This window comes from Perna viridis, chromosome 9 (genome assembly GCF_037379345.1).
Source record: "Perna viridis isolate PV_CMFRI_1.1 ecotype Kerala chromosome 9, ASM3737934v1, whole genome shotgun sequence".
NCBI classification, from domain to species: Eukaryota; Metazoa; Mollusca; class Bivalvia; order Mytilida; family Mytilidae; genus Perna; species Perna viridis.
This window is the reverse complement of record NC_142453.1, coordinates 20,989,366-21,061,454: the sequence shown is the minus strand read 5'-3', so window position 1 is coordinate 21,061,454 and position 72,089 is coordinate 20,989,366. Positions and strand designations below refer to the sequence as shown.

General features: G+C 32.2%; 4 protein-coding genes and 1 pseudogene across 7 annotated transcripts in view; all 5 read left to right on the top strand.

The window, feature by feature from the left end:
* The window catches only part of LOC148607292 (transmembrane protein 134-like), a 14,607-nt gene extending 14,438 nt beyond the window's left edge, over positions 1–169 (top strand). The window contains exon 7 of the mRNA XM_088543919.1: positions 1–169. This exon is cut by the window's left edge and continues 3,027 nt beyond it. The gene's annotated coding sequence lies outside the window, so the exon portion shown is untranslated.
* A 5,146-nt stretch (positions 170–5,315) lies between these two features.
* On the top strand, positions 5,316–10,072 carry LOC148607291 (uncharacterized). 2 transcript variants are annotated; one of them, XM_088543918.1, is made up of 5 exons: positions 5,316–5,421; positions 5,853–6,023; positions 6,653–6,721; positions 6,993–7,229; positions 9,816–10,072. In XM_088543918.1, exons 1-5 carry the CDS (start codon positions 5,358–5,360, stop codon positions 10,052–10,054), a joined length of 780 nt encoding a protein of 259 aa, XP_088400044.1. In that variant the 5' UTR covers positions 5,316–5,357; the 3' UTR covers positions 10,055–10,072. The 2 variants fall into 2 exon arrangements, with proteins under 2 accessions (XP_088400044.1, XP_088400043.1); XM_088543917.1 differs by having other exon boundaries at positions 5,853–6,032.
* Positions 10,073–14,117: 4,045 nt separating this feature from the next.
* On the top strand, positions 14,118–19,907 carry LOC148607290 (uncharacterized). Of its 2 annotated transcripts, XM_088545481.1 has the most exons (3): positions 14,118–14,705; positions 16,637–16,843; positions 18,526–18,679. In XM_088545481.1, the coding sequence occupies exons 1-3, from the start codon at positions 14,405–14,407 to the stop codon at positions 18,555–18,557; spliced, it is 540 nt and encodes a 179-aa protein (XP_088401607.1). In that variant the 5' UTR covers positions 14,118–14,404; the 3' UTR covers positions 18,558–18,679. The 2 variants fall into 2 exon arrangements, with proteins under 2 accessions (XP_088401607.1, XP_088401606.1); XM_088545480.1 differs by lacking the exon at positions 14,118–14,705 and having other exon boundaries at positions 16,720–16,843; positions 18,526–19,907.
* A 27,432-nt stretch (positions 19,908–47,339) lies between these two features.
* LOC148607288 (uncharacterized) lies at positions 47,340–71,749 on the top strand. The gene is made up of 8 exons (XM_088546547.1): positions 47,340–47,465; positions 48,665–48,762; positions 49,886–49,976; positions 51,717–51,765; positions 62,905–63,077; positions 63,564–63,833; positions 64,923–65,192; positions 69,736–71,749. The coding sequence occupies exons 1-8, from the start codon at positions 47,378–47,380 to the stop codon at positions 70,107–70,109; spliced, it is 1,413 nt and encodes a 470-aa protein (XP_088402673.1). The 5' UTR covers positions 47,340–47,377; the 3' UTR covers positions 70,110–71,749.
* LOC148607289 (uncharacterized) lies at positions 54,266–59,580 on the top strand (annotated as a pseudogene). The gene is made up of 5 exons (XR_015915331.1): positions 54,266–54,374; positions 56,626–56,705; positions 57,465–57,673; positions 58,522–59,067; positions 59,485–59,580. The product of XR_015915331.1 is annotated as an uncharacterized LOC148607289 (transcript).
* Positions 71,750–72,089: the final 340 nt, after the last annotated feature.

Here is a 72,089-nt window from a genome sequence, read left to right as displayed (position 1 = left end):
CTCAACACTTATTAAATTATACTCAGTTCTAGTTCAATCATATTTTGATGTACATACATATGAACATTTGAACACATGAGGTTTTTTTACTGTGTGTACTTTTCATTTTTTTCTTTGTGTTCTCATTGAATGATAGTCATCCCAGTCCCAATAAAAAATCTTCATAAAATTATTCTTATGACCAGTTATTGAAAATTTCCTGTGAGAAAAATTTTAAAAAAATCAAAATATAATAGTAATTAAATGATTAATTATTGAAGGTACAAACATACAGTTTGTACTACAGACACAATGAAAAGAAAGTTAACTTCTAAATCGCACTGTTGAATATAAGTGACAAAAATATATAGTAAAAACTGTCTAAAGCTAACCCTCAAATATAATTTGAAATGGGTTTGGTTTAGACAGGTGTTCAGGTAACCAAGGTTTAAATTACATATAAATTGATATAAAGGACTTTAAAAGGTGTCTGGTTTAGACAGGTGTTTAGGTTACCAAGCTTTAAATTACATTTAAATTGATATAAGGTGACTTTAAAAGGTGTCTGGTGTAGACAGGTGTACAGGTTACCCAGGTTTAAATTACATTCAAATTGATGTAAAGGACTTTGAAAGGTATCTGGTTTAGACAGGTGTTCAGATTACCAAGGTTTAAATTACATTTAAATTGATATAAAGGACTTAATAGATGTCTGGTTATTCAGGGTTCTGTTTAGACTGGTTTCACTGCATTTTGAAAAATGTAATGTTGGCTTTGCTGTACTGTGAAAGGTTTATCTCGTGCATTAGGGAATAATCATATGCATATATTGCTCTATCAATCACCTGCAATATGATATGCAATGACATAAAGGTTATTGCATGAATACTGTGGAATATCATTTTGCGTAGAATTTTATATTGCATGAGTTTACATGTGCAATATACTTTCTACGAGGGATACAGTCCTTAATTTGATCCATGCAACTATTTGATAGATTGATGACCGCTGACTAATTGATCATGGACAGATTGATAACCGATGACCGGTGACCGATCTGATTGCAGTTATGTTATGTAAAATGATGGATGATCTGTTTAAAATAAAAGAAATGTGAAATAGAAGTATAAATTGATACCTAAATCTATTGCATTATGTAAACATATGAAAATTAACAAAGAAAACTGTAAAATACAGATGCGATTACTGGATCGGTTTGACTGATTGATTACTGATCTGAAACTGATCGTTGATCGATGACCAATTACCATTTTTGTTGCAAGGATTGGTTCAGGTACTGTAATATTCCCCACTGTTCATACAATAACCCTTTAATTATATATCAATATAATTTAGTCTTGTTTAAAATGAACTTTTGTCACGGATTATTTTTATTCTGTCAAGTTATTACCCAATATGTATATACACACCTACTGTTAAATGTATACTTTTGTTGAACAAACTCTTTCTGTCTGCTTACTATGCCCCTGATAACTTAATTGTTTTTCCATTCCTAGTATAAGGTTAAATTTGTTACATTTTTTACAAATTAGACTTGCATTCAATTGCATATGAAATCCTTTTTAAATCTATGTGCTATTTTTTTAGAATTCTGTTAAGAAGTACAATTTAGATAGTTCAGTAACAAACTTTGATGAGAAACCTTCAAAACTTTATATTTACAGCATTTATAATTTTTGATATTTACAATTTACAGCATCATACAGTGGAAACTTTTGAAAATATACTTTCAAAACTGAAAATTGTAATTACTTTAAAGAAGGCATTTAGAAATAATAATTGATCTGATTGGTTTAGAGAGAATTCTTCTTTATTAAGAGTATGTATTTTTTTTCTATTTCAAAGAGTTTAGTTTATTGATGGTTGGTTTCAGGAGGTTTTACTCGACCTGTTCATTAAAATGAGGTATTTTTGAGCTTCTAAACTAATCTACTTTAGGTTGTTTTGTTCTCCTGTTGATTTGTTTGGAAGTAACCATTTGTTTTATAGAGGGGTGTTCAAGATCAATTTTAATTGAAATAAAAGGGTAGGATTAGAACCACGAAGAAGGGGTAAAGATCACTAGAGCATTTTGTCTATGCAAAATATGTATGAAAAAAATTCAAAAGTCATGACTTAAAATTTCGTTATAAGAGAAATACATTCTAATCAATTCAGTCTTAGTTCCCCTTAGAAATCGAATGGTTTCTTCTTAGTTTATAGTTTATATGCAGCTATGTATCGACTTTTGTGTGTTATGTTTATAGAAATGTTATCAGTTATATGTTATTGATTAAAGATATGTATGAGATATAGTAAATTGTTCCCTTATTTCTGTCATGTGTTCAAGATTCCAGTTGATGTATAACAGTGCCACACCTTCCATATTTAATATTAAAATGTATTCAAGTTCGACTTAACCAAAAGTAACTTCGAGCATGAAACTAGTTAGATACTTACTAGGGTATGCATATTCTACATTTTTTATACCATTCATCGAAATTAATGTCTATATTAGGCTCAAGCCCTAAAATCGAAAAATTACTGCAAGTCTGACAAAATTCTTAACCGTTTATGATAGTCATCAATTTCAAAGACTTGATTTACCATAGAAGTTAAAACTATGTTTTATTTTAACTTATTTAAGCGGCTGGGCCAGAGGTCAACCCTTTTAAGTGGTTTATGCATACCAGTAGTTTGATAGTGAAGGATATCACTTCTGTCCAAAAGAAAAAACAAAAATATTGTAAGTTAGAGGCGTATTTGACTGATGATTCGAAAGGTGTTGAGGTAGTAAGTATAGCTCACTTTTTGTAAGCGAGATGCTTTATCAATATCTATTTATTTCAAATACTTTCAAAATATAATAGTGTGACCCTCGTGTTCAACATTTTAACTCTTGTGACCTTGACGGGCTTGACTAAAACTTTGATAATGAAAATCAAGAGTAAGGGTTCTCTACGGATTAATGTGTATCAAGATTAGCATGATTAGTGTACAACTGACGTCAAAGAAAGATCGTACTGTGTACGCATACAAAGGTGATCGGCAATTGAAATTTCAGTAGGATGGTGATGCTTTTTATTTTTGTACTTTATACTTTATGACAGTATTTTAAAAAAAAGTCTATAAACCACACTCACAAAAAAGCTTATAAACTTAACTTTTCTTTGTTTCTAACATTTTTAGTATCTGTATTTTCGTAATTGAAAAACTCAGCTTTTAGTGAATTTCGATATTTCACTACTCACGACCCTCACTTTTTCTTTGATAATAAAGTGGCAATGTCCTTAAATCTTGGCAAACAAATGGCAATAATGGGTTTTTTATTCTCTAATACCGAATTCTACATAGGTCTACAACATCTTTGTGGGGAGGAAAGGAATATGCTGGCTCATGGTCTCTACCTGGTGTTCTTACTATCATCCTCTTATGGCATTTTTGCTAGGTGTTAAAGTTATACCACCAAGGTTAACGTAGACCTATCAAAAGAAATTGTGTAGGATAGAGGTGTCGAATTATTATATTTATGTCATTGCACAATATATGCCATAATGAACTCGTGGATCGTTACGGTGTATTCATCTGCACCATAAGAACTTATTTGTTAACCTTGTCATAATTTTCCTTTCTCTACCCATACTATAATCTTTATTATCATAAACCACATATTTGGTACAAAGACACATAACATAGATAAAATACATGCTATATAAAACTATTTACAGGCATGTTAGACACATTACAGTATTGATGAAGTTAGTCAATAGGGCTCACTCTTTTGATTATAATTTTTATAAATGTACACAAATGAATCAGACTTTTTTCATCTTTCGGTGACATTATTGCCCTAAGACCTAAAACACATGGGCGCTTTATAAGCTACTTGTTGATATACAGTTTTCTCTCTGTTGCAAGTGTTGAACATTTCATAATAAAATGCTGCTCGTCTGCTATTTCTAAGTTACATAGATTATAGAAAATGATTTTATCTACTGACATTTTGCCAACAATCTGTTTCTATTGGTAATCTATGATTAACTGTTCTAAATCTACATGTCTTACATAATATTAAAGAGCTTTTCTCATCGAGAGTTTCATATCTTCAAAACTAAGAGTTTCATAAAGTCTATAGTTTACATTTTTTTGCACCAACTGTGATACCTTCGTGCTAAGATTGTTTGTACTGATCAGTAAGACATTGATTAACCTTGCAATTTAACCATTCAATGTTCAAAACATTTTGCGTTAATCATATATTTGATAGCCCACAACTATCTAAGTTTCTTTAATACTATATCACCACTTAAAGTTTACATTTTTCCTCATATACATATTCAGCATCAGTTTATAAGCGATACATGAAATTTTACACCGATTACCAGCAATAAGTTTTGACCAAAAAGACACCATTCTCTGTTTAAAACCAACAGACAAAGGGAAACGACCAAGTTCTCCATATATAAAACACGAAAGCGTGGAAGATTTAAGATTCAGTAATAGCTTGCTAAATTTTAAATTAACTTTTCCTAATATATATAAATTGGTTAAACCCAAGTTGTCAGAACCATATAATAGAATAGGCTTCACAACTTTGTCGAAAACAAACAAGAAATCGTCAGTCCATGAAATTTGCCCTTCTTTAATATCTCGTTTATCGTCCTTTTGTCAGCCTGTGCTTTTATAGCCTTTTTATAATCCAGACTTTACTTTGTACTGGCAACTTATTGGGTGTTTCTAGAAAAGCGGAGGACGCTTAACCTACCGTTGCACTTGGTACATACTCCCAGTTTTTAGTGGAGTCAGTGGTGCTTGTTAACCTGTGTTTCTTTGTACATAGTGTTTTTATGTCATGTTCTTTGTTGTGTGCGTACCCTGTTCCTATCTAGTCTTTATTCATGTGGCTATTAGAGTAGGAACCTTTACGCTCCGCCACAAGAAGCTAAATAGCCCCAACCTACCCACCCTCCCTATTTGCAATGGCAACTAAATTTGTCGACCTCATTTTCCTTGTGTCCCATCCAATTTGTCATTTCATCATCATTTCGTGTCTATTTTATCATCCATTTCATGTTCATCACCTGAATATAGATGAAATATTGCTGCTTGGGTGTTAAACCCAACAAATTCAATCAATCAATCAATCAATCATTATTTGTTCATCTACTTCTATGTTGAGTAGTGGTTAACTAGTGTTTCCAAACTGTGATTTTCATCAAACCATGTACGCCATGAAACCATATACCACAGCAGACTACTTCTTTGGTTGCTAATGCATGTTACCTACTAGTAGTTAGTTATTATTACGGAAACGGGGAAACAAGTTTACGTGACAAGACGCCCCAAACAGATAAAGCAAGTTTTGCGTAGTTTAAAACATGTTTAAAATCTACGCTTCTTTTTATCTTCGTCATTTTGCGGAAAAGATATTGTCAGTTTCAGGTAAATACGAATTACGTGGGTTTTCATGTTATTGTTAAAATGCCCATCTTGTAAAAGGAATGATCAAATAAATTCTAACATCTAAACTGTACAGGCAATAATGTTATTATTTGTTACTTAATTTACCAACTAATGATACTTACTACATTATCATATAACAATGTTGGTGGTATATTAGAATCACCTCGTCCATTCCTTCGTCTAATTTGCTGCAGCCAGCATTTTCGATTCCAAGGAGGTTTATTTCAAAACTGGTATGTGGTTTTATATAGATGTAGCATCGCAACAAGAGATTGTGGTACGTGACGATATCTTTCTGCAGGCGCAAAGGGTTGAGGCGGGCATACATGACGTGTTCAACTTTTTTGGTTTTCTTTAAGATTGTTTTTTTCAATGCAAAATATCATTATTAATACGACATGTTTTTATAGCAACACGAGATATGGTAATGATAACTGGAATTCTCATGGTTTTGTTGATGAGAGGTCTTGTAAACAGCAATGATTGTCCTAAATACAACTTATCGTCGTCTGACCAATTGTTGATTGACATGATTCAACATTACCTTTATTCTTCACGGAGAACAGAAGTCAAGGCACACAGTAATACCGGTATACTCATCAAATCTTGTTTTGAAAAGAGAAAAAAAGGATCTTTTATTCTTTATGAATTTATAACGAAAACGGCCCACACATAAATAACACATGGTAAAGTTGTTTGTTTGTATGTTTTAGTTTATTTTTTGTTTGTTTCATTGTTTAGTTGGTATCTAAGGGGGTTGTAAACAAACATACGATATTGAATAAGTAACGTTTATTGTGTTTAAAAGGTTTGAGCCAGGATTTGACCAATATATTTTTTCCTGGAATAAACAAAACTGTTCCCCAAGTTTTTTATTTTAAATTCCTTGCATTTCCATTTATTTGACATTTTAAACAATACAATTTTTTAGGTCGAACCGTGAAATTGAATATATGAATTTACTTTATTTCATGGAATATGTCGCAATTAGCACTTTTCCTTATATATTTGTGTACACAATTTGTAAAGTTTGCTAAATATAAATCAGTTCAAAAATTAACTAATCTAATTATTTGCTCTTAAAATATAATGAGACAGTTATTCAATGATAATACTTAAAATGATATTGCACACAAAATTGGCGGGAAAACTATGATTGCGTTGTTATGGTTACACATAAAAATATTATTTTTACCTAATTCTATATTAGGTTTTGGTACAGTGTATACTCGTTGGGGACGTAAAACCTGCCCGAGGTCAGCGGAACTCGTTTATACAGGTAGATGGATAGTTTAGATTGACTTATGATGTACCAAATACTGTAAGAAACCGCCGCATTCACAAGAAGAGAGAGGAATGGATACCATGAAGTCACAAAATGCGTTTGAGCTTGACAAAGAATATGATTCAATTTAACTCTTTTGTCCAAATACATTCAAGTAAAATCTCTGAATGAAAGCAAATCTAGTTTCCATTACTTGTTTCTTTTTTTACTCTTTGTTTTAGTTTATATGTCAGTGCTATTTGGTGAAGTTTTTTGTTTCTTTAAGGACAGGTTGGGGGCATGCAGCACAATGTTCAAGGTGGAGGGGTAAACAAGTTATGCCTACCGAATGACCCAGAGAATGGACAGGCCTATTCCTACAACAACGATGCATTGTATGGGTCAGAATATCAAATTCACGGCTCGTCAAAACCATCTGGACTATCCACGAGTTTATTTGATAAAGAAGTGCCATGTGCTGTTTGTCGACGTCCACAAGTGTCATCAATTATCATGATACCAGGTGTGGTTTATTATTCTCTATTCATTGTAAAAATGTCGTTGATCAAGAAGTTACAGTCCCTTTATGGGATAAACATCCCACTTGCCCCATTCCCCATTGCCACTTGCCCCATTCCCCTTAGCCCCATCCCCCATTGCCCCATCATCCATTGCCCAATACCCTATTCCCTATAGCCCCATTCCCCATCGCTCCATCCCCCCATTGCATCGACTTATTTCCCGTTGTCCAATGCATTTTCCTATTCAGAAAAGAAAAAAGTGAAGTAAATGTTTCAGAAAATACATATAATGCATTTGGATGTAGAAAGTTTTGTGCAATCAATATTGATTTTAGAATTTCGCCGGCGAGTTCGAGAATTACCCAAATCACGCGATATTTACATTGTTTACATGTATTATCGCCACTCCGGTCAAGCTGCATGAGAAATAATAATGCAAAATATTCTTAAAACTGTAGATATATGTATAAATTGTGAATAAATTTGATTTCGAAAATTATTCTTAAAAATGTTAAAATTGTCCAAATAAGATTTTTGTTCATTGTTGTTATACATATATTTCAAACCAAATTCTTGAAAATGAGGTATATTGTTTGGCAAATTAAATGAGTGTGAAAACTTCAAATTACCTTAATGGTCCTATATAATTGTTTAAAATGTTAAAATTGTTAAAATAAGCATCATATGTGTGGTTGTGATACATTTGTTTCAATCAAATGTCTCAAAAATGACATATTTCTTCAGATTGTAAGAAAGCAAACAATTGTAATTTCAGTATTGGTCCCGAATTATTGTTAAAAATATTTAAAATGCCAATATTTGTATACGGTTGGTTGTTGTGACAGTCATATTTCAGTCCAAAATCTTCAAAATGACATATTTTTGCAAAGTGTATGTGTGCAAACAATTTTAATATACCTATTAGTCTAAAATTATTGTAAAAAATGTTAAATTGTCTATATCATTATTATGGTGATGGCTGTGATGCATATATTTCAGACCAAATTGTTGAAAATGAGATATTTTTTTGCAAATTATATGAATGTGAACACTTAGAATATCCTTAATGGTCTTATATTATTGTTTAAAATGTTAAAATTTTCAAAAAAAAGTATCATGTGTGTGGCTTTGACTCATAAATTTCAATCAAATTTCTCAAAAATGACATATTTCTTCAAATTGTAAGGGTGCGAACAATTTTAATTTCAGTATTGGTCCCGAATTATTGTTAAAGTATTTAAAATTGCAATATTTGTATACGGTTGGTTGTTGTGACACTCATATTTCAGTCCAAAATCTTCAAAATGACATACTTTTGCAAAGTGTATGTGTGCGAACACTTTTAATATACCTATTAGTCTAAAATTATTGTAAAAAATGTTAAAATTGTCAATATCATTATTATGTTGATGTCCGTGATACATATATTTCAGACGAAATTCCTGTAAATGAGATATTTTGCAAATTAAAGGAGTGCGAACACTTGAAATTTCTTTTATGGTCTGATATTATCGTTTTGAACGTTAAAAGTATCAAAATAAGCATCATATGTTTGGCTGTGACATATTAATTTCAGTTGAATTACTCAAAAATGACATATTTCTTCAGATTGTAAGGGTGCGAACAGTATTAATTTCAATAATGGTCTAAAATTCTTGTATAAAATATTAAAAATGGCAATATTATTATCCTTTTCGAGGTTGCGAATAATGACATATTTCTGCAAATTAGGGAATCAGCGTTTTATTAATTTGTCAATATTAAAATCATACGAGTGTCTCTGACACAAAATCATTTCAGTATAAATTTTCAAAAATGATTTGCGTTTTGAAATCGTGTGAGCGCGAACATTTTCAATCTATAACGACCATAAATTAAATATTGTACAAATTTACTTCTGGTTAATATTTAAAAAAAAATGTCAATGAATAATGAACTGCGACACATGTAATAATTAAAAAAAATACTCTAAAACAAGCTTGTTTAAAAATAGAATTATGATAGGTACGTTGCTAGCGGAAAAAGGCAGCACAATTTGTTTGGTTGACCAATCAAAATTATTCCCTCGCTCCATTCCCATCGCCCTATTCATTTACCTCATTCACAATGCCACATTCCCCATTGCCCTATACCCCATAAAATGGGAAGTTTATCCCATACAGGTATTGTATGCAGTTTTATTTTTTAAAGTTTTTTTTGTTTTTGTTTTTGTTGGGTTTTTTTTGTTGTTTTTTGTTTTGTTTCGTTTTGTTTTTATTTTGTTTTGTTTTTTGTTTTTGTTTTTTTGTTTTGTGGCTTTGTATTCTGTTTCTGTAATTACACTGTGCATTTTATAAACTGTATTACAAATTATTTTATAAACAACCATTGTTGTTGTCTTGCATCCAACTTTACACATTCAACTTTAGAACATCAGTAATTACCGATTGTTAGATATTTTAATCACAATTGGGAATATTTAATAAAAACTGACTAATTATTTATCATTCGGTTTTCAAATTAACATTACTTTCCAGGGATAGTTTTGTATAAAGTATCTAAATAATCTATCGGCACTTTTTCGCAAGCAATTTGTTTAATTTTGACAGCTCGCAAGACATGTTATAGAGGCTGGAATATAGAATATAATGGATATTTGATGACGGAACACAAAACCCACTACAGAACCGATTATGCTTGCATTGACATGAATGCCGAACCACTAGACGATTCAAATGGAAATGAAGATGGTGTTCTGTTTTATCCAGTTCGGACAAAATGTGGAAGCCTGAGATGTCCTCCATATAAAAACGAAACTGAAGTTTATTGTGTAGTTTGTTCCAAATAAAGATTAATTTGTTCATAAGTGTAATTTGTTGTGTCTTATCATAGTTAAAACTACTTAAAATTAATATATGCACTTGTTACAGAACCTATCCTATTATGGACTTCATATCATCAGAGTGTCAACTTTGTTTTCTAAAGTTGAATGAATCGGAAAATAGTTCGATTAAAAAAAAAACAGCAAAAACAAAACAAAAAAACAAAACAAAACAAAAACAAACAAAAACAAAAACAAACAAAAACAAAACAAAACAAAAACATGATTTACGCATAAAACATGGACCCATATGCGCTATTGTTTCATACCATTCATGTTTTTTGCCCAGAGATCCCCACTTTTCTTTTCATTATTTTATTAAAAACACACCTTAAAATGTTATTTGGGAAGTTTGTTTTATGAAGTCCTTGTTAATACTTCGGTGGTTTTACTAGATAAAACCTATAAAACAAAACCTATTCACAATCTATAGAAATCCTTTTCCCACTGAAAAATTCGATCGTTTGTATCTTAATAACAAGCACACTGACCCATCTCTTTTTTATATTATTCGAGCATGACAGATCACAAAATATTTCAAAACCCAAACATTTTTCGATGGTTTGTCTTGCACAACGCTGAAATGAATCGTCCATAATACAAGTGCTTTCTCTACAACCCGTCGTTCAAAATCTGGTTGCAAAAGAAAAGATCAATAAAAATCGATAAACGCAAAACCCATATGATTTGAATAGGTAGTTGAATAAAGTTAGAGTTGATAATTGCCTTAACCTCAAAATTATGAATTTTAGAATGACCATCTTATGATGAGGACAAAAGTGGTTTTCTTTGTAGTTTTGTATACATGATGTTTATATCGATATAGCAAAACAAGATACTTCATATGGATATTAATAACTCTTTCGGTGTAATATCAATACATAGCTATTTTCGTAAGAGGATTTTGTTTCAACGTCAGTTCCAGCTGTTTTCTTTTTTTCATTGTGTGTGTGTTCGTATATAATATAAAATACTTTGGCGTGGGTCACAACCCAAAACACTTTAAAATCTGACAACTGTAGAAAAATAAGTATTAAACAATTAAACACACTTAAAATCGACTAAAAAGGTCGAGTCTTTTTACAACAGAAATAAAAAAACTAAATATAAAGTACACGAATATACAATACATTTATCTTGTGTGACAAGGATTAAAAAAAAAACATAATGTAGGATCATAAAAATTCTAGTTTGCACCAAATTGGAAGGTGTCTTTTCTTGAGTAACAACAATCTCTACTGTTTTTTGAGTAGGGTATTTAATTGAGCATGGGGAATAGTAAAATAATAGGTTTAAATGCATAATCTTGTATTGAGGGTTTCCAGAGAATCTTTGGAATTTTTCAGGGTCCTCATAATAATACCACCACGGGAGGAACAGCTGTCGATGTACGACTGAAGACCTTCTTTGACAGATGTGAGTATAGAAGTATTGTAAGATGCCTAGGTTTGGTGGTATGTTTTGCAGATCCAGCTATATAGCGTTGTTTTTATGGATTCTTGTGGAGTTAAGGAATCCAATACATAGACGGTACATTACAATCACCGTCTATAGTAGAGAGACAAAAAGAGGATAGCACGGATTTATGTTTTTCCACTATCTTTTGAGTGTGTGGTAGCAGTATAGGTCATAATACTGCTATTATTTTCTACGTCTATCAAAGATTATAAGCATTGGACGTTAAGCGATGTGCAAAGAAAAACAATGTTGTTTTGAACTTTGTCTGCTGGTACGACATGTTTGTCATGTATAATAGACGATGTTTTCGCAACATCGTGTCTTTGAAAACTGATGTAGCATTAACACTCATTGACCTACTTAAAACTTTCATATGTATCAAAATTAAAGACCCCACACCTTTAACCACAGTAACAGTGAATTAATTTCTGCCTGTTCTCGTTTTATTCATTATTTTCATATATTCCATCCTCAACATCGGTAGATATTTTAAAGTTAAAATTTCAATTACCTCCGTAAATTCCAATTAATGAAGCGTAGTTCACGGTATTTGGGACCTTTGGAAATGACCTCACGGAGATAATTGTTTTCTATGATGTGACGTGACTGGAAGGACCATCAGTTGGATAACCGGAAGTACATTTCAGACCCAAAATGTGATCTTCCCTAATCAGTGACCTTATGCGACGTGAGGACTATTTCGTTTCCTATTACGACCAGAAAAATTACGTAAGAAATAACTTTTTTATTTATAAAAAGTTACTGCTTCAAACATGAATAACCGAATTTTACTAAATTAACTACACACAATCTTGGCATTAAAATACACAGCTTTATATCAATAGATATGTTAAGAAACACAAAAAGAAATATTTAATTCCGTGAGTTTTTATTTCGGAATAAAAAAGTACAAAATTTGGGTCCAAAAAAATGATCACTCACAGATTTAAAAAAAAAATGTGCATGCCTACAAAGTATACATTAAAATTTTGGCTATCACTCTATGTTGGTAGCGATGAGTAATTCATTTTTTGTTAATTACCACCATTTTTTTATTCCAATTTTAGTAACGCGAAAATTCACTTTTTCCTCCTTTAAGTTTTGAAACTTACAAGATGTAAAAGAAACATTTACAAATATTGAAAAATAGCGGTTTGTCGAATGTTTTACACGATTAGGTACAAAAAATGTTCCCACACGAATTTTTTGAAAATATATATGCCAAAATTAATCTTTAGAGTCTTGCCTACCATTTCGTATTGGTGTCATTTTGAATCACGAATAAGCACAAAAAGGACGTACCTTATTTTTATTTGGTATGCTGATTGTTATGTTTAAATTTTCCAGCAATTTCCCACAACTGCTTTATTCTGATTTCACTTACATGTACCTAGTTAAACAAATTAATGTCAGTTTTAAGTTTCTAAAAAAGCTAGAAAACGACGTCGTTATAAATTGATTTTTAAGTTTATTATCTGTGAGCGGTCTCTCGATCTGGCTTCAGGTTCACAAAAAGTCGTAAGTGTAAAATTGATCGTAAGTCATGACGTAACAATGCTACTTTCTGTTATGATGTCATTACTTACGATCAACTTTACACTTACGACTTTTTGTGAAACTGACACCTGGTTAAAAAAACCTTTGAGACAGTACATGCAGCTAGACGTCAGTTTATCATAATCGTTTTTAAAGTCTTTTATACATTATACTAAGGTTACTAATTCTTTTGGCTTCCAGATTACAACATACCACTTGTTCAAATTTAAGTGGCGAATATTATCCGGCCATTCTGGGTGCATACCATTGAAATGATCAGGCATTTTATTTTCTCCGTTTCACGTTAAGGAAAGTTAATGTTATACATACCAGGCTAAGAAACATGTGCAGTTCCCTCAATGCTGATTTATTCCGTATAAATGTAGTGCCATTTTCTGTAGTTGTGAACACCCTTTCCAAGATTCAATTCAGTATTTTATTGAATGCATGGTGTATAATGGACATTGAAATTCCCTGCTGGCACAGTTAGGCACAAAAGGAAAGTCTTACATATGATGAAAACACAAATATGTTTGGATGTGTTGATCATTTTATCAAACGAACTAAAAGGTTTGAATAATACTGCATGAATCAAAATGATTTTCCCGTAGTGTACACTTGCTACTGTGCACCACGTGATTGCGATTATTTCCTCATAGACCGAAAAACCTCAGTAACTAAACTAAATTGGGGTTCTAAATTACAACTGATTATACCAGTTTAAGACAGATTTCTACATTAATAAATGCGGAATTTTACCCGAGTTTATATCCATCAAAATAGTTCTATAGTTCTAATTAATCCTGTTATTATTCATCTAAATTTATTTATATAAGCATAAGATTTGATCGTTTTTTTTTATTTTTTTTATTTTTTATCAACGCAGAGATGTCCTTAAACTTATGTGATAAATCACGTAAGTTAAATGTATACTTTATTTTCATTTTGCTTTGTTTCATTTTGTTTCGTTCTGTGTTGTTTCATTTCGATTTCATTTCGTTTCGATTCATTTCATTACGTTTCGTTTCGATTTGTTTCGGTGTGATTTATTTCGTTCTTCATTTTGATTTCGTTTCGCGATTTCTACGTATCATTTTTTTTACACATATATCACTCCCCTGTAAGACAGTGCTCTTTATACCAAACAATTCTGAATTACTACTGTACGTATATCTCCAAAATGGACGAAGTTTCCGGGGCTAGTGCTAAGAGGGACTGGTTAGAGGAGCCTGAAATAGAGATAAGCTGTACTAAAAACAAAAATCAGACCATAAAGGCATTTTTCATATCTTTCTCAACGATCGGGCCAAAGCCAAAGGCAAAATGGAAATGTTAAGAAAAACTTTTAATGCAATCAAAGATGGGCATTCATTGATGAATGTTTGCATTAAAAGGGTAACAGAAACGAATGCACGCTCAAGTGAAGAGTTTCCTTATGCTTCTTGTGCTACTTCTTTTCATATGGAGGACAACATTATAAAAAAGTTCGAGCTAGGACGTATATTTTTGAATGGTCTGAAGGTATTGAAAGCATTCATTGACAGGGACAATCCTAGGATCCCAGTAAACAACATGTGGTGCAAGGCATTCGTGAAATTATTGAATTTCATGTATTATGATGATAGTAAGTTTACTTGAGTTATGAATCTTTATTTGTTTTCAGTGAACATTATTCACAAATTTGTAGTATTTGTCCACAGTCCTGACCTCTTAGGAGACAATAAAACACTTCATCAATATGAGACTCTTTTACATCATTTATATACTGCATAAGGATGCAATATATACAATGTCGGTCTGGTTGACTCTTAAAAAAAAACACCTTCACTAGTACATAAGTTATGTATTAGTCATAATCCCTTTTGAGATTCAGCACTGGAGATATTGTCAAAACAAAAAAAAAATGTCTCTGGGTTCAGTATACTTATGGCAAGTAAAAGCCATCAATATCTGGTTTGTCACAAATTGTGCATGTAAAATTGGGAGCTGTAACGATGCCTGTTCAATGATGTAATATTCAACAACTATATTTTATCATTTGAAAAAAAATCATACATATTAAAAGGTTTCTATAAAAGAGTCATTATTTGTCACTTTTACAGCTCATTAGACTTCATTGGAAGCATGTACATTGTACAATGTACTAATCTTTTGTGAGACCCATTTTGGGGAGCCCTTACATGTATATTAAATTATTTTCTGTTACCACAGGGTAAATGATGGGGAAGTGGGCATGGTTATAGTCCATTGTGACAATTTGGCATGACAAAGAACTTTGAAAAACAAGCCCATACATGTACAATGTATAACCAAACTTGTTGAAAACCATTCTCCATATGGTTTTCCTTCTCTTTTTGAAAAAAAAACTTTGACCAACAGACTCAATTTTTTGCCCAAAAATTCTGTAAATTAACTTCATGTATATATAACATGAAAACAAATGATTTACACATGTAGAAGTGGTTCTGACATCCTGCCATGTTTCATCTCATTTAGTTCAGCCATTTTCTCTTGTTTGTTCTGAAAAATTTAAGAGAGGGAAAGCAGAAGAAAGAAATAAATGGCTGTTGCAACACAATATCACTTGTTAAATCACTGTCCCCCAAGCGTGAGGACTTTGTTGTTTTTCATCGGTTTTGTATTAAGCCACCAAGCACAAAGTGTTGGAGACTCATTGTTTTTACTCTGTTTTTATGCCCCCTCTGCAGAGCAGCAGTTTTTATAAAATTTTGTCAATTTTGACAACATTGGTATCTTGGATCTTGATATTTGGCAGACATGGGTCTTGTAATGGCCACCTTGGAAAATAAATCAACCCTTTATGAAAACCTCCATATCCTCCATGTGCAGATCTACATTTTATGTAACTTGCTCTCAATTTTCGTTTCATCAGTCAAGCCTATTTTAGAAGAAGTGCCCTACAAAAGCGGAATAAGAAGTAAAATGATATTTATAACAAAAACTATTAACATTGACTGAGTAGCATGAAATTAGATATTTATAGGTACCTTGTACCTTTGGACATGGCAAACAAATATGGGAAGTCTGAACAAGAAAACTGCATGACTACTGATTCTAGATAATTGCCAAATTGCAAAAAAAAAATTCAGATTTCAAAAAGCATGAAATTTGATTTACAAAATGTATATGTATACTTATTTGTATATATACGTGTAATTTGATGTGCAATGTACATCACATTTTATAGGACAATATCAGAAATAATAGAGACCAAATAAGAAAAATGACTGCCCAGTCAAGATGGCTGCCAAATAAAGGACAACATTCATCATTGTCAGAATTGCATGAAAACTGATATTTTGGTTAACTTAAAGCACATGTTGATTGGCTACATGCACATGACAGGCTACCTATACATGTATTTTTGTATACAATCATTTAGATATAGAAATGATAAATAATTTACTGTGACCTGGACACAGGCACTGCTTGAGTTGTACAATGTAGTTCCCCATACCTACATGTACAATGTAATAGTGCCTGTATCATAGTAATTGTTGTATAAATAATTATCTTTTGTCATTCTTTCCACAGACCAATCTGCATTTTTTGATTTGAATGACCCAGATGACAGTGAAGGAGTGTATGCATTTGGATTGGCTCAACATTTGCTATCCCCACTTTCTGTTGGGGACAGCTACACAGTTGATAGATCCTTTCAAGGTATACAGGAACACATAGAGTCGTGTCTGTGTAAAAAAGGCGAAAAATTAATTGGAGAGTTTGGTGATACATCATTTGGTTAGTATGTATTTGTATTTGATATTTTAAACAAAACTATAAATTTAAATGTGTGAACTTTAGTTTTACTTTTCACATTATTTTTTTTTTTATTATTTATAACCATATATGTAATTTGACATTCTGTGTTACATGTACATGAAAAAAAAACAATACGTGTACTAAAATATTTTTGACTTCCTGAAATGTAAATCTACCACGGTTTGCTATTTGGTTCTTGTAATTACTTTGAAGAATCCAAAACTTGTGTTGATCGTAGCAGTTATTTGAAGACGTTAGAAAGACATGCAAAACATTCATTATTACACACCTCTTCCACTCCTGTTTTGTTATCTGAAAACATTTCTTTCTATTGTATAGCTCAATTTTTAATCAATTTTCACACCTCCTCATTAGTGTGAAAAAAAATAGTTCAAACAACAGCTCAAATTTCTGTCAAGACAAAGATGCTGTATGACTCCTAAGTTTTTGTGTTATGAAAAGTTTAAAGAAACAGAATATATAAATTATGACATTACGAAATTTATCACATTTTAAAAGAATTAAATTTTCATAGTTTTTATATCTCAGTGCTATTGTTGTAGATTCTGTATTTCTCTCCTTGATGAAAATTTTGTCAAATTATTCCCTTTTGGGTAATACGAAACAAACCAAGTTCTACACATTTTACATATACGTAAATGGCTCTTGTTACATTTCCTGAGGTAACCCTCTGAAGGGCTTTTATCCACCTGAAATTTCTTCATTTGACCTGTTTAAAAGTTGCTTTGAGCAAGAAAGGAAAAATTCTGATAATACATTGCTGTTTAAGTGGAAAGTAAAACATTCATACATGTACATGTAATATACTTTTTTATTTAGATCTTTGATCTTAGAAATTTAGGTCAGGCCTTTATTAATTACGTCTGATTTTTGGATTTGACAGAAAATACTGATAATGCATATACTATTCAAGGACATTGTTTTAGCAAAGTACAGTTCCATATTTCCCTTCTTCATGTTTAGTATAAGTCTTTATAAAAATCAGACAGGAAGTGATCCATGCATGTCAAAAACCTACCAAATAAAGTTTTATTTCTTGTTCAGAAACAGTTACTGATCACATAACCAGTCTTAGATTCATTTGATTGAACTTTTGATATAAAAATCATATAAGTAGATTGTACATGAAATTGGCACTAAGCAAGAGTTATTGTTCTTGATTTTGTTTATTTTAGTGGGAGATGATTTTCTCAAAAATCTGAATACAAGAATAGTTATTATTATATGAAAATACATGTATAGCATATGTAGACTGGAAAAGCATCATTTGTTTGGTGAAGTTTTCTACACCATGGATCACTTCAAAAGCATATAAAAAAACATTTGACAGAATATTTCCTAAAACATGTCTCTAGTTACCTTTAGGCCATAATAAAAAAAATCCTAGCTTCTCCTCCAACTTTTTTGTAAAATTTGGACAGCTCAAAGGTATTGAAACAGCTCAATAAATAAAATTGGGGAGGGGGATTAAAATTAGAGCATGTGGGTAGAAAAACTACCAGGATTTTTTTTTATTATGACCTTATATCAAGTTAGTTTTGATAGATTTACATACATTGTATTTATGGTAGAAATAAATAAATGGTGAAAATTATGTAAGAATTATTGAAAAGTTTTAAGAAATATGAATTCTTTTGCAGGGTTGCAAGAATGGATGGCATGGTCAGTCTGACATTTTGATGGAAGATGATCTGCCTGTGGAATGTACTGGATTTTCAGATGAGAAGGAAGAAAGTTTGACAGTTTCAGCCTCAACAGACAGATTTTGTGAGAAGAACATTCAGCGGTTAACGGCTCAAGCAATTGTTTTCTCATTTCTTCAGTATAAGAGTAATAAAGACAAAATGAAGAACTTTTTAGTTCCTTGTATAGGAATTAGTGGCAAAAAAATTTTTGTCTTTTACTATGATAGTGTACAGGATGTACTTCTTGCAACTGCTCCTGTGATTTTACAGACAGAATCACATGTATTGAACCCTAATGCTGTTACATTTCTTTGGATTACTTTAAATTACAAAATATTTTGTACAGGAGTCACAAAGGAAATGGAAAATTTTAAAGCTGATTTCTTCAAGCGAGTTGGTGATTATTTAGATATGTATAGGAATGATGTAATTAGACCATGTCATGTGGAGAAAAGATCTGAAAAGGGGGATAAAGAAGAATATGGTTGGGCATACGCACAACCAACAGCAGATGATTATTGTGTAGAAATAGAAGACAGTCAGTTTTTAAAACTCAAAGTCCGGGGTGACAACAGACAATCTGATTAAAATAAGACCTACATGTACATGTATCAATTGTTTCATTCAGTCACTGCATGTAGGATCTTACATGTATAACACTCTATTCTACTTTCTGTTCTGATGACCTTTTTGATCATCCAATCAGATTTCATCTTTCATGATTTGAAAGCATTATTCAAAAGGAAAAAAAAAGCAAATGCTCTGAAAAGGTCATCTGATTAGAAAGTAGAAGGGAGTGTTATTATATCCAACATGCAACGACTGAATGGAACAGTTGATAGGTCATATTTTAATTAGATTGCACAACAGATTACTTGTCACTGAAGCAATTGAGCTAAATGCTTGACTTTTAAATAATACTTGTATTTATTCACAATTTAAATAATAAGTCCAAATTAAAGCAGTTTAGTCATGAGATAAAGTTTCTTATTTTATTACTACCAGTCCATGGGCTGGGCAGGTCCACCGTGCACCCCTGCTCATCAACCAAATTGTGATTTCCATTACAAAATGAAGTTATCACCAAAGAAAAATTTCTTTCAAAGGAAAATAAAGTATTTTACAGCTTTTATAGTAATAATAATGTCAATTGCACTTGATCTTTGGGTATTTTTATATTTTTTTCAAAAATACATTTGTAAGTATTGCCAGGGTATTTGATCAGAATGTTCATGTATTGAGCCTTTGTTTCTTCTGTCTAGATAATATTTATATAGGGAAAAATAATAAAAAGTCAAGACAAAAATTTCGTTGAGATAGGAAGCTATTTTTTTAAACCAGCCCTATAGTCTCCTTAAATTCAAATGGTTTCTTCTTAAATTTATGTTGTGTATACAGCTACACGTATTGACTTATGTACATGTATTTGTGTTATGTTTATAGAAATGTTATCAGTTTTCTGTTATTGATTAAAGATATGTATGATATATAGTAACTTTGTTCCACTCTTACTGTCCTGTGTTCAAGATTCCAACTGAAACTTATTACCTCAATTTCACACTTTTCACCATGAGTGTTCAAAATGTAGGGAAAATTTGTTGGGGAAAACATGTGTACCAATTTGACTTTACCAAATAAAAAACTTCCAGCGTGAAACTTGTCAGGCCCAGGGCTTTCACTACTTTTTAAAGTAGCCACACCTACATCCACAAGAAGGAGGCTACATGTATTTTCCTTATAGTGTAATACAAATTTTGCTAAAAAAGACATCTTAAACAAGAATATTGGCAAAAGTAAGAGGAGAAAATCAACGCCTACTGCCTTCAAAAGAAGGGCCTGAGTCAGTAACAGTTGTTGGGTTAGCATCTAAGGGGCCGAAATTGAAGCTTTTAGCGCCTGGTTCATCCTTAAAGCTTATACTGAAAGGTATATTTTGATGTGAAAGATATTCCATATTGAGTCAGTTGAAATGGAAATATCTTGAGAGGAGAGAGGACCGCCTCTGTAATTTTATTTGTGCCCATTTCCACGTAGGGTTCGGTAACAAAATACCAAATGCTTAAAAATTGTTTTAAGTCTGTCAAAAATCCGTATTGATAAATCCACATATTATTTGTGTTAATGATCATTTATCGGTCTACTTAGATTTCTACCAAAAAACCAAAAAAAACAAAAAACAAAACAAACAAAAACAAAAAAAACAAAAATAAAAACCAAATTATATAAAACTTTCTGTCCGATGAAAATTGAAAATTGTTGAATCGAATATGCCTTTTTTTCAGAACCTTTTTTAAGCCTCACAACAGTGATTTTATTATAAGTAATCGTGTCTGGTCGAACTACATTAATGTCATTTTGAAATTTGCCATAATTAATTTGATAACAATCTATACCCACCATTACTTTTGGTTTAAAACTATCACGCATACATATAACAATGAAAAAAATCCGAGAGAGTCTAAAGCATCCAAGACCAATAGACAGTAGTTGAACCAGCACAATTTAAGTTTGTATCATGTTATTAATAAAACGCATTACGGTACATTGAAGAACAAGTCGAAAAACGTCCACGAAAACAAATCTACCCCCTTCGGAAGAGAGTAACACTCTAAATGAAACACGTACATGTACGTGTGTATGCAGCAACACACGAACAATTACAGAAAGTGAACTTAACATATCTATGAAAAAAAAGAAAAAAATCGATTTCACTCAAAACTTTAATACAAACGGAAGAAAAACACATAACAAACCAAATTTATGTCATGTCAGACATAATGAATAAAGAACATTTCATTTTAACTAGACAGTTTCCACAGATATCGGGTTTCCAAGACACTTGCACGGCACCAGTGTTTGACATTTAAAAACAGAAGTGGTCATCTCACAGAAAATTTAAAAATTTGGAAGACAAATCAACACGAATGTACATCATGCAGACAAGCACAATCGGGTAACAGTCCAAATAGATAAAAACCAGATTTACATTTCAGAGGGTGAATTACATTTGCGCACACCTGTCAGAAAAGATTGCACACTTGGGTAACAGGGTCAATATTTGAGAGAATCAAAAGCAGAAAAAACCTGGAGATGCATGCATGCAATTAAAAGCTACAAGGCTACATGCACAACAGATTTGTAAGAGTTGATGGTAATTGACGGCCAATTCGCACATAGCCATGATGAGCCGTCAGACAGAAATGCAAAGTCGCAGCAAAATCGATTTTATGGACAAACTTAAATGTATACAGACGAACAACTATTTGAAAATTCGGGCATCTCGGACTAAGTTACCACTTGAAAAACGAGAAAAGGAAAAAGTGATGAAAATGCTTGAAATCCTAGAAAAATTCTACAACGGGATATTAAAAAGATGTGACTACGTAGGGAAGGTGGCATACAAAAACCTTCCAGTCGCCAATTTGTAAACTCGTTTGCTGTTTTCGGTAGCACTCTCTGCTGTATCTTGTAACATTTTATCAGTTTTGAAACATTTTATGTATTTACAAGCTAAGTTAATTTGAAATGTATTGTGAAATAAATGAATAAGTTATGAAAAATATATTATGTAAACACATAGCTAGCTATATATCAGGTAGTGATTTTCGATTAGGATTTATTATTGTGTCCATTTCAATATCACATGTAGCACGAACCTTTTTCGAAACATTTTATTTAGAGTTTGTTGGTAGTTTACTAAAACATTTTCAACAGAACATTTTAAAATCGTTTATAAAACATTTTGATTTATTTTCAAAATGTTTTGACAACGTTTTTGAAACATTTTACCGTTTAAGTTTGAAAAAGATTTTCAGAACTGTTTATTAATGTTTTTGAAAGCGTAATCAAGGGAACCAAGGTTATAGCGGTAATCAAAAGAATGTAATCCAGGGACAAAGACCAGACATGGAAAACAGACATACACAACAAAGAACATAATGTAACTAAAATCATACATACAAAGTAACAAAAGCAAATGAGCAACTCGGACTCCATTAAAAACTGGGAGCATGGACCAGGTGGACCGGTAGGGTAAGCGTCCTCTGCTTTTCTAGAAACACCCGCCGAGTTGCTCATAAAATGTCAAGTCCGGGGTAGACAAACGAGGAAAGGAAAACTATGACCCGTTAAATAAATCAGTTTTCATGGTGCAGATAGATACACCATAACGATCCACGAGTTCATGATGACGACCAAAAGCCTTCTGTAGTGATGATTTCAATCTTGTAGCTATGTTACGTTCGAAATCGGAATTTTCCCATTCCGGAATGAACGATCTAGTTTATTAGATAAATAACGGTATTCCAAATTCCTAGGCGGTATTTATTTGAATATGACAGACGCAGCAAAAGGTCTCAGTCTTGTATTCTTTGCCTCATAGACTTCTATAGTATACCTTAAATTTTCATGATTTTTAAAAAAAAATAGAGAAGAAGATTCAACTTTTGACCATGTTTTTCAATTGAGGAAATGTCAAAAATAATTTTTAGGTTCATTTTAGAAAAAAAGGGCACAAACTTTGGTACACCAGCACTGGTCATACTAAAAATAGTCCTTTTCTACTTTCACTTTTATTTTGAGCTCATAAAATAGACACCTTTTCTGAAGCATTATTTTTTCATGAAAATACTGTTTTTTCCTCAAAAACAAGTCTTTTGTGTCATAGCTTGATATTTACCCAGTACTTCTGATGAAAACTAATAGTCATTTGCGTACATCACTCGGGAATATGTAATACAAGACTGATACCAAAATGGACACCGAAGTAGAGTTCAAGAAATTTTGAAAATTTTGTCAACAACTTACCAAGTGAATTGAACAAATTACTTAGTGGTCCAATCACTGAGGACGAAATAGTTAAAAATAAAAATATTAGAAATCTAAAAAATGGCAAAGCCAGTGGAGTTGATGATATTCTTAATGAATATCTTAAAAAAACACTGTTTTGGTGCTAATACCTGTATACGTGTACTTAAAGATTTTAAAGAGTCAAAGAATATGTAATCTTTGTAAAAAAAGGGGTGTATTTGTCTTATTTACATGTATGTACATGTTTGTATTTGTTTTTTTTTGTTGTCCACTTGTACACCTACTGTGTCTGAGGCTATCAATAAATTCTTGTTTTGTTAAATCTTGTCTTATATGGTCATGATGACGGATGATATAGCTACACAGAGAGAGAGAGAGAGAATCGGACTGTTTTACTCATTATTGCGTATAAGGAAATCTAAGAAATGTCTTTCATTGTTCAATATCAAATTCATTTGTTTATTTATCACTTATGGATTAGATACTTTTTTTAAGAATAGTCCTTATTGATCAAGAGCTAAATCGGGAACTAAATACAAAAGCAAGTACCGAGATAGAGGAAAAATATATCAAGTTATACTAAATCTGTTCCAGACTTCCCAATAAAAACTGAAATTTTCTACTACACGAGTGCTTGCATTTTATTGATAATTGCTGGCGTTGAACCTAATTCTGGGCCCTCGTCTACACCCAATTGTAGCACAGAATCATTAAATACAAGCTCAACCAGCTTAAACCGAAGTTATTCGCAAATCCTGAAGAATTCTGTATTTTTTCCTCACTTGAACGTGCAAAACATAAAACCAAAACTTGAGCAAATATCAATTGAATATAAAGACTTCAATAGCCTCTCATTTACGGAAAGCTGATTAAAACAGACTGAATCTGATAATGAAATATCGATAACAGGATACCAACAATTCCCCAAAGATAGACTAGTTTGTTTGTATGGGGGTGTTGTTGTGTATGTAAGATCCAATATCGACTGTATCTGGCGTCCCGACCTTTGCGATGGTCAATTAGAGTGCTTATGGTTAAAAATAAGGAAATCGTGTTATACGGTACATTTTATGTTCCACCAAATAGTAACGATAATATATGGGAAGAAGTCTCCGAGTCTTTAGAATTGGCCCTGAATACTACAAAGACATTACTGTAACAGGTAATTTTATTTATTAATCAACTATCTAATTCTCCAAACTATAAAATTAAAGATCTTCAAATGTTTAGCTTTCAGCAGTTAATCAGTGAACCTACCAATTTTACTGAACACTCATCATCCTTTATTGACCTTATCATGCTAAACAATCCAATCGACCTGTTGATCACTGATGTAGGTCCACATCTCTTAGATCAAGTTCGCTTCCATTTACCCATTTTTGGAATATTAAATCTCCAAAATCTAACCCTCAAAAACCCTTTAAAAGAAAAATCTATCTATATGAAAAAGCAGATTATAACCTACTGAGAGATCGTTTCTCTAGAGTAGAGTGGGACTCCCTATTTGTAAATGAACAAATAGATTCGTCTACTTCAAATATCACGGATAAAAATATTTCTGTCTGTGACGAGGTTATACATAACCGTATCATTAGTATTAACAAGAAAGACCCACTTTAGATTAATTCCCCCTTAAAAAATTAATTAGGAAGAAAAACCGCTGTCATAACAAGGCAAAAAAGCATGATAGTCCGGATATTTGGGAAAAATCAGAAAAATAAGAAAAAAGTGTAATCTAGCCGTTAAAAATGCGAAATATGACTACTATAGCAACATATCGAACAAAATAATTATAACGGAGACACGGACAAGGGTAAAAGTGTATACCTATCCTACTGAAAGGGGGCTTAAAAGTTACTTTCCCTATTTTAATATTGTACAATCTTTTTTTTTATAATTTGAAAAGTGAACAGAGCAAATTATGAAGGCCTCTATTGACTCAGTAATTTGGTACTTTGATTATACTATTGTTTTCGGTGTTTTTACCGTTCACATACATATAGAACTTCATTTATGTTGATTCTCAAATGTATTTGCTTCTAACCTTCCTTTAGTTCAATGGAAGAGAAATTGCGTTTTACATTCTTTCCTCCTACCTACAGTTATCAGTCCCAAATATTTTTACATGCCTTATTTGGTCCTTTAATTTGGTAATGAAACATCATTTGTTATTCCATTTACTTCCTCTGATTAAATTCGCACAACTTTATTAAAAGCAAAGCATGCTTACGCTGCAATTGCATCTAGTCCATGCTTCCAATTTTGAAGATTCACGCGATTTGCTCATCTTTGTACCTTTTTGATTAGTATAAGCTTTTTGTGTGTGTTTGTTTTCCATGTATAGTCTTTATGCCTGGACCTATGAATTTCCTTCTAATCTTAAAATTGAATTTATTACATCATATTCAGTACAAATGTCTTACATCTATAGAACATATTTAAACAAATATTAATATTTTTTTTATTTACTACACATCTTCAATTTAAAAATACAATGTAAATATTTTAGTACAGTTTGATCCCTATAACGAGGTCAAACTTTCCATAAGTTTAGAAAAGTATTAACACCCGATTCAAAAATATATACAAATACAGCTAAATAGGAAAAAGTAAAAACTTTTGTTCGAATAAAATTGAAAAAAAGAACTTTATTATTAAACCTTGCCAGATAGATTTCATAGTGATTGTAACAATGCATTACACCCTAAAAAAAGGAAAAACAAATCTTTAGGACTTTTCACGGTTCTTTATTCTTGTCCAGTTCAATCAACCCACGAACAAGTAATAACTCATTTACTCTAATTCTGATGAAAATATAAATTATCTGTAATACAATATTGCCAAACTATTTAAATATATCAAACATTACTAAGTGTTTTGCATATCATTGGCATTATGATATGTGATAGAGTCAATTAGGAATAAAATGTTCCATCATGCTAAACATGTAGCCGACAAAAAAGAAGAGAAATGTGACTACAATCCTTTTTCAGCTCCCCTGTCCAATGTAAATTATAAATGCTGAACTTATTTTTTGTTCGGTTATATACATAAAATTTAAATTATTAAAGAAATAAATTCAAATAGAAATATTTCTATAGCAACAAAATTAAACAATATAAAATAAAATCTATGGTAATAATGTAGTGTATAGTTAAAAAGTAATTAAGGGAAGCAAAATGCTATTGAAAATCAAAAGAATGTAATCCTGGGACAAAGACCAGACATGGAAAAAAGAAAAACACCAAAAAGAAGATAAAGTAACTAAAATAATACATAAAAAGTAACGCAATTAAATGAATGAATATTTAATAGGTGGTATACCCGCTTATTGTTTAAAGTTCAGTAAAATTATTGAGTGTAAAAAGAAAAATATCACTTAAATGCACCGTTTTTTTTTGTTTGTGTTTTTTTTTTATGGATAAATAATGTGTTGTTCTATGGCGATTTTTTAATTAAACATGAAAAAAAAGTGGTAAGAGCTAATTTAGCAAGTTCCGTTTACAAATCTCCAAATATGCACTGAAATATCTATAAACGAGATCGTCCCATTCCGGAATCGGACGACCTGAATCGGAATAACGTTGAATCTCGCGTTATTCCGATTCAGGACGCGTCCCATTCCGGAATGAGCCTTATTCCGATTTCGGCCGTAACCCTGTTCCAGAAGCCTATTTGTTAGAATTCTAGCGCGATACAAAAAGTCTGCGTAGTTTCGGCAAGCTTAAATAACATGTCATTGTGATGGTTTTGGAGCTATTTTTAAAACATTAACATGTCAAAATTTACATCAAACAATTAGGTGTTGACGCCACACGGAGTAAGTTTTTAACTTTTGATTATTTTCTTATGCTAGATAACTATCTCAGTGAATTAATTGATATGATCATATCGCCGAATTTTGTGTAAATTTATAGGTATATTGTGAGCGTCACAAAGAACGTCCTAGATATTAACTCGGTCACTAGTTTTGACAATGTTTACATTCAAACTTTACGTTAAATTCCTGACAAAACGTCGCACTTTTAAGGTATGTGTCAAGGAGAACAACTTTCTTCTGAATGAATATAGACGTTTGTTGTCAACAGTTTACGATCATTTTTAAGTGTGTATTTTCCACAGTTTTGCATTATAGATGTATCATGTTTAAACCATTTTTCATTGTAATGATAGTTTTAATATGGGATGGGCATTGCCTAATCAGCGAGCACCGTGAGCTTTACCATACATGTACCGTCTGACAAGTTTGTGAGCCTCGTAAAAGTAATAAAGGACATTACAAAGGGGTAGGGGGTGGCGGAGGTCCACCCGGATGAAAATGTTTGCTTTGCAAAGGCATTTTTTTGTTTATATCTCAGCAGCAAGCGAAATCAATATTTTCAATTTGAAAATCTGCTTTGTTAATTAATGGGGAAGTTTTTTTTTTCAATAAATGAATAAATTTTTTTACCCCGAAATTCCAACCCCATGTCCCGTTTTCCCTCGCCCTCAAATGGTCGATAACATTATAGCACTTCACAATACTTTGCATATTTTATCCCTTAAGGGTATACGTATCCCTAGCAACATAGTTTTCAGTTTTGGCCATTAAACCTGTTGTATGTGTATGCGATTTTGCATCAAAACATTCATAATTTAGATTGTATTGAAAATAAAATGTTATTGAAAAAACATTATAATAAAATTATAGTGAATGGTTGTTGAAAACGTTACTATAACATTTCTGCAACCATACATTTTTACGTTTTAAAAACATTTCTAAAAAATGTTTTAGAAAAAATGTTATAATAACAAAAGTGATTAGCTTAATAATCAAATCATCAATCAATACAAATCAGTGTCACAAATAACCAAAAAAAAACTTACTATATATCAAATGAAAAAAATATATTTAAATAAACTATATTATAAAATATATTATTAGATGAAAGTCAAAACTTACAGAAAATTTTAAAGAAAAGAATACGTAAATACATGTACATGTACATTATAGTCCATGGGCTGGGAGAATCCGCCGTGCCCTCCAGTCCCCCGCCCATGTCATTAACTGTATGTTGAAATCCGGGTACCGTTATACCTACATGTAACAATACCAATTCAAATTGTCGCCAAAGAATATTCTCGGATCCGTTTCCAGTATATGCCTATATTTGTACATCACTGACACAAAAAGCCAAGATTTTTGTGACACAACTGTTCGAGCGTTTAAGTGTTCATATGAAGGTACATGAAAATAAACTAAATATATGTGGGTACCGCTATGTCGTCAAATGTTGCAGCTTGACACTATAGTACCAATGAAGTTGCGATAGCACTTAAGATTTTTGAGTAAAATGAAAAATATGAACCCCTACCACGCCGAAATATCGCTAAAATTTATATATTTTTCAATGTCATTTCCCCTGGAGTATTTATGCTTCAGTGTAAATGGCCTATTCGGTAGTTTCTGTTGAGTACTATCACAATTACTGGTAATACTTTTGGGGTTCTTTTGATGACTTTTGGCGATTTTCTTAGTCAGAATTTATCAAAAAATTGCAAAACATGGGATATTCGATTTTCCCATCAAAAGACGCATAAATTCGACTCTACAAAGTATTACTGGACCAAAACGTCTGAAATTTGGCATCATTCGATAAATAATTCAATTCTCTACATTATAAAACCACCAAAAAACTAATTTTCTTGAATTTTGTTTTAAAGTACTAGCAATATGAACACGCAAAAACCACTGGGAGTGACTTCAGGTGTTCCGGAGGGGTAAGCATGTCCTGCTTCTCCAGCGGCAACCGCCATATTGCAAGTTAGAACCTGTCAACAATAATGCAATTTCACGACACATGTCAAACCCTATTTACATAATTATATATATAAGGGCTATAGGGCTCGATTGAACTAAATGCATACATTAAAATAGTTTTAAATCGTATTTGAGAAGTACTCGAGACTTTTAATTAACAAACTTCGAAACAAAACGAAGCTTGATGTCATGAATAAAGTTAAAAACTATACAATTGCTAAAATCACCATTTCGATGTTATAAAAATAACTTACTATGAATTCAAGTTAAATAGAAAACATTTCAACTATTAATTATAATTAACAAAAAAAAAAAAAAAAGACAAAAACAAAAAACAAAAACAAAAACAAAACTTAACATGAAATATGTGAAAGAAACCGTTTGTTTCAACGCAGCTCAATGAAAACTGAGTGTACATACAATGAAAATGTAATCAAGGGAGCCAAGATTCTAGCGAAAATCAAAAGAATATAATAAAGGGACAAAGACCAGACATGGAAAACAGACAAACATAACAAAGAACATAAAGTGACTAAAATAATACATACAAATTTAAAAAAAAAGTAAATGAGCAACACGGACACCACTAAAAATTAAGACCAAGTGTATCGGTAGGGTAAGCGTTCTCTGCTTTTCTAGAAACACCGAAAATTTCTGACAATCATTATTATGCAAATCTGAGTCTCCCATTTAAATTTTAACACAACTTGGAAGATACCCAATCAAAGTAAGTTTAAGACCGTCTGTGTCCATAACCTTGATTTTGTCTTTTGTAGCTGATCTTATTAATATAATTTCCTGTAAAGTTGCTGCAAATTTCTTGTAACAGTTTTGTCACAAAGAAAATCAAAGAGTGTAATCAGTGCAGACTTTTCACAAATGAATTATTTAACTTATTACACAAGGAACATTCGAAAACTCATTACTAAATTAAAATTTACGTTTCCACGAAACGTGTAGAAGTCGCCTCCCGTTTCCTGATCTGTCGTTTGAGAAACATATTGTCAATGGAACTGCTAATTATTAATCATGGCAGCATAAAGAACGTGGATATCAAATTTTAACGAAACCGAAAAAGTTTGAATTTTCGACCGCAGTGGCGGCCATTTTGAAAATGCCGGTCGATACGTAGCTTAAATTGCGGCTCAAAGAACCTAAATATCAATTTTCATCAAAATCGGACAAATTTGAATTTTCGACCGCGTTGGCGACCATTTTGAAAATGGCGGCCGAGATGCACGAGATTTTTTTTCATGATTTTGTTTGGACTATTGAGGTTAATTTATACACCAAGTTTCGTCAAATTCTGGTCAGCGGTTTTCGAAATATATGATGTTCCAATTTCCGGTGTAAAAAAAATGGGTACTTTTAGTCCGGCGTCCATTTTGAAAAATGGCGGCAGCTGGAAATTTTTTTTGAGGTTCTGCATCCTATGAAGAGTAGTTCTAACGTCTTGAAAAGTTTCATCTCAATCGGACCAGCCACTTTTGAGAAAAAGGGCGGACACTTTCAACAATTTTTATGACAGGATAATTAAAATAATAATAATAATAATAACAATGTTTTAGGTTGTGCTTGCAAGCAAGTCACAAAAGTCCCTTCACGTTCCCCAAATAGTCTAAGAACCCAAAATTTTGAAATCTGCATATAATATTAAGCTAAAATAACATACAATTTCGATGAATTCAACACTGTTGTTTATTGGGGCACCTTACTTTGAATGGCAGCCGTCTTGGATATTTCAAAGTATGCACTTAACCAAGCTTTGATAATTCTATTGAAAAGTTCGGCTGATTTTTGTGATATATATAAATGTACAGTTCCTTAATTAACGAAAAACATGTGAAAAATCACCTTTCGTTTTTTTCGGTATCCTATATTATGACCTATCCCCCTTTTCCGCCGAAGCACCCCTCTATTCAATTTGTTTTTGTGGCGAGCACTTCTGCAGACTCGTCACCATACAGGTAATACAATAGTTGCTATCCCCTATTATGATAATAATACCAGAAGCTCAGAGGCGTTTCACTATTCCTGTTAAATTTGGTTTAATGGGCCAAGTGATTAGATAAAAATTTGATTTCCGAATTTGTTAAATTTTTAGTCCTTTTAGATATATTAACAAAATTGTTACGACGTAGATTTGGTACTTTTAATCAATCATATAAGACCAGTGATAGACAGGTGCCGATTTAACTAGCGTAAGTACCGATTTAACCTGGTTCCGATTTGACCAGGTGCTTAAGTGATTCTATCTTGTGCCGATGTTACCAGGTGCTGAAGTGACTAGAATTCACACAAACAGCATGTCTGACAGCAAAGTGAAAGTAGGAAAGTTGCGATTGAAAAGTACGCATTTCGCAACAGTGAGAGTGTATGGCAAACAATTTACGTGATATATGTAAAATATCAAGATATTTAAATGTAATGATTTCGTTTTATAGAAGCGTGGATTGCTATTTAGTTTCAAAATGGCAAATATCGTACATGCGAGTACCCCTAACAAATCAAAAGATAAGTTTGATCCTAATATTCAATTTCTTTTTCCACAGGTTTTTCTATAATAAATATTTATAAAATTAGTCGTTGTTATTTCCTTTGTTGTCAGTTCAACGATATATTACAATATGAATTCAATCATACTTAGAGGACAAACATCTGGAAAATCACAAAAATGACCAAATTTTTTTTTTGTTACTATGGCAACACATGATATACCCAGTCACTTTTTTGGGATAATACTAAAGATCATCAAACTCTTCCAGCACACCAATTTTCAAGTTGATAGTTACTAAGATTTATGAGATGGCACAATGTCCTATATTATGACCTATACCTTTTTTCGACTGAAGCACCCCTCCTTTTAATGTTTTGTTAAGTGAACATCTATGGGTTAACATTCCAAAATATTTGTATTTAGCATACAATTTTAAGCTTAAATATTAAGTTTAATAAAATTCTAATGACACATACATAATTTTCCAAGAGTGTACTTTACTTTGGATGGTGGCCATTTTGAAATGGCGGTTATCTAAAAAAAAATCTCAAATGTGCATTCAATCACAATTTGATAGTTTTATGTAAATCACAATTTTGATGGAGAGATCTGAAGTCATTTTTCCTACATAAAGAAAAAAAACCTCTGAAAAATGACAAATATGGCAATTTTTTTCGTTTTTTTTTTTTTGCTATGGCAACACAATATATATCGATTCACCTTTTCTGCATAATAGTATAGAGCTCATCAAACTACCACCACACCAATTTTCAAGTTCCTGGCCACCTAGCTTTCCGAGATATGACAGTGTCCTAAATTATGACCTACCCCCCTTTTCCACCAAAGCGTCCCTCCTTTCAAAATTTGTTTTGCGGCGTGCACATCTGTAGGGGGAGGCCCAACGTCTTAATAAGTTTTGTTCCAATCCCTCCATTAGTTTCCAAGAAAACGCGCGGACAAAATCACCGGTAAAAAAAAAAATAATAATAAGAAGAATTGCCATTGCGAGCAATAACGAATGTCGCCTCCGGCAACCATTTAAGTTCCCTATTTTAATATTGTCTTGTTATGCCTATTCAACTCCTTTGATAGGCCTATTTTCAAATTTGAAGCAATTCATGTTGATGAGATAATGCGATGTCCTAGATTATGACCTAAGGCAGCCATTTTAAAATGACGACTTTTCGTCAGAATTTTTGCTTAAATTCCGAGGTCTGACTAATACGAATGTCGCCTCCGGCAACCTTTGAAGTTCCCAATTTTAATATTGTATTGTTATGCCTATTCAACTTCTTTTACAGACATATTTTCCAATTTGTACCTTTTTATGTTGTTGAGAAAATGCAGTTTTCCAGATTGTGACCTAAGGCAGCCATTTTGAAAAATGCAACTTTTCGTCAGAATTTTTGCTTAAATTACGGGGTCTGACTGATACGCATTATATTTCTGAATTTCGTTAAATTTGTTCGATGAATAAAAAACTTATGACCAGTTTTTCGTTGCCATGGCAACTGACAACATATTGATTCATATTTTTTTGCTTTAATTTCTTAGACTCTTTATACTGTATCACCATACCAAATTTCAAGTTTCTATCCACCTAGGTTTCAGAGATATTGCAATGTCCTAGATTATGAACTTTGGTAGCCATTTTAAAAATAGCGGCATATCAGTGAAACAATTTTACGCGGATTCCGAGATATTAATAAGACGCAGCATATATCAAAGTTTCATTAATTTGCTTAAAAATACAAAAAAAATTATAGAGGTGAGAAAAAAGTGGATTTTTGTATCCATGAAATTTTCACATTTTTCGTTGCCATGGTAACTGACAACATATCGATTCACTTTTTTGCTTTATTTTATTAGGCACATTACCGAAATGTTTTTGCCACACAATTCAACTATTCTTAGACAAAATGTCTTATGTCCGAGCTATTCACTTTTTGTTTTGCATACTGTTTTTGTTTAACTTACATTTTACAAAGTATGCAAGACTTATTAAATCGGCTGGCTTATGAAATGTCCCCGATATTTGATTGGAGAACGCAAAACCCATCATAGAAGCGTCTACAAGTGTATTGATATAGATCCGAAATCCCTTGAAGGTGGACGTTCTGTCAGATCTAAATATGGAAGCATAAGATGTCCTTCACACAGAAAAGGCCATTGAGGTTACGGCGACAATTTTTCAAAAGGTGTTTTATGTCCAGTATTAGCTTGTTATACATTAATTCAATCGGGTGCAATGGCCTGCACCAACAAACGATTAAAACGCATTCACTTAAAATTTTTATATACCATTAATGGGTCAGTGTCACACTATCCTGAGTATAAGGTATAATATACATAAAAAAGGACATTTACATTTACTAAAGGACAAACGCGTAAGTAAGGTACGAAATTCAATGAAAAGTAGATTTTTTATACATTTTTTGTAGATAGAACCTGGACATGGATTTGCTTTGAAATTGGGTGGTAGGCCTGAACTCAGTTTCTCCGATTTAGCTTGCCATATTTTCCGGACTTTTTTTTTAAATGCTTGGAGATATTGCGATACCATTTTTGTTATTGGATTAAGTTCAAGTGTACATGTAGTTCACGTTTGACTCAACTTTAAAATGTTTGACAGGCCTCTGACTAAAAAATAGTTCACAAGATTGAAATACATACTGAATATTATATGTTAAAATCAGAATCAGATGCTGTATCAATTTGAGACTTCTTATCACAAAAGATTGTGGAACACCATAAATCTGTGCTATCCATTTTTGTTCTCCCTACCAAGGACGATAATAGTGATTTACCGTCTACTTACTGGATTCATTAACTCCACAAGAATCCTTTTTCAAAACTTTTATCTTCTATACTCACACCTGTCAAAGTGGGTCTGCAGTCCTACCACAGCACTTGTTACTTCCGTAGTTGTATTAATTCAATGTGGATCCTGAAAAATCCAAAAGATCTTTTGGATACAATCAGTTCAAGTCTATTTCAGATATAATAGCATAAAAACCTATGATTTTTTAACACTGTATACTTCTATTGCCCATATTCAGTTAAAATCCCGACTTAGAAACATTATACATCGTTGATTTAAAAAAAGATGGTACACCTAGATGCAAATATATAGTTCTTGGTAGAGATTCCTGATACTTTGTTAGAAATAATTCCAAATCATCCTCCAAATATTCAAAGGAAGATGTTTACAGATGCTGAACATTTTAATTGACGACATATTTGTCGAGTGTGGTGGACGCGTTTTTAAACAAACGGTCGGCATTCCAATGGGAATAAATTGTGCTCCTCTACTTGCAGACATATTCCCTCACTCTTATGAGGCTGACTTTATGGCTGATCTGATCCAAAAGAAAGAATATCGTTTAGCTAGATCCTGTAATCTCAGCTTCTGCTATCTATATAAATGACGTATTATCTTTAAACAGTCCTTATTTAGGGGATTTGATACATCGCATCTACACCAAAGAACTTGAGATTAAGGATACTACATACACTTAAAAGTCAGCCTCATATCTTGATCATTTAGAAATCAATGGTAAATGAAAAGTATTGACAAAACTTTACGACAAACGTGATGACTTTTCATTCAAAATTGTCAAAATTCATTTCATCTGTGGCAACATCCCTTCAACACCTGCGTATGGAGAGTTCATATCACAACTCATACGTTATGCCAGAGCTTTCCGAAACTACGCAGACTTTTTGGATCGCGCTAGAAGTCATCACAGAAGTTTTATGGTCGTCATCATGAACTCGTGAACTAGGTATTTCCAGCATTATTTAAGTATCTAAAAATCTAAACGGCGATTCATACATGTCAAAAACCAACCGAATCTAGTTTTTATTTTATTTTTTGGTTCAGTTTGTTTGTTTGTTTGTTGGGGTTTAACGCCCGAGCAGCAATATTTCAGCTATATTCAGGCGAAAGACAGTTACTGATCACATAACCAGTCTTAGTTTTTCATTTGGTTGTTACGCTTTCGAGAACAAAAAATATAGATTGTACATAAAATTTGCACTTTGTGTGGGAGCTGAATGTATGATTTTCTTAAAAGTGCAGAAAAGAATGCAGAAAAGTTCATCGTTATATAAAGTGTAGCATATATGTAGACTGAAAAAGCATCGCTTGCTTGGTGGGCTTTTCTTCACCTAGATAACTTTATCATTGGCAGTGTCTGAATTTTAAATGGACTGGAATATATATATATAAAATGTGTGCCTTGATAAACCGGTCACTTGTCTAAACCGAGCAAATTCTAAAGTTCAAAACGGATTCAGTTCAGAAAAGTGTTACTGTAAATTCAACTTCTAAAATATGCATTACACAATTCTCTGAGATTTTACCATTGTATCTTATGGTAAAAAAAGTAAATAAATGCACCTTATTATTACTTAAGTTGGCCAATTATATGGTTATGACTTCTGGAGGACAATCAGTTTTTGTTCCGTCATTTTACTGAAAAAAGTGTCCTTTCAAAAGATACCAATATGTTGTCACGGTGACGTTGTCATGGAGATACTCTACTATTACATGTTATCAGATATAGCTGCTATTATCTTGTGTTAGTTAATGGTAAAATATGTTGAATTGTAATTTTTACAGTCGGCATACCTTATGCACGTAACTTTAAATACAGATAGGCACTACGGGATTTTTATTGTTGACACCTGACTAAATCTTTACTACGCGCCACATTTTTTTTTGAAAGTTTGTTTTACAAACAACGTTAAAGGTAGTGAATTCATTAATATTTCCAGTAATCATTCAGTGAATTATGAAGGTGACGATTCTCTCGTTATGTCGACTGTCCATAAATGATGATATATTCTGAAGTAGTTCACCTGCACACAATTTACTCGAATTTATAATTTTGTTTGATACCACAACTAGAAAAAAACCTTTTTTTTTAAATATATTGTTTAAAGATTTTTATTAGTGAAGTTACATCAACGTAAATAGTAATCACGGGAACCAAGGTTATAGCGGTAATCAAAAGAATCTAATCCAGGGACAAAGACCAGACACGGAAAACAGACATACACAACAAAGAATATAAAGTAACTACAATCATACATTCAAAGTAACAAAAGCAAATGAGCAACTGGGACTCCACTAAACCTTGGAGCATGGACCAGGTGAACCGTTAGGGTAAGTGTCCTATGCTTTATTAGAAACATCTGCCGAGTTGTTCATAAAAAGTTATGTCCGGGAAAGACGAAAGAGGAAAGGAAAACTATGACACATTGAACAAATCAGTATTCATGGCACAGATAAATACACTGTAGCAATCCACGAAGAAAGAAATTGTCGATCTGCAATATATCAATATATTGGTTCAACAAAAAAGCAAAAACAAACAAGAACAAATTACAAACAAAACAAATAAAAAAAAACAAAAAACAAAAACAAAAAACAAGTCAACAGAAGGAAATTTCCTAAAGATTTTTTGTATTCATAATAATCAGTTATTGAAATAATTTGGCTAAACCTAACGGTTTTGGAGATATATGCGAAAAAAAACTGTCTGACGGCTATGTTCTAGTTTAAGTAACGGCTGTCATGTTTTTGACGGATCAAAAATTCCCCACATCAGTTCTATGCAGAATATCCCAAGGAACATTAATACCAAGTTTTGTTTCAAATGGTTAAGTAGTGTCAGGGGAGAAGAATTTGGAAAGAACATTAAAAATGGAAAAAAAATCGTTGAAAAAGCGCAAAACTCCAACATGGCTTAACGGATTAAAACCAAAATTTGATAAGAAATCGATCTCATCATGCTAAACACTTTTAGTTGTGTCAGAATTTAGCTAAACCTAACGGTTTTGGAGATATATGCAAAAATCTGCTGTCTGACCCCTATGTTCTGATTTTAGTATCAGTGACCATGTTTTTCGACAAATCAAAAATTACCACATCATGTCTATGCAGGGTACCCCAAGGAACATGTATACCAAGTTTAGTTTCAATTGGTCAAGTACTGTTAGAGGAGAAGAGTTTTGTATAATTGTTAACTACGTCGACGACAGACGATGAAGACAGACGACGACAACGACGGACGCCAAGTGATAGCCTTTGGCCAGGTGAGCTAAAATTAAAACAAAGAAAAGGAAACGAGAGGAGAGGAGAGAACCTCATGTACATATAGTGAAGTTACCATAAACTGCCATTCAACATCTTAAATTATGTACAAAGAAGTATGTAACCAATGTCTTTTATATCAACGTTTTACGGTTTAAAGTCGACAAATTTATAATGTTATAATGAGCAACTAAACGAATATCAATAGTCAATTCTTGACTATTTTTTGCTACCTATAGTTAAATACCAAGGAACGTATGTACGCATGTATACATGAATGTTCAGTAATGAACTAATTAAAGGCGGCTGAAAACGTTCCCCTTGAAATGTAAAAAGAGAGGACTAAGCAATGAGAACTTCTAATAATATAATTTGTTCTATTAGAATTAGTTCCTAATGCAATGTGCAAGGTCAGTGTCTGACATATGCGACATACAAGTGTAAGAACTTACTAACTTAATGGTTGAAAAGTTCCCAAACAAGCACAGCATAATTAGCTCCGAGATGAAGGCTTTATTGTCTTTAGGGGTCTTTTGATCAACTTCAAATGTTATTTAACATTGTTGATAAGAACCTGAACTACCCAGATTTTCTTATATGTTATTTAAGTCCTCAGCAAATTTCTAAGAGAAAGTGCAATTAAATCCAAATGAAATAGGGTGAAATCTTACTACACTTAAGACATATATAATAGTAGTCCACTGTACCTGATGCACAGTCTCAAAAGTTTTAATTCATTAAAAGGTTACTCGACTGCAAAATACACAGCTTGTGCTGCCCACTGGAGGAGCGCGCTCTCTCAGACTTGAAGTCAACAAAAAAAGTTATTAACATTTGTAACAAAACCTACCCAACACTACACAAAATCTCGTATTTGTTACGAAAGCACTGGTCTTATATAGTTAATGACCCTGAATGCTCTCAAATATTAGAACCACCAATAAAGCAGACCCTGGTCAAACCTTTATAATGCACATCTTTCATGAACAATTAAACTATAAATATTACTCAATTGCATCTTTATCTGTTAAAGATAATATCATCACATGTATTTACCGTTCTTTATATATGCATCTTTACATAGTACATTTAATTACGAAACTAATTGATATTTTCACTTTATGATCTGAAGCCAATGCAACATTCCTGAAATAAACTTGTGATATGTGTATATGTAATACAAAATACATTCGATTTCACTAAAATTATAACTTTTCATTCGTCGGGAAATGAATGAATTGGTAACATCAACGAAAATGGAGACCTCAGAATGCAGATTTTTGTTCGAAGAAGGATCTGGTCATAGGAGGTACGACATTCGAACTACTTCACAAGCAACTTGGTTGTCTCCATAGATGAAAACTAGAAACCAGATAGACCACATTACAGTCGCCAGGAGAGGGAGAAATAACATGACAGCCGTTAGAGCTTATCGAGGTGCTGATATAGGTATAACCAGTCATTTAGGTGTTTTATAGTTAAGAATTGGAAAATAGTGAAAGTTAAAGTGTTTCGAATTCATCTTTAGTTCACTTTTTTTAAGAACAATGTTTTAATACTGATTATAGATTAATGATTAAGTCAAAATAACTCATCGCATCTATTGTTCTCTGTGAAGATAGGTACAAATCTTGGGTATGCTGACATTTGTTATTAAAGATTAGGTCAAAAATGAATATGTTAATTGGTAAAGGATTAAGGATTACTTGAGGTGTAAACAGACACTTTGTTTTATCAAGAATGCCAAACTATATTATAGAATATTATGTAATAATACTTTATGATAAAACAGTGGTAAAAAGCCCCTAATTGGAGGCAGTTGCAGGGACAGTCTTGGTTAGGACAGATATGCTTTAGATCACCTTTGGACTGTTGATACTTTAGTTTTATGTTTGGACACAATGAAGTTTAAATTATATATATTGAACACATATTATTGGATGCAAATTTACTATATTAACTGAATCTTATTGTGATTGTGAATAACTATATGCAACATTTATGGATACGAATAAATAATATACTGAGAACTTTTCCTGTATGTGCCAAGCCTATAATGAACAAAAATAGTGATCCTGCTACCATTGAGTTAGATTCCCCACACAATCCATTCTGATAGCCAGACATGAGGTACCACACCAGTTGTCTCGATTATAAGGCATCCGATCTTCAACTTGCGGTGGCTAAATTGAAGATCAAGATAGCCATGGCAATCAGACAAGATCAGATTAGAAGGCGAAAGTATAACATAAAGAAGAGGCGCAGTGGACAAACAATTGGAAAGAGTGAAATCCACATAGAACACCACATGCCAAAAAGAATTTGCATTCTCAAAGAAGGAATACAAGCCATGGTTATCTAAGAAGAATGGTTGACGGGCGAACATATAAACATTAGGGAAGAAGAAAAAGAAAGGAACACATAGGATAAAAGAACCTACATCAATGAGCTCGCTTCAAAAGCAAGGAATGCAATGACACAAAAACTGACTACAACATCACACGCCAATCGACAGGTAGAAAGACCAACACATCCAAACCAGTGAAAGAAAATATGGCAAAGTAATAACAAACCTAGATCGACAATTTCTACATGAAGAAGATGTATCAGATGCTCCTGATATAACTTTTGAGAAGACCTTGATGTTGATACTGGCAAAATCTCCAAGGCTAAAATCATAAAAGCCCTACGAATAAGGACACAAAAAGCCCTGGGACCAATCCAAATTTCCACCTGAGGTCTTGAAGATGAACCCGGAAAAACCTACAACATCTTGATTGATTGATGGATTTATTATTGGGGTTTAACACCTAGGCAGCAACATTTCATATGTTCTGTTGACACTCGGTTTCTGAGAACCATTATTTTGGTCACCAGAATTGAAAGATTTGTATACTATAGTGCCTAAATACAAGAAACTGAAGTGAAAAAAACAGTCCTTATTTGCAATTACCGTCCCATAAAAATATGTTATAAGAAGAGCAAAAAAAAATATCATCGAATAGCATCATTGAAAATCCCAGCCCCCCTCCCGGTATAAAAATGGTCGGTGCCTTATGTTCAAAATATCAGCGTTGGATAATTCTGTTTGTCTAACTTTTCCTAAATACATTTCATATGAATCAATTCAAAATTCGACATCTCCAATGTATACAAACACGACTTAAATTGAATAATGTGCTGTTCTTTTTTAAAGTGCATACATGCCATCTATGGTTCAAAATAATATTGGAAAAAAATGCTTTATTTTTATAATTGTATATATGCGGGGATGTGTGTGGTACCACTCTAACTATATCATAATACCGTCATTAGTAATTGACAACCACCCATTTAGACCTTTCATAGACCTAACATTTGCAGCATTGAAAAACCCTAAACATATCAAACCGAGCAAATTAAGTAAATGGATATATCAGAGATGAAAATCCATTTCCTGTCTTCCTTAAAATCAGCAAGAAGAAAAAAAAACAAAAACAAACCAACAAACCAACAAAAATAATAAAACGGATATGAAATGATAAATGTCATTACTTTAGATGTCATCAAATGTCGTATTTTCCGTGATGGGCCGGAAAATACAGCCTACAAACGATTTGGACTATGAAAAAACCGCATCATTCAGAGTTCATGATTTTTTATTAAAGTGTTCTGTCTTTGGGAAGCATGTCATGTACAATTTGGTGTCTTAGTTCCATGTTAATATGTTTATATTGTTTAACATTACTGTTTTATTTCATGCCATGCTATACCACTGCCCGTTTTTTTTTTTTTTTTAAAACAAACTTTCTTTCATATCAACAGGAAGTATGTTCAAATGCAAAAATATATTTAGAATGACACAGATTGCAGAAGATGTGAACCATGTTTTAAACAAACGCGATACAGTCATCCATAACATTCCAGTTTTAAATATCGTTATGATTGCAATACTGATAAAGTATTGCTGTTTGTATTTGTATTTGTTTTTGTTTTTGTTTTTTTTTTTCGAATCATTGTTGTCTTTCTTTTTGCTTTGTTGCTTGATTATCGAAATTTTTCATTTCTATTTTCGGCTGAAATGGGTATATTTTTTTTTACAGGAAATGAACTTATATGTGATTTCTCTTCGGGTTGTCATTCATGTTATTTCTTAAGTGAGCATATAGCGATGTACTAGAACGGGAAACAATATCAGAGGTTATAATTTGATAAATTTTCAAAGACGCATGTCAATGAACTATATCAAATCTTTTAACCTACATGTTTTTATTAATTATTTCTTGATATTTTGTTTCCATTTAGATATAGCATTTTGTCGTTATATTGATTTAAAGTCCAACTCAATATCCAACTGTGAGATTTAAAATCAGAAGAAGTTTACCCTACCGGTGCACCTGGTCCATTTTCCCAGTTTTTAGTGGAGTCCGAGTTGCCCATTTGCTTTTGTTACTTTGTATATATGAGTTTAGTTACTTTATGTTACTTTTTGTGATTACCACTATAACCTTGGTTTCCTTGATTACTCTTTTTAAGTGTTATATAGAAAGGTATTGTTAATGTCACATTAGACTAAGAAAATATCGATTAGATTATATATAATTACTTACAAAAATTATTCAAATTGATCCGGGTGAATTAAGACAATAATGGTAAAATATACTTGAGCATCCGAGAAGGAACTGCTGTTTATAATTCGCTAAAACGTAGAGCAGGACTTATTTTGTAAATAAAGATATATCTGTGTATTGTCAGATGCAATGAATGCTTCGGAATTAATCATAGCATTTGAAAGAGTGTTTTTTGTTGTTGTTTTTTAACAAATTTGTCAAGTCATAAATTGAGTCCTAGTGCTATTTCAGTTTTCAAATCGAATGTTTGTATGCCATAATCAGGAGAACTTTACAACACATTTATATAACCTTAACCCTGTACGACTGGTTGAACTTCACTGATAAAAATTTCCATGAAAACCTTATTTCTTTTATCTAGATTGTACTATGATTTATGTCAAAAAAGAACCGGTGATTACATTACATCATGGGTAACAAATTTGATACTCCACTTATGTGATGTCAGTCTGAAGTACAATTAATCATACATACTGTTCATTATAAATAGTGCATAAATAACAAATCATATGCAGGATATTCAGTTCAAACTGGTCACAATATTACTTCTACAGTTAAAATCGGACAATTTTTCATTTTATATTTTATATAATAAGTCTTAAATTACATTTTATTATTATATAATATAAAATACACTATATGTTGTCGATGAGTAACAGAAATGTATTTCTATTTTATTTTAAAGTATTACTTTTAAAAGAATTATCCAGGGAACCAATGTTAAAGCGGTAATCAAAAGAATGTATTCCATGGATAAAGACCAGTCATGAAAAACAGACATACAATACGAAGAACATAAACTAAAATCGTACAAACAAAGTAACAAAAGCAAATGAGCAATTCGGACAAAAATTGCGATCGGCCATCGATCATCAATCAGTTTCCTGTCAGTCATCGATCCGTCAAACCGATCCATTAAACCGGTGATCGCATCACGTGACCACAGAGCGGTCACTGTATTTTACGGTTTTTATTGTTTTCTTTGTCAATTTTAAACATATTTACATAATGCTATAGATTTAAACATCAATTTACACTTTTATCTTATATTTATTTTATTTCAAACACGTCTTAGGTCATTTTACATAACAAAACAGCAATCAGATCGGTCATCGGTCGTCGATCTGTCAGCGATCAAACAGTCAACGGTCACCGATCTGTCGAATTGTTGCGCGGATCGGTTCAAGGACTGTAGGTGAAACATGGTCTGAATAAATCTATAGTTTTGATAGTGTAATTTGACTATTTTCACCATCAGAACCAAGGAAAAAAGACAAATGCAAACTTTCTGAGCAAATCTATTGATACAGGGATTTAAATGTCTTTTCTACTAAAATAAGCATCCTTGATCATATCGTTTTTTTTTCCCAATTTTCTCTGATTCCTACAAACACTTACACTTATTCGATTTTCTCGTTTGCAATGTTTTGAGCTTAACAATGTCCATTTTAGCCTAAATTTAAGAATTTGTTTACAACTTTATGACTATTATATATAACGATACTAATCTAATGGGAGTGACTTAAATCTGTTTACATGTGCACAAGAATTTGCTATTACCACGTGATTATCATATGATTTCGTTCTGGATACAAACAGTAGTGAGCTGAGCTCGAAGTTTTACATTGAATTGTTGAGTCTGTGTTTTTCATATGCATTATGTGTTCGAAAACGAGATTGAGTTAATAACATATGAGTAGCAAACGTCGCTTTGATTGGTCAGTTTAGCCGGCATTTAGTATTTAAGCGAGTTTATCAGCGCGATTTATTTCTTCATCTATATATAGCCATTCAGGTGCGTAGCACACCGTTTCTGCGCTTTGAGACTGTTACAGTCTGCACGTTCTTTGTTTCTAACTTATCTAACTTATGCCGTTTTCTCGAAGGAATGTAACATTCCGAGAGGATGCCTTGGTTTAGATTTATTCGGACCTTTCGGCTTCTTTATACGCTAATTTATAATGAGATCATTTGTATTTCTGGTTTCTGTCGAGCTACAAATATAGCGCAGTAAATAAACCTTTAGGGTGTTAGTCAATCACTTCCACTTGTATTGTCATACCGATTAATATTGAAATTATTAAACTTTATGCCTTTATAAGCGATATGCACCATTGTTTTGTATCAAAGGCTTTGTACTTGGTCAAATAAACTATGTGTTTCTAATGTTTTCATTTTGATTACCGCTCGAACCTTACTTTCAGTGATTACTCTTTCATTTAGACAGTTTTACAGTTACAGAAAATGGGAAAATAGGGAAATTGTATTTTAAAGTATTATTGATATGAAAAATGTAAACAAATTAAGTAGATTTAAAATGAAAGCTTGACCGTTGAAAAATTTAAAAATATATCATTCAATTTAACATGTAAATATTTGATGAAGAAACTGCAGTTAAGATTCCATGTATGGGAAGTAGGGAGGCTTTTTTATGTTTTATGGGGATATTTCAATCAGGAATGATGAGGAGATGGCGGTAGACGCTCTGAAAGACACTTAAAATTTCTGAAACCGTTCCTACCTTGTCTGAAACTTTATATTGAATTTAAATTCTTTAGATCTATGAAAATTTGTTTTTTAATAACTGTCAAATGGTCCATGTGTTATTCAATAGCTTGAAATCGGAAACATACAAAACAATTAAACATTTAAAAATGATCTTTTGAATTTTGGAACGTTGTTGTGAATAATTAAATATACGATTCAAATATTTGCAATACATTTTTCCCTTGTGCTTCACAATAAAAAGCTCCACGTGGCAAAATTATTGTTTGTATGTGTAGTCTTGTTTTCGGATATTTACTAAATCAAAATTTATGTATCTTTGTAAACTTTTAATACTATAGGACGCTTTAATTTTGATTTATGATTGTGGCAGTAATAGCCTTTACTTCTGAGAAATTTATTACCAAAAAAAAACAACAAAAAAACAACAAAACAAACAAACAAACAAACACACAAAAATAAAGAAAACAAAGCAACACAAAAGAACAAGCGAATTCCTTATATCGTGTCTGCAATTCTTACTTTTCGCCGAATTAAAAAAAAAACCAGTGAATACTTTGAAAACAAGTATCCTACTGTACATTATTTTATTTTTTATCAAACTGACCGTACCTGAGTTTATATTATGAATTTTACTGCATTTTCGATTTTTGCTCCTGTTTCCAAATCAGTCTTAATCAAAGTTACATATGCTAAACATTAGGTTTTAACACATATTGAATTGTATATTTCTATTATGAATCTTACCATATACGTCAATATCGATATTTAAAATTATAAGGTATATGTACACAAGTTTCTTTTTTTTATTTATTTTTGACCACCTCTATCCTATTTCAGCAACCTTCTCTGTGTCAAACGATTCATCATGTTTTAGAGCCGTATGAAGCTCAAATGTGTTGTACATGCATATACTTATTCAACTGTTCATGGTTAAACTAGCGGTCATATTTAGCTTGGTGAAGAGGATCACTTACCAGATTTTTGTTTTATCTCGGCAGGCGTGTCTGTGCTCGAACTGCATTATATTGCTATTATTGTGTAGGGTTAATTCGAATCGAAAGTTTTCATATTTTTCTACATGTGCCTATTGCACTGTAATTGTTATATAACTACTTTTACTGTAATTGTAATACGGAATATATCATAAGACACATAATAATATATATATTTTCCTCAATTTAAGCAAGTGACTGAATATGTTATGAGTTATAACGCTTGGAACAGTAACATAAAATTCCGTTTTAGTCCCTACTAGTTTCATGCCCATGCGATATTTAATGTTTTAAAGACGTCAAAAGGAAAGTTTATCAAATTTTCAACAGTCAAACGTTTTATCTAATGCTTGAAACTCGATAACTTTTTAAAAAGCTTCAATTTTAACGAATAGGTACTTTAAATCGATTAACACCAGCTTCAGCATTGTTTTCCAGCAAAATAGAAGTCTGGGCTTTAGTATCCGATGTTCAGTAATAATTTAAAGGAAAGTAGAATGTCCTGTTGTTTTATCTATCAAACTATATCTGAAATGTCACAATGACGGAGCAACATTGGAGTTTTAAAAAAAAATTAGTAACAACCAGAAAGTAAACTACTTGATACTATTCTGTTTAAAAACCAGATAAAATGTGTATAAAGTGTGATTCATTTGAAAACCAAAAACTTAAGAGATTATACTGCATAACCCCAGATAACAAACAAACATAAAAGAAAAAAAAAACAAGGTAAATGTAAAATTTCAGATGTTTTCTAGATGTATTGAATATATTTGACTCAACAATGATCAATTGAGATAAATAGTGTGCAACTCATTGCCTGATTCTTACATACAGTGGTACCTCAAATGCAATTGTTAATGCTCATTGAGTATATTTGAACGATTTTAAGTAGAATGCTATACTGAGCGTATGAACAGGTAGGACACTTTATTCTAGTTATTAAGATTGTCGCGCTAACACTCAACCCTCTCATCGATGATGTAGTAAGTTTACTATTTACCTAGCCCTTTTCGATATCAATTTGTCCGACAATAAAGAAGAAGATGTTACTCATTTAGAACCTTAGTGTTAAACCTTTTTCGGTTTAAGTCTGCTTCAAGTTTATCATTACGGTTTTTTTTAATTGTTTGCAATCTTTTTAACGATAATTCGTTGGATGTTGACGGCATTTTCCTTCTTTTTTATGTTTATTCTTTTTTGAAAGTCTGGTATTTCTGCGAATGTTTGTGCAGCAACTTTATATGATACTATAATTAAAAGAAGTAGTATACTTTGCAAATATACTTTCTTTAATCTAGTAAAACACTTATTCATAATGTGTTTCTCTAAACAGTCTTCCAATATATTCCAAAATCCAGCAAAACCGGGGTAACTACTATCAGGCAAGTACTGAAAAAGTTATACTGGTGAATATTATAATGTATACTACATGCTTTTTTCATTGCAGAATTAAGCCGTAGTATCCCTCATAAAGATCAGTATATAGACATGTCTATTTGTAAACGCAAAGTAAATCAAATGGGATTACTACTGATAACATACACTATCTTTACACAGATTTACTGCAATATGTCTGGTAAGTCTGTGACAAAATTACAGTGAAACCTATTTAAACCGACCCCTGAATAAACCGGAAACCTGTCTAAATAGGACAGCTGTTGAAATCCCCTTTATGTCAGTTTAAGTGTATTCAGAGGATGTTAATCCGAACAACTACCATTACCAAACTGATATTTAAGCCCGAAAGGGGTTCACTTTCGTCTGGAGTCACTGTAATAATATCTTAATTTACTCCAAATACATCTACATCTGCTTAATATCTTAAAACAATGTAAATTAATTAAGAAAACAGTATAAAATAAAACATTATTTAACAAACGAACGGAAAGGTAGGCCAAAGCTTACATTTTTGCAGCAACCATTCTATGGTTAATCAATCAATTCTATGGTGTGTAGGGTGATCTTGTTTTGAAAGATCGAAAAATGAGGAAATAGGTTATGAAGTAGTCATTGCAACATAACAAAAAAAAAAAAAGAAAAATATAAAACAATAGCTTAATCTGAAAGGGATTTTGTAAATCATCAAATTGCAATTGTTTTGTAATATTATTGTATAATTGTATAATAGTATAATTGTACGAACAAACGGAAATACCACGATTCAAAAGCTGCATGTAATAACAAATAAAAATGAAGTAAATGGTTCTCCGTTCTGAATAATAATGATTACACAATTTAGAATACAAGAATGGTATACACTCATGCATCTTTTTTTTTTTTCAAATTGAACCATTAATATCTGTAGCGAATTATTTTCGTCCACAAATTATTCTAAATAAACAGTTAAATCCATACGTACGAATGCATAATTTAACTGTAACAAATACATCACACATTCATTTCTTACTAGAATCAACCAAATCTAACTAAACCAAGAACGATAACTCATGCAAAGTACCAATTTCATACACAATCTATTTAATTTCTATCTCAAAAGCGCAACAGTAGAATGGAAAATTGATATTGATTAAGTGGTCTTCATCTGTATATGAACAAGAGATATAATTGAATTCGGTGGGTTTTTGACATGCATGAATCTCCTTCTGTATGATTTTTATAAAGACTGATATTTAAATATACACGTAGAAAGAAGTAAACTACAAATTTATATACGTGTTTTAGGATGCTTTATGAGAGTCATTATGCATATTTTTAGGGGGTATGTACGTCAGGTACTGCTCATTCAACTATAACTTGAATTTAACATACTTTTAGATATAGAGCCACATCGCATATGTTATGAAGGATGGATCTTGCATGAAAGTTTGTGCTTCAAGATCAGTAGCGAGCAGAAAAACTGGAAAGATGCTCAGGTAGATATTATATAAAAGTAATCCTTAGAACCAACACAAAACTTGCTTTTGTTGTATCTTGGACGTTGTAGCAGAGGATTCATCCTCATTAACAAAAACTAAAAAAAAAACAATACTTCACAGTCGGCTTGCTATTTTTTTTTCAAATATTTAAACTAAATTTGAACAAAAAAAAATCGAATTGCTGAGAAAAAACCCGCAATACTTTGTCGCTGTTTCAATTCATTGAATGAAATTTGATGAAACTGTTTTGCTACACAATGTCATAATGCACTTCTCATTTTGTTTTCCAGTCGATTGACATGTGGGGTTCCCTGAAACAAAACATAAGTCATAACTTTTCCAAAACTGCTGACAATTTCACAAGTTCTTGAATTCTTGAACTTGTTACAATGTGCACCTCTTTCTTTACATCAAGGACTTAATATTTTTGTTCTGTTATTTGTTATCAACCTTCATATATGGGTTCCTGTGTCGTTTTGAGGGATATCTAGAGTAGTGGGGTATCGCACGATTCTGTTTATTAAACCGAAAACTCGTGAAGAAAAAATCGGGTTTTAACGGTCAAAACATTACATTAGATATTAAAAAAAATCGTCGTTAGAAAATGTCGCTATTTCAGGATCTTGTTTAAGTAACCTCAATATTTGGCATCGATAAGTATATATTTCCATATGAAGAACGATAAATCTACCTCATACATGTTTCTTCTTTCATAATAACATTTTATCTCTCTCTCATTGTAATAATAATCTTATTCATTTTACCCGATTGCAAAGTGGGATATATAGGTCTTTCGTCTGTTAAACTTTTCCCTTATCTGGTTTTAAGCAGCATTCCTGACATTTTGGGATCCATCACGTCGTGATTTTTCGTTAAATTTTTAACAAACTATCAATTTCAAATGAACGACAATTTTGCAAAACTCTGACATATCTATAGTTTTTATTACACGAATAAGGAAATAGTGAATATCAATCGTTTGCCGTTTCCATTTAACGTGTCAGATTAATCATACGTACCCGAAAACAAGTTTACAAATCTCTCTTAATTATGTTTTCTTCAGTTGTGAAGTGACTTTTGTGGATTGTGATATAAGTATATGTATAATTGTTTTTTTAAGCATACTTGTAAAATCTTGGACGGGACCTTGTGTGAACCTGGAACACAATCTACTACGGACTTTTTAGCCAAAGCATTAACAGACAAGGGAAGTAAGTGATATTAATTCTACGCCTTTGTCCAATTTTTCGTAAAATAGAACTTATGACTTTAACGTAGTTCAAGTTTAAAGAGAACATGTAAACGTACATGTACCTCTCAAAACGTTAGATTCGTGAGATATTTTCATGTCTAACCTATACTTGCCCATATACAAATCTACTCAATTTTGTACAATGACCTTCTCATGTTTGATTGTTTTATTGTTCAAGTCTGATTTTCATTTTTTGGTTTGCTCGTATTATGGTGCGGGGCAAGCTTCAATTCAAGAAATAATACAAATATATACAGGTTTACAGCAATGTTGATCTACAAAATGTAACGACAAGTCTCTTTGTCGTAACTATCCATTCCCACCATACTAACAAATGTCAGAGGGTCTCCAGTCTTAACATGACACTTGTTTCTCTCGAAGTGATATCAATATAATGTTAATCCTGAAAAAAATCCTTATGATAGTTCAGCAATTGAAAGAGTTTGGGTAAACCTAACGCTTTTGGAGATATAAGCGAAAAACTACTCTCTGACCCCTATGTTCTATTTTTAGTAACGGGGGCCATGTTTTTGACGGATCAAAAATCACCACATCAGTTACATGCAAGATACCTCAAAGAACATTTGTATCAAGTTTGGTACCAATTGGTCAAGTAGTGTCAGAGAATTAAATTTTTGGAAGAAATACGTTAAAAATAGTCCCCCCCCCAAAAAAAAAAAAAATAAAAAAAAATAAAAAATAAAAAAAAAAGAGAAAAAGGGCAATAACTCCAACATGGCTAAACAGATTCAAATGACAATTTGACACAGATAGAGCTTCTCATATTGAACACTTTAATCCCATCAGAATTTGGCTTCACGTAACGATTTTGGAGATTTATGCAAAAAACTACTGTGTAACCTTACGTTCTATTTTTAGTAGCGGTGTCATGTTTTTGACGAATACAAAATCCCCACATAAGGTCTATGCAAGATACCCCAAGGAACATTCATATCAAGTTTGGTTCCAAATAGTCGAGTAGTTTCAGAGGAAAAGACTTTTGAAAAAAAATGTAAACGACGACGACGGACGACGACGGACGCCAAGTGAAGGCAATAGCTAAAAAATGTCATCTACTAATCTTATCTTTTGTTGTAATTATAGCAGTTTATCAATATAAACGTTCAATTATGGCCAAATACAATAATGTTTATTGTTCTGTTCAAAAGTTCCTTAGTTTGGAAACAAAATAGTTTATGCAAATGTGATAAGAGGGGCCAGTCTCTCTCAGACTTTATATCCAAGTCCCCCGGAAGTTACTTTGCTGAGTACAAGATATTATTTCCAGGATGTTATATTTTCACTTGACTGATCATGTCTCATCAACAACTTCTTGTGTTTGTGTTTTTAGTTGATTTGCATAAAAATTCAGGCGTTTACAGTGATTAAGCTCCCAATCTCTCCTTTTCTAAATGCCTCATTTTCCATATTCCAAAGCCATATTCCTCATACATTTGTGCCTCATTATCCATACTATAATGACCCATTCCCAACAAAACGCTTATCTAAACTTATCTCATTTCAAAGTGAAAATTTGGTTTGGTGTAGACTTGATTCACTGTAAATGAACGAAATGCTTTTTGCAGAGTTAAAAACGTAATCATAGTAGCATATTACGACAAATCTAACTAATAAAACTAAAGTATGAATGAAGTTGGTTTTTCACTACAATATATCATATCTTAATCTACTTTAATAGAGGAACATTATTGGCTTGGGGGAAGACGAGATAAAACAAACCATTCTAGGTAAATATACATCACCTTAAATAAATGTTAGAGACACAACAAATGTTTTTGTTTTCTGTCTGTTCACTTTTGCTCACGTTCTCCTGGGGACTAAAGTGGTGAATTTTAACACTCTTTAATGACGTTGTACGTATAGGCGGCTATAAATCAAAATATATTGAGTAAAATGTCAGCGAATCAAGAAAATACATATATTTATTAAGATAGTCTTGTATGTCTATTCAGATCAATGTAAGACTATTCTAGTACGAATTTGTATGCGTGTTTATACTTAAAATTCGACCAAATACCCACAATATATGTATCTGAAAAAATCCTGATAATGTTAGAACTGTCAAATGTGCACAGCAAATTATTGGTCGTACCTTCCGGGGGATTTGACTCTATGGCAGCACCGCGTTCACGAAGTCTAGCGCTTTATACCACTCGGCCAGCTAGGCTATATAAAAACATAGGAATTTGACAGATTCTTTCGTTATCTTCCGTGTATCTATTTTATTCGATAGAGCAGTGGAACGAAGAGAGTCGTTACATTCTGAGACGTATGTATAATATTGATTTGTTGTGACCTGTATCGTTAATTATCCTCTATTCTACATAGCAACACCTAGATGAGCTGTCCCGTGCTACCATACATCGTGAACTAAGAAACAACCCTAGATTTATCCTGAGAGGAGGAAAGACCCGGCCAGCGAAAGCAAAATTTATATAAACTAGCTGGACAAGTGGTCTAAGCTGCTGACTTCGTGCAAACGGTGTTGAAATTGATGTCACAGCCGTACATGTTGCTTTGCAAATTTGACAGTTTTAACATCGTTGGGAATTTCCCAGACACTTCCATGCTTAAGTTTTCTTCCTTCTTTCAAAGCGCTACTAGATATATTAAACTCTTGAAAATAAAATGAATGAAAGTACTATTGTTAAGAAATTTTTTTCTCAACTGTTTTTGTTTGTTTGTTTGTTTGTTTGTTTGTTTTGTTTTGTTTTTTGTTTGTGTTTTTTTTTTGGTTGATAATAAAACAATGAACAACTGTTCAACGATATCAAAAAAGATGTTGCGTTGTTAGAAAATATGAGAGAAAACTTCGATTAACCAATAATTACTAAAGACCTTCTTTAATGCCTTAACCATACATCGCATGTGAAGTATAGTAAATGGTATCAACACAATTCACGACATAATCAAGCCAATACTTGTGACGTATTTAAAAGGTTATCGATAGTTAAACTTTGAGTAATAGAAACAATAGTTTTGTGATGATCTTGCAATTTGTGTCAAAATATAAACAAACAAACACTGTAAGGATAAGAGACTTTCGGAAGCATGAAATAACGTTACGTACATCATTAATTCCGTGTGGATGTAAGATATTGAGTTCCTGTATCTAAAAGGATTCCTTAACACAATAAAATTATAATCATCTGAACTACACAAGTTTCATTATCGATTAAAATTTTAACAGGTTACAACTATTTACTTCATTATGTAGTGAGTTGTAATCACACCCTTTACACACTCATTTTATGTTGAAGGCGCTAAAGAAAATTATTTGTTGTCTAAAAATTTTGCGGATTATATTTTCTTATTGAGTAATATATCATTATATAATTTTTATGTCTGTGTTGTATAGTATTGATTCGACGATTATTTTTACATAGAAAGATAAATTGAAATAAATGCTTTACTCGTCTTATAGTTGTTTTAACATCAACTCTCCGAAAGGATCAAAATTACTTGGCCACATGCGAAAATATTTGTTACTTAGATCTTTTTTCTAGCTCAATATATTGAATGTCAAAAATTGGGGGGACAAAAATTTGAAAAATATACGTGGGTTGCTATAGAAACTACTTTACAAGTGGTATTTTGAGCAAAAGTCATTGCCAGCAATCTATTAGAATAATCCTATCACTGGAACATTTATATTATAGTGATGTATACATCTTAATTAAAAATATTGTTAAGAATGGAAAAATATCAAAACTTTAATTATTATTTACTTACACTTGAAAGTGAAATAGATTTACAGCGTTTTATTGGGGAAATGGGTAATAAATCAAACTGAATATTAAAATGAAAGCCCACTTCCAAACAGCTTCAGAGTATTTGATTAATTTAAAATGAATACTGTATTACATATTTCTAAAATACAAAGTGTACGGTATATCACTGTTTCTTTTTAAATAAACAATTAAATCCTTTGAAAAGCCAGCCGTTTTTCATTTAAATTACTGACCTTGGTGTAACTCTCTACTGTGAAGACAAACTATGACAGATTGCAGCTTTAACCTATTGATACCATATATGGAATGTAAGAAATCTGACTTTAACCTTCTAACAACATTTCCTGAACTTGAACAACACGCCATTCTCTCAAGCATTGGCCTTTTACTTGGCAAAGCAACAGAGCATTTTGATTTATGTTCGGCACATTAACAAACAATTTATAGTGAACTCAAACTGAAAAAAATTCGAAGTGTGTAATATACCTCAGTTTATATGTGCTCATGGAGAAACTCCAAAAAGGTCCCTAGAGAAAAGAAGATCAGCCTGGATTTGATGAGAGAAGTGAATGCTCACACTGGTGTTGTTCTGCCGATTGGAATATGTAAGTTTCATTTTTATGTTGCATATTTTTCATCCTTCATTTTCAGTCCTAAGTATGCACATCAGCCCTGACATTATTTCATGTTTATGTTAGAGTTACATGATTCTGTTTAATTGTATTTGTTTTAACAATTTAACAGGTTGGGAATAAGACCTGAAATTAAGGTTACACCCCTTCTATCTCTCATATCATATGAAAGTATGCTTTTAATTTCATTGTCTAGAAAGTTATGGGCCTTGAAAGAAAATGTAGTGCAATTTATTCTGGTCTGTACTTTTTTGAAATAATTAACTTAAAATCATACTTCCATTACAAAAGTTATTTACAATAGCAACCAACTTAATTTTCTATAATATATCATACATGTATTTAGAAAACTTCATTTTTTATTCGGAAGTCAGTGAGTGGCTTCGAGTATTGTAAGTATAAGAATGACAAAATGGCTTCCGGCAGATAACTTCACGGACGGTAATGCTGTATTCAAATTAACACGTGAATTTCTTTAAACTTTAAATATTTCACCGATATCCCAAATGAATGGTATTTGAAACATTTTTAAGTGTTAATTTTCAGCTAAATATTGTCGAACTGGTAAATCGAGACGCCAAACTATTTTATGCCGCTTGGCAGTGTAGTAATTTCAAAGAAGATAATTAAAAGATATCCTGGTTCCCGGTACTACCGAATATTGCGATCGGGAACCAGTCTAGTTAAAAGCCAATACAATTTAATTGGAGTTATCTCTCTGTGGGTGGTGTTGGATTTTAACTATGCCCCGTGAATGGTATTATAATCAAAATCATTTTATAAAGAAGCGTCACAATCAACATCATCAGCTGACTTTTTTTTAAAGTTTAAGGTCACAGGAACGTAAACAAAGGCAATAATCTTATTTTCACGATATTTGTGTACATCTTTGTTTTGTTTTACCGCAAGTTGCAAGGGAAATATGTGTTCAACACCAAATATTCTCAAACCTCAATCCATGTCATGATCGGCACTAGATAGCACATTGCTAAAAAAATAAACATGAGGAACCTATCTTGCAGGTTGCACGCCAAGCGAATTCCGAGTTTCAAAGCACCTTCGTTGCTTTGATTAATAAAGGATGTAAAACCTACCATATGTGAGGTAGTATCCAAACAGTGGTGTACCCTAATTGGAGTCTTTTCCCTAACCTTTTTAAAAGATTAACCTTTATTGTATTGGGGAAAAAGGTTGAATCCAGGCTAACAATAGCCATGCTCCAATGACCTTGAATATGTGTTTAAGAAGACAGAATGGCACAATGATATAAAATAAAAACTGTGTGTGTCATTTTTATGAAAAATAAATTGTTTAGATGTTTAATATTATCTCTTTGGCGCTCCCAGATACATTTAGACATGTTTTAGTAGGACCAACATTTAAATAACAGTCCATATAAAATTCAGACACTGCCTATGGTATAGGTGATTCATGGTGTAGAAAAACTCACCCCAAACAATGTTTTTTTTTTTTGTCTTCAGATACTATATTTCTAGGTATTAACATTAAACCTTTTAATTCATATGTGCACATTTGAGAAAGTCATGCATTCAATTTACACTAAAATCAACTAATTCAAAGTAAATCAAACTCTTGCAGAGTGCTAATTTCATGTACAATATACCGGAATATAAATTTTGTCTCAAAATTGCAATCCACAAATGAAACACTGATTATGTGGTCTTTAACAGATTCTGAATAGGAAATAAAAGTAAAGTTGAAAGGTTTTTGAAATGCAGGAATCACCTCTTGTCTGATTTTTATAAAGACTGCTACTTAAGCGCTAAAATGACCTAGATACTCAGTGTAACCAAGTATTAGCAAACATCAAATATGTCAGTTGTCATATTCTTTTATCCAAACACTAGAAATGAATTGAAAACAAATTGACCATCAAATGAAAATCGAGAGTCTTCCAAAAGTTTTAAGTTTATTCAAGTATCTTAAAATAAGTCTGAATTGCAAATTTGCAATGATGACAATAAGCAAATCTCCACTGTTCCATCTACATTTTAGTATTCCTGATACCTGATTTATACTTCAGAGTTAGAAATAGTAACCTGCCCGCCAGCGTGTGACTGGCAATATTTGGGCAGGACTGGACAATTTTAGCAAAACTTTATATAGCCATATGGTAAATTTGTTGACAAATTGTAATCAGGACTGGCTAGAATTTGAGAGAGTTTCCTACCCTGTATACTTTAAATAATATTTTATATTTTAGTAATATGCACTAACTGTCGAAAGAAGCTTACTGGTACTTCTACAAATGAAACAGAAACTAGTTTGTTATCAAATTGTAAGGTAAGAACTTGAATGTCACAGTAATAAAAACATAACAAAAATAATTATCAAAATTATCCTTTGTGAATAATTCAATTTCATGAAGCTATACCTCTGTAATTTTGGTCATAGCTTGCAGGGCTGCACATGCAAATATTCATCCCTTCTGCAGTCTTTATATGCACAGGTATTCCATTTTGTCTGGTGAACATTCCTGTGACATTTTTAGCAAATTATAGTACATGAATTTATAAGGCATTAACTGTATTCAAATTAAACCCTTCAATTTAAATTCTTAACTATCCTTTTTCATTTATATCTTTATTCTCCCAGGCCAAGATTTCCACACTGAATTACCCAACTTACGGGGAAACAGGCCAACAATACAAATGTGTAGGAATATACAGTGTACATCTGTCTACTGTCTTTATGAACCAATAAATTTATTATGAATTTACTTATTGTTAATGTCTTCAAATTTCTTATTATACTGTTGTTTATACTAGTATATTTAATCGTGAAAAAGTAGCGTTGTTGCCTCCTTGTAACCCTCCCCAAAATACCCAAACCATTAAATCTTTATACTCTACCAATGAATACATGTATTAAAACACATTGTTGATATGTATATATTTATTAACTTGATATTGAATTTGGTATTGTGTATCAGTATAGTTGTGACAGATACGGACATAAAAGGAATCCAGAAAAAAAATAAAGAATAAAGACTTTGGGGCGGTTTTGAACTTACATGTATACTATGCCTATTGATACATGTAGGTACATATAACAGAAGAAAATCGTGTACCAGATCACAGCATTGCCTTTTTTGACTGAGTGACACAGATTCGTGCTTTCGAAAAGATTGTGTGACACATTCACATTCAGAAAGATGTACACAATGCAACAGTATGGAAAGTACCTTACAAGAAATCCAGACACTGACTAATGAAGCATCTTTCGACAACAAGGAAGCTGTTTTATATCAGGTTTGTAACCTATTTTTTAAACTTACTTATCAGTAATTTTATGTTCACTGAACATATTTCTTCCATTTTCACCTACAATATTACATGATTAAACACCGTTTTTCCAGCACACTTATTGATGGGTAAAATCGGACCATTCAATCACGATTCAAATAAAACTCAGACGGACTTTTAAGTCAGGCCTGTGATTTACACATCATACATTTTGGATAAACAGTGTTTAATTCTTATAATTCTAATCCTATACTATCTGTATTATATGAATCACTTCATTCTTGTCTTGGCTCATTCAAGGAAATTGACACCCAAAATTGACAGATGGTAACCATGGACGGATCCGGGGGGAGGAGGGTGGTTCCCTCCTATCAATTTGCAAAAATGAAAATAGCGTATTTTTGTGTGTTGATGCTAGCAAAATCTTTTTTTGCAGGGGTAGGGCGACAGGGGCGACCCCTTTAAGTCATTCTCTAGATCTTCCACAGGTGACTGTCACCTCCGAGGTTGTTAAGAGTAAACGATCAATCAAAATGCACAAATTAGGCATATGCTACATGTAATTAAATTGGAATTATTGCCATTGAAAATGAATTCACATTTCTTGGGCTTTTCACTGATTATTGACCCATCGTCAGTGGTAACGGCATCAGCAAAGAAAGATTAATCATTATTAAAACCTAGATTCCCACTAGACAAACCTGTTTAAAATGTGGTAGGTGGCTTTAAAAAGATGGCGCATATGTTGTTAGCAATTTTAGGTTGCTGTCCAATATCCAAATCCTGTACAAGCCAGGGTATACTATTATGTAGTTTAATAATGGATGCAACTTCATGATTTTATTCTTTTTCAGGTGGAAACGGCTTTATCAGATATCAATGTGTAGAAAAGTCACGATATACGTTCAAGAAATCAAGACCGGGCTAGAACAGGATTGCTGAGTAATATAAAAGAGGATGAGTGTCTTATAATTGCAGACTGGGCCATGAAATTTCTGCCTCGTCGTTCTAGAGAGGACCAGACCGATTGGTTTGCCAAAAGAGGTTTAAATTGGTATATAACTGTTTGCTATCGTAAGGTAGGCACTGAATTGGGAAGTTTTACATATGTTCATATATTTGAGGGACCAACATCTCAGGACACACTGACTACATCAGCAGTTTTGATTGATGTAGCCAAAGACATTCACAGTTCTCATTCTGAAATCCAGAAGATCCATTTTTGGTCAGATAATACTGGCTGTTTCAAGTCTACAAATACTATCATGTCCCTTTATCAACAATTGAGAGACAAACTTGGAAAGGGGCCATATGACCGCAAATCATCCCACATCAATGCTTTGATAAAGAGATATGTTAATGAAGGAAATGATGTTCTTTCTGCAAATCAGATGAAACGGGTAAGTTATTGGCAGTTACATGTATTACAGTTAAAAAGCAAACGTTTATTGTAAGTAAACCACTACAAATATATATGATGATATGTTTTAATTTGCATTAGAATATTTGAATAAATTTTCAACAGAAATACTACTATAACACCACCTTCCAAATGAAGTTGGGGTGGGATATATAGGAATCAACCATCAGTCTGTCTGTCTGTGGGTTAGTTTCCCCTTATTTCCAGTAAGCACAACTTCTGAACTGCTCAGGGAATTTTTATGAAATTGTATTGGAAAGTAGGGCATCATGTATAGATATGCGTGATGGAAAATAATTACAGTCCCAGTACTAGAAATGAAGATATGACTTATATAGTATAATAAAGTATATAGAATAATATGTCGAAAAATCTGATACATGGTGCATCATCCTAGGATATTTATTTCAGCATGAGGGCCTCTGGTGTGATAAAGGTTAGATCTGTGAACCAGGGTTGTGATAAGGGTGTGACATCAAAATGTTTGGTATAGGTCAAACATAGAGTTTATCAGATATTAGAAACTAATGTTTTGATTTCTAAATATAAGTGTTTATATACACTTGAAAGTGATGTATTGTAATACATGGTTTAAATACAGTTGTATAGATGTCTTTCTTTAATTACATAATAGACAGTTTAAAGAAAAGACCTACAAGGTGAAAGTTGTGGATGTAGTTTTTGATCTTGAACAAATAGCTACAACTGTGAAACCAATCCCATCAATATCAATGTACCACAATTTCAGGTTCAGCAATAGTGGAGTAACTGTATGGAAAGCCTTCAGCATTGAAGAAGGTAGGGAAAATATTAAACTATGAAGACAACCTTAGAAAAAAACTTTCAATTGAATGAAATTATCTTTACAATAAGGTATACAAAAATCTCGCTTGGTTGAAGTTTTAGGATGACTCCATTAAATGTATTGCCCTTGAAAAGTGAAAGGTGAGCAATTCAGGGAGCCTCTACTTTGAATGTATCATTCATGTGGATGTTACGATATTGTTTCATTATAGCACTTGTTTGAAAAGGAGGAGGTATAAAGTAAGCATGATATCCATTACTTTGTGCATCGCCAGTTCTAATCAGCGATTCCCTCTAAAATTACATAGTGGACTTTCATTAAACTTTTATTGATTCTTTATTACATGATGAATTGTTTTTCCCATCTGAATGACTTTTGGGGTTTCCTGTTGAAAAACATGGATTTTGTCATTGGTTGACATAGGGGGATAACTTCCGTTTTAATTCATTGATCATTATGAAATTTTGTAACAAGGTTCTAAACCAAAATAGAAAGGTTGATATTGATTTTTGGGTTATCAACTGTTATGGGGGGTCAAATTAGGGGTCAAAACAAGCATTTTATAGAATTTTACCATATAACTGGTTAAAGCATAGGAATGTCTATGATATTGTTCCACAATATTATAGACCACAATCGTCAGACTGGGATTGTTTTTGGGGTAAAGACTTGAGCCTTTTAGGAATTAGGGACCAGAAACATTTTTATTGATGTCCAGACAATATCATGTCTACTAGTGAATGAACCTCTTTGCAATTGTTGTACAAGGTGTAATTCCACTAAATGTCATAAGTGTATGAAGCTGCTCCATGTGACGCATTTATGTGTTTTATGTGTATTATCATAGCATATAATTATTGACTAAGGTCTCCAAAGGAGATAATCTAACTTACGGGTTTTACATGTGAAATTTTATAGGAAAGTTTTCTATTATATGTAGGTGTGCATGAAAGAATATAATTACTACCAGGGGACCCTAAAGGCAGATACAAATGTAACTGAACTTAAGGTTTTTACATTTACATTTTTTACATTTACTCAATTAAAAGATGCATATTCTGTGTGAGCTTTCTCTTCGAATCTCTTCTCGTATAAAAAAAATGTTCATTTTGATATATTTTAGACCTATTAGCGCAATGGTATAAAATTTGCAATGGATTGATTAAATCTACAAACTTTCAAACATTGTCAGATTGGTCAAACGAGGTACTGATGCCCTCTATGCCAATTTCAAAGATTGTGAATCGGTAATTGGCGGTTTCTTTTCCAGAGAAGTACTAAAGAGACAGACAATGGATAGTGATGATTTAAAGGCAGCAATGGAGGAGGAGGACAAATCCAACTTGAAAAAGATTATTTTGAAGACACTTGGCTAAATTCTTATTGTTTTATTACTGAGTAAATATGTTAAGTTGAGTTTTCCCCTGCAACATATTTAGATATACACAACTTTTAATGTTTACACAATTACATATAGAATAATAGTTACTTTCGATTTTGATACTGACTGTGGGTAATATCTCAGAGTTGAGATGTTCCGCATGGATATTGTCAGTATAAAAAATCTAAAGTAACTATTGCTCAGTTTATTGGTAATCTTATACTTATACCCCATCTGAATGATAGGAGATATATTATGTTACCCTTGTCTTTGTTTCCGTAACGTCTTTTTCTGTAAACAACTACTCATCACACCGGCTTGAGATCTTAACACATTCTTTATGTAGGTATGTTTTATGGTGGGATAATTTTCAGAAAATAATTGACAACAACTTCATGTTTACCGAGTACTTTGTTTATTTGGAAAAAGGTTCTTTGACTCAATATTGAGCAGACATAGAATCATCACATCATACTGTAAAACAAGACTAAGACATACTAGAATAAATTCAAAATTCATAAAAAGGTATTTACTTTTAAAAAATGAAAAATGTGTCGTCAAGTTCAAAATCATAAATTTAGCAATCGATGATATACGTATGCATATATTTTGTTTTCTAAGTGATTTCTGATCTTCAAAATCAAAATTGTCTATACCAAATGATATTCCACCATTTAAAAATTAAACATATCATGAAGAATTGTTACAGGGTAAATTATCTGAAATCCCCCAGGTATGAAGCACAACTGGAATTGAACCTTACCTTTTAATGAGACCATCTTTGTAGCTATACCAGTACAGAGTATGTCAAAGAAGATCTATTATTGTAGCTAAAGCTGACCTTAAGACCAGATAGAAGAAAATTTGCAGTTGTTTTTACGTGGTCTTATTTAATTATGTAATATATAGTGGTAGCCAAGCATTGCTTTCTCCAACTTCAGCTAATAGTTTTGCTCAAAATATTACATGTATGACGCATTAAAATATGTTTCAGTTTTGATATTAAGTAACCATGCAATGATTTCGAGGCTCTGTTAGGTTTTAAGGTTCCTGAAGAAGTATGTGCACCTATGAAAGATATGGTTTCCTGGAAACTGAAAAAAAATGGAATTTTTGGTTTTTGGCTATTTGCCAAAAAAAAAAACCCAAAAAAAACAAAAAACAAAAAGCTTTACCCCAGCATTTGTTTTTTTGTTTTTTTGTTTTTCATTTTTTTTTCTTTTTTTTTTCTTTTTTTTTTCTTTCGTTTTTTTTTTTTTTTGTTTGTTTGTTTGTTTGTTTTTTTTTTGGCTAAACTGTCATTAGATGCTCTGTTTTATCATATAAAGTTGATACATCCTTCAAAGGAAAAAAACGATGATTTGACCAATTTTGAAAACTAAAATTTGATTTTTTTGCCCGAAATAATGAAAAGTGGTTACCATAGCAACCAAGTGTATATGCAATGATTTTAATTTATTGCGGTCTTTCTATGATGCAACTTTACTTTACTTTATGTGCAAACAATAAGTAAAATCTAAATCCATGTGTGCCATGCCTTTGTTCTAATATTCTGGTTCTTACAGAGAATTGGTGTTAAGTACCTCAAATATTGTGAAAATATATACGTTTACAAATATATTTTATTTGAGATGGGTGTGGGATTCTAACGACGACGAAATTTCATATACACATTGGTCCATCGGAGAGCCCAATGACCATGGTGGATCTGAGGATTGTTTGGAGACATCCAAAAGTAGAAAATTTATGTGGAACGATAGAGCATGTACTTCTGTATTTAATTTTATCTGCCAAGGTCGTCCAAGTAAGTATTATGTTGAGGAAAAGCAAAAAGAACAATCTATAATCTGGGGACAAGCAAAGTTAAAAAAAAAATACACCAGATAAAATATTTTAGAAAACAAAACCAAAACAGAAATAGCCGATCCAGTCGCCGCTATTGGTCATGGAACATGGACAAATTGTACAGGTAGAAGTAGCGCTATTTTGTTTTCTTTTCTTTTTTTTCAAACGTTTTCCGTCTGGAAAACGTTACATCTAATATCTATGTAACAGATAATTGTTCTTTTTCTTATTTCTCCAGTTTTTTCATATTATTTTCGACGATGGGAGGGGGCAACTACTGAAACGTGTGGTATCTAAAAGATAGATGATAGATACAACATGGAAAAAAATCGCTATGCATAATAAATGATTTAAATATATACGAACCTACACGATTCTACAGTAAGTAGTATATCATTGTCCGTCATTGTACATCCTATGAACTTTAATCGATTTCTTTGCACAGATATTAGTTCGACTATTGTCCAGGTAAATGACAGTGATAGTATTACCTTACTATGTCCGATAGGCACTTTTTCGGCGACACATCTTAGTTGGAACCGAACATCCAATGGTATGGAAAAGCCTTTACCAGATACTTCGAGTTCTTGGAACATTACCTTTCCAAATATGGTGATTTACCCAATCCGTTGGTTTCACTATGGTACTTATACGTGTGTTGTTGCTGCAAAATTTGAAAATATAACATATATATTCGAAGTCAATGTAATGGCAAGTAAGTAAAAGTATGTGGTTTTGAATAAAAGAGACATTTGATTGAGCGTTATACAGAAATTGTACTTCATGATAAACAGTATTTCATAACTTAGAATACACTAAGCAAACCAATTTTAATCAAAAACCTCATTCTTATTCCACTATACTTTCTTCAGGGGCAATTTTGAAACCTTTAAAAATTGTCACGTTTTGATATAAGTAAACTATTATTCTACTGCATGTTTTTGTCAACCATGTTTAAAGAGGTCGTGGTTTTCTGCTCTGTTAAAAGAGTAATCAAGGGAAAAGGACCAAAATTCAAGGGGCAATCAGAAGAAGGTATTGCAAAGATGAATAATAGACCGAGAAAATACACACACACATACACACACCAAAAAACATGAAACAACCAATGTAAAACGCTCAATTAATTAAATGTAAATGAGTAACTTAACTGCTATGAAAACTAGTAGCATTGGACCTAATGAACCGATAGGGTCAGCGTCCTCTCCTATCCTAGAAAGACCCACCGAGTTGCTCATCAAATGTCAAGTCCGGGGTAGACCAAAGAGGAAAGGGAAAATACGACACATTTAACAAATTGGTTCTCATGCTGCTGATGGATGCAGTTTTGCAATATATGGTCTTAATTCGCGAAAACAAGGCACCATTGCTTTGGTAAATGTGAAATAAACTTTGATTGATTTTTGTGTGAAATCATATTTCGTAAACGGAAGTAATACATCTGAATACCAAATATATATATATGGCACGCGAAATTAACCAAAACCCTGTTATATATAGGATAACACCATATCTATGGGTTAACAGACCGTAACTAGCATTTTCACCATCGATAATTAAAATTAAAATTAAATTCCGCTATCTATGTCCACTAACACAATAGCTAACGCAAAATTAATTATCAATACCGTTTTCTATGGAGAATCAGTTCTAGTTAATTCAATAAAAACATAATTATATATATATATATATATTAATTTACGATTTTTTTGTTTTTTATCGGGTATTTAGTACTAACATAGATAATGTTAGTTCCGGATGACACACACACACACACACATATATATATATATATATATATTAGATTTCAGCACCTCTTACATCAACGCCATAGAAGACGACACTATTAGCCTTATCTGTCCTGTTGGTTTTCAGTCAGTTAGTAAAGTTATATGGAAACGGTCAAAGAATGGGAAAACAACACTGATAACAATGGATTCAAGAGTATGGAACGCTTCATTTACTAATTTGGTAATAAGCCCGACCCGATGGTACGATGGTGGTATATACGAATGCCAAATTACTTCTAGTATTCGGAATTTAACCTATGAATTTGACTTGAGTGTAGTTGTGAGTAAGTAACATCCATATACACAACGAATTTACATATTGATATAAAGTAGCAAGTTGTATATAATATTTTCTAACATAAACCAGTCTGTTGCCTTTTCAGGAAATATATTGATTTCAGGTAGAATATAAATCACCAGTGTTCCAATGCGTTATTGCAGAAAGTTTCTACAATCAAAAAGAATATCAAAAATTAAAAAAGAATAATAATACAGAATTCTCATGTGTACAATGTAACTGGGGCGCAGTCAAGTACATTATAAGGCCTTACAAACAATATATGAGGAATGTACTGTTTAAAAAATCATTTCTTTACCAAGAGACTTTAAACATAAGGTAGTTTGGTGTACATATAAACTTGGATAAACACATTTTTTAATGAAACACGGAAACATTATAAAACATTTCAACAATAAGATTGAAATTGAATTATGGTATTTATACTACTGTTCCTGCATGTACAAAACAACACAAGATTATAATTTGAAGTATGACAAATCAAACGTGCAACTAGCTAGCTCTCCCTAACATCAAATGAATGTTCAATGACGTGTTCAAAGTAAAAACTATTATATGTTTTGTTACTTGATTTAACAACACTTTTTGTTACACTATTTTCTCTTCGGAGTTTTGTTTCATTTACACTTTCCTACTTTCCTATAAATACGACATGTACACGTTTGTTTGTCAACATTCCCAGCTGCCTGCATTACATTATTGTTCGGAAATAATTCAAAATAAAATTCTTGTTTTCAAACCTCAATCTTTTTGAATGCTGAGTGTCTGTATAAGAGTAACTAAATAAAAAATCCGCTTAATTTTAGCACGCTAATTTCATTTTGAATACGACTACTTAAGTTTAAATTAAAGTTATGAGTATCATACCTGAATATACATAGCCCTGTAGATTAAAGAATCGAAACAATAAACGTGTTAAGTGATGCATTCAGGCGCGGATCAAAGAACCACCGTGCCTAATTCCTCAAAATTAGGGAAGAATAATTTTATTGGCACGAAGTCTTGCATTTTTTACGAATTTTACATCCAAATTTGTGCTGCTCATTATGGCTCTGTCGGTTTGATGATTTTTTTTTTGTTCGTTGTTAGTCAAGTATTTCACAACTGAAGTTTGTACTTTTAGTTCATCTTTTAATGCTACTGTTATTTTAAATGATTCCGGTAATTATAAAATCTTTATTTTAAATGAAAATCATTTGCCATTTCCGCTCCACTGAAACCACCATACACAGGTACAGACAAAATATACTTTTCGTCCAAAATGTAACGACTTAAGTAATTTCCCCTTTAGTGACACCAACAAAGAAGTGAGAGAGAGAAAATGTAATTTTCAGAAATACATCCTGACAAATTCTTGACAATTTTTCCGAACACGAACTTAATGATATTCAGTATAATATAATACATATTGATTGCATTTGAAAGGTGGTATGCATGCAGTAGATTACCATACTCAGAATTTGTTTCGGGTGATATTCTTCTTTCGTGAAATAATCGGTACCAAAGAAGTCACTCGCCGAGTCTACTCTACAAAGGTATGCATATCTAAAAAAAACTTCACAAAACACCAGTTTTAAACTTAAACCTTTTTACATTGCGCAATGCATCTTGAGCGGGAATGACTGTAAGATGCTCAAATCCATGAATTTATAGACAGATCACATTAATCGGGATATGAACTACATGTCTATGTCATAGGTTCGTATAAGCTAAAGTCAGTGTTTTTGGACATCAGTATCTGTAATAGTATATGATGATTGGGAGTTTTTAACGATCTTGAATACCGATACAGCCTCTCATGGTCGATGTTCGTGGTTTGTAGAAACCAACTGGTGTTGGTAGCGGAGGCCAGCCTTCGGGATATCTAACCGAAGAAATCGGGCAGGGCTGATTTGTAGATGCTCTAGCTTATACTGCCAGACCCCACGTGGATCAGGAAGGGTTTTTCTACTTCTCCTCTTTTTTTTTCATATTTCAAACGGTTTCCCCACTTTAACTTTCTTGGAAGTACGTCTACGGAAAAAGTGCGATATATTATTTGAAAATTATTTGACTCTTATATATGGTGCCACACCATTGCATTTATAACGTTTAAACACATTGCCTTTATAACGTTTAAATGATGTGTACCTTTTGGAAATATTTTGCAAAAAAAAATTTTAAAAATAACAATGCAGTTTGGAAATTCAAAATACATTTAGTTTATTTCTTTTAGTCTGGTTATGTTATGAAATATAAGAAATATTTAAAAAGCTGCTAGAAAAATAATAAAGCTAAGAAATAATTAACATTCTAATGTTTTCTCTCCTCCCATAATCCTAACCATACGTATTTAGTCGTAACCGAAGGAAAGGTAAGTATATATAATTAAATCGATTTTCAGTCTAATAAATAAAAGGCCAAGTTTAATTAAACATGTCGTATTTATAGGAAAGTAGGAAAGTGTAAATGAAACAAAACTCCGAAGAGAAAATAGTGTAACAAAAAGTGTTGTTAAATCAAATAATTTAGATGCATTACATTAATTTTGATTATAATGATCCCTATCGGTACGTACGTTCGTTCGTCAATTTAGTGGAAATCTTTAGTTGAACAATGGACATTCACTCTGATAATGTTGCTATATAAAACACTATTATCTTGAATGTTTACAGATGACGTCAGCCGTGCAATAACACTTGTAGTTAAAACGTCAAGCGTGCAATATAACAAAAATATGGATTTTTCAGTAATACATTAAGTAAAAACTTTAGATTAAAGCTTTAAATGTAATAATTATATTTAATGAATTAATTAGTATTATTTAAAGTATAAATATGCAGCAGATATTCTATCAGACATCAAATTCTTTTTAGCTTACCTGTCAAAAGGCAATGTGTGCTATTGTCATCACTTGGTGTACGTTGTCATCGTTGTCGTTAACATTTTCGTTTCTGAAAAAAAATAATTGGATTTGGAGGAAACCTAGCATGATGGATCCTTAAGGTATCCTGCACAAAAAAACTGATTTTTAATCGGCCAAAAATATGGCGGCTGTTACTAAAAATAGAACAAAGGAGTCAGACAACAATTTTTTGTAAATTTCTTCCAAACTTTTAGGTTTAGCAAAGTACTGATACGAGGTAAAATTGATCACTATGATGATATCAATCTGAAGTAAAATTTTGGTGAAAATATGTTTACACATGTTGAAGTTAATGCTTTTTATTGACGTTTTTTTGTCGCTATTTGTGATGTTTTTACTTTAAATAAAAAAATCTTCTCCTCAGAAACTGCTGTACAGAAATCAAGAAATTTGGTATGTTTGTTCCGTAGGGTATCCTGCACAAAATGTCGTTACAAATTTGTATCCATAAAAACATGACTGCTTTTGCAAGAGATTGAATTTAGTATAGCTTATCAAACCGGGTTAGCAACTCAGGCTCTCTAGAGCCTCTAATTTACTTGTCATTCAAATATAGTAAATATCAAAAAGTCCATCCCCATCTATATTCTAAATATACCACAGAATGGGAAGTATTTTATTTTAGGTCGATATATGTGGATAGATTTTTTTATATAGAATTTTCTCATTTGTAGCACTGATGACTTTGCACGTTAAAATGTCGATATAAAAAAGAAGTTACCTATCAAGATACATATACCTTTTTACCAAAGACGACTTTTTACATTATTTAAGATTGATTTGATGTTTTTTTTTTTATTTTGCCAGCCAAAACTTCTACATATACTTTTAATCTATTTGCAATATACATCGTGGGTGATCCTTCTCTATTTGCGGAAATTTCAATACGTTTTCCTTCTTCATTAACTGTAATTGACATTTTTGCGAACAAAAAATTACTGCTAAGTAGGAAAATTTCAATTTATTGTATGTGTTTGTAAGAATCAGGCAAAATGAGAAAAATCAGAAACATGCGTGTCAAAAACCCGCTGATCTGACAATGTAATAATACTTGAAGATACTTTCTCTATTTCAAAATAAAACTGTTTAATCACGTTATCACTGGCTTTGCTCAGAAGATTTGCAATAGACACTTAGAAAAATGAGGTTTTTGACAGAGTTATCTGTCCTTGAAATGTTCATTTTAAGTGCATTTCAGTGTAATTGTAACTCAAAGATCCAGCATGATATGGAATATTGTGTCCGCTTTTCTTGATTCTGATGGTAGAATAGTCATATAACACCAAAAAATAAATTGTTTTTCAGACCATGTTTCAACTGTTGCCTGATTCTTAGAGGGACTGACACTTAAAAATATAGTACTGCCGGGAAATTAAGATATTTCACAAATGATTTATATATTTACTTTCTATGGTTTAAAGTCAATACTTTGCTTTTAAAATTAAAAAAAAAATGTTATTTGCATTTTCAAAACCCTTTTGCTAATTGCAAAGACACACTTCTGTATGATATTGCCAGAGGACCAAAAATATGCATCCTTTGATATATTTGTTACATGTTTATTTTTAGGACGACTATAGCTTCATTCTCCTTTTGCAAATATTTCTACGCTCATATTTTTCAGACAGCGGAATGTGTCCATGTACTTGTGGTTACAGAGAAAAACTAATTAGTTGGGCTGAATATTTGATTCCTAATCGGACACACGAGGAATTGCTAGAGATTCTTAAACCTGTTCTGAAGAAGCTAGAAAATGAACTTAAAGTGCAAAACACGAAATTATCATCGTACAAACGGAAGAAGATATCAGCTCCGGATGACAGAAAATCGTCAAATACCATTGGTTATTTCGGAATTGCTTTCATTGCAACTGTTTTTGGGTTACTGGTCATTGCTGACGTTACTAAATTAATTAGATTTATATATGGCGTTTGCTCGAGGCGTAAATGTAAACGTAAATATTGTCGCAGGAAAGGTAAAGTTGGATTGCAGATTTAAAGGAGGTTTTAAAAAAATATGTTCTTAAATTCTTGTGAACTATCTTTATATTATTATACTTCCTATCTATAGTTTATCTCGTAGCATTTCAGGTAAAAAATCGAATGCGCTTGGACATTTTTCTGCAATCCGTTTGTTGTTTGTTTGTTGTAAAATCTGGTTTAACAGACCATCACAATATGAAACGCCTGCCCGTCATGACGATTCCGAATGTTTCCAAATATCCTGTTTTTGTCTTAATTAGTTATTGTTATGCACGTTGGATATACTCTTTCACTATTTCACTATTCATTTTGGCTATTTACCGAGTTAATAAGTTTTTCTTTTAAAACCTCTTAATATAGATGTTTTGCTATCATGCTGTAAATGTTAATCATTGATTAAGTAACACTTTATGTTCTATATGTTCATGTTTAGGAATTTATCACACGAATGACAATTCATTGTCCGTAGGTCTGGACATAGATTAAACAAGCACTATCTTTAAAAAAAAAAATAGCCGACACAATAAACGTTTCTACATTTGTTTCAAGAAAATAACACATGCCACGCAATTACAGATACATTTTATCGAACGCCATTAAGTTATCAGTATTTGGCCAATCGGGAAACAGATTTGCGATCAGGTCACTTGCGTTTCCATAGAACAGCGTCCTTAAGATCAAAGGGTAAAAAACGAAAATAAACCGACTACGTCGGAAAAAAATCCATACGTATAGAAACTTTAATTTTGGTACCTTATGTTCTTGTGGTAGGAATTCTTTTCAAAGGCAAATAAAATGTCGCGTTGGGTTTAGAAAATAAAACATGTGTTTGCCGATTGACTGAGCACTTATAGAAACCCCTCCCTCGATGTGGATTCTTGCAAGATATTAAAGTTTTATAATTATTTATTTAAGTGAGGAACATTGATAAACTAAAACTTGTTTGCATTGTTTAACAAAACACTTATGCTTGATGTGATATCAAATTAAGTTGGCAGTCCTTGAACCGATCCGGACAACGATTTGACGGATCGATTGACAAAGAAAACGACAAAAAGCGTAAAATACATTGACCGTTCTGTGATCGAGTGATGCGAACACCAGTTAAATGGATCGGTTCGACTGACCGGAAACCTTTCGGTGATAGATGACCGATCGCATTTTTTTTTTGATAAAATAAAATAGATATATAAAATATTAAGTTTTTAAATTAGTCTCTGCAAGAATCTGCCAAAAATTATCAAACTGAAATAAACAAAAATGTGCATACTGTAATTTCAGAGCAGAATACGAGGTTTTTGATTTTGATTTAAAATTTGCAATGATAAAAAATTAGTGGTTTTAGATAATGATTGTGCAGCCTTTATTTCATAACCTGCACAAATGTAAATTTTGCAATTCTGACTGAAATTTCATAATAACTAGTTGACGGTATTCATAGTTACGGCATGTCTCAATTGGCATTGGAAATACTGAAATTACCTCATTTTGTTTTCACAACATAGACAATTTTTTTCCATTAGAACATTAGATGAATTTCGTCAAAATGCAATGTATTAAAAAAAAGCGTAACTCATCTCCTCTAATAGCAAATAGTTTTTGATCAGTACGAGTAGTTATTGTATAAATATTATTGTATAAGACGAATTCTTACCAGTGGATTGATGTTAAAATGATTCATTGCTTAATGAAAATAAATGTTCATACTTTTATATACGTTTTATTTATTTCCTAACCAATAGCAACCTGACCATGGCGCCTCACAACATGATAATTTGCTTTAATTTGAGATTATGCTCGACTCTTTGAGCCGTCAGGAATTCTCAGGAAGTTAAGATTATTCCCAGACTTAAGCATTTTAGTTTTGTGTCGTCCAGTCAGTAATCGAGATATATTTAAAGCTGGAAAACCAAAGAATGAAATGATATTGTTTCAGAGATAATTGACAAAAGAAATCAATCATATATATACGTAAACAAGAAATCTATCAGTAGAT

Bases quoted from the DNA above. Each gene is read 5' to 3' on its own strand.
- LOC148607290 (XM_088545480.1), top strand. From the start codon at position 18,565: ATGGAAGATGATCTGCCTGTGGAATGTACTGGATTTTCAGATGAGAAG.
- LOC148607288 (XM_088546547.1), top strand. From the start codon at position 47,378: ATGTCTATTTGTAAACGCAAAGTAAATCAAATGGGATTACTACTGATA. The intron at 63,078-63,563 runs GTAAGTATTATG...TTCTTTGCACAG, and splicing joins TATCTGCCAAGGTCGTCCAA to ATATTAGTTCGACTATTGTC. The intron at 63,834-64,922 runs GTAAGTAAAAGT...TATATATATTAG, and splicing joins CGAAGTCAATGTAATGGCAA to ATTTCAGCACCTCTTACATC.
- LOC148607291 (XM_088543917.1), top strand. From the start codon at position 5,358: ATGTTTAAAATCTACGCTTCTTTTTATCTTCGTCATTTTGCGGAAAAG. The intron at 6,033-6,652 runs GTATACTCATCA...ATTCTATATTAG, and splicing joins CAAGGCACACAGTAATACCG to GTTTTGGTACAGTGTATACT. The intron at 7,230-9,815 runs GTGTGGTTTATT...TAATTTTGACAG, and splicing joins ATCAATTATCATGATACCAG to CTCGCAAGACATGTTATAGA.